Source organism: Haliotis rubra, unplaced genomic scaffold, assembly GCF_003918875.1.
Source record: "Haliotis rubra isolate DU_JTF1 unplaced genomic scaffold, ASM391887v1 Scf167, whole genome shotgun sequence".
Lineage (NCBI taxonomy): Eukaryota > Metazoa > Mollusca > Gastropoda > Lepetellida > Haliotidae > Haliotis > Haliotis rubra.
The window spans coordinates 1,117,511-1,173,525 of record NW_025765636.1 but is presented as its reverse complement, the minus strand read 5'-3'; the positions used below and the strand labels follow the sequence as shown (position 1 = coordinate 1,173,525).

At 40.2% G+C, this 56,015-nt stretch overlaps 1 protein-coding gene and 1 long non-coding RNA gene across 2 annotated transcripts; one reads left to right on the top strand and one right to left on the bottom strand.

Annotated features, from left to right (window-relative positions):
• Positions 1 to 19,087: 19,087 nt before the first annotated feature.
• LOC124272193 (DENN domain-containing protein 3-like) lies at positions 19,088 to 40,165 on the top strand. Its single transcript, XM_046707338.1, has 9 exons — positions 19,088 to 19,214; positions 21,302 to 21,467; positions 29,163 to 29,359; positions 29,825 to 29,955; positions 30,873 to 31,018; positions 33,870 to 34,006; positions 35,750 to 35,874; positions 36,504 to 36,626; positions 37,933 to 40,165. The coding sequence occupies exons 2-9, from the start codon at positions 21,355 to 21,357 to the stop codon at positions 38,152 to 38,154; spliced, it is 1,194 nt and encodes a 397-aa protein (XP_046563294.1). The 5' UTR covers positions 19,088 to 19,214; positions 21,302 to 21,354; the 3' UTR covers positions 38,155 to 40,165.
• A 5,298-nt stretch (positions 40,166 to 45,463) lies between these two features.
• On the bottom strand, positions 45,464 to 52,203 carry LOC124272195. Its single transcript, XR_006897282.1, has 2 exons — positions 50,372 to 52,203; positions 45,464 to 50,271 (listed from the first exon to the last, which is right to left on the bottom strand). It is a non-coding gene; the product is annotated as an uncharacterized LOC124272195 (long non-coding RNA).
• Positions 52,204 to 56,015: the final 3,812 nt, after the last annotated feature.

Genomic DNA, 56,015 nt, shown 5'->3' with positions numbered 1-56,015 from the left:
TGTTCGCGCAGGCGCCTCCTTACTAGAGCCGAATCGAAACACATCTTTACGCGGATGCGCCACTAAAAGGTTGGGGAGCCCACCTTTCCGCAGGACAGCGCCAGGCCTATGGAGCATTCAAGAGAGCTTATGTCACATAAATCTGCTAGAGATGCAAGCAGCCATAAACGCTATAGATCACTGGAGCAACCTATTACAGAACGCCAGTTAATGATTCATACAGACAACTCCACAGTGGCGCTTCTATGTGAACAAACAAGGGTCAACAAGATCACTGAATCTACTCACTCGATGTTTCAAACTGTTCGACGAAGTCGACAGTCTAAACATAATGATCAAAGCCTGCCACATTCCAGGAGCAAAGAATGTGTTAGCAGACGCTCTCTCTCGCCACACCAACCATCGCCGACAGAATGGATGCTCCACACAGAAATATTCAATCAGATAATCATGGAAATAGGATCTCCTCTGATAGATCTATTTGCCACCGATTCAACAATCAACTGACAACCTTCGTGATCGCCAGTACCAGACCCACTAGCATGGGCAACGGACGACTAAGCATATCGCGGAGGGACTAAACGCAGACGCTTCCCCGCCTCCCATGCGTTGATCCCACAAGTCTTGCTAAAAATCAGTCAAACGAAGAGCCTCGATCTGATTTTGGTCTCGCCTTACTGGCCAGCGAGAACGTGGTTTCCAGACCTCATAATGAAGAATCGGAAAACCAGTACTTCAGCTCCCACTGCGCTCCAATCTACTGATACATCCCACACACCAAACAAGTGCACAAAACACCAGAAGCATTCCGACTTCACGCGGTGGATTGTATCAAGGCGCGGTTTGAATAAGAGAGGTTATTCCAACAGAGGTACAGGCGGGTCACGCTTTGCACTACGTAACTCCACTCGTAATTTATAATGATGATAAATGGCTCAGATTTGTCAATTATGCGGCTAAGAAAGGATTTTCAGCCAGATTTGCTACACATCCTCAAGTGGCAGATTTCTTATGTTTCCTACGCCAAACTAAGAATCTCAAAGGATCTACACTGTCCACTTATCTTGCAGCCATAAGCTCAGTCATTACTATGAGAACGGGCGCCAAACTGACCAGAACACCGGAGTTACTCGCCTTTGCTACGCCTTCCGGATTGGAAGATCAGAAACGGAAATTTCAAGCCAGCCTGGGATCTAAATGTGATACTTCAACACCTCACAAGTGAGGCTTACGAACCATTGTTATCTGCGTCATATGAATCATTGACCCACAAAACCTTATTCCTGCTAGCGTTAGCCACTGCCGCCAGAATGTCGGAAATTCACGCTTTGGACTATGAGAGAACACGATTTGATGATATTCACAACATCGCTCATCTGGGACTTCGCTGGGATTTTATAGCGAAAAATCAACTACCAGGTCAACCAGACAGGTTGTTCCATGTCCCAGCTCTCTCATCCATACTTGGGCCGCAGGATACGATGGACTTATCACTTTGCCCCGTACGTGCACTGAAAATATATCTCCAAAGATCCAAGCAGAGTAGAGGGAAATTCAAAAGATTGTTTATCCCTATATCTACCGCTTCACAGACAGAAGTGTCGCGCACTACCATTTCTATTTGGATCAGAACTGTCATACTAAAAGCCTACAAGGCAGCTGGACTGAACCCTCCAAGTGCTGCTAATCCCCACGAAATTAGAGCACTAGCCTCAACTTTGGCTTTACATGGAAATTGTTCCTTGAATACCATTATGGAGGGATGTTTTTGGAGGTCCGAGATGGTGTTTGCAAACCATTATCTGAGAGATATCACCACCAAGGACGTCTCAGGTATCCACCATTTCGGTCCCATGGTCCTCGCTCAACAGTTGACAGTTCCACGGAGAAGATAAGTCTATCTTGCTGATTTTATACTTATCTGATAACACTATTAATAGCTGTATGCTATCTATATATATATTTGCTTAAGTTAACATATTATCTTAAGCTCAGTACTATGATTCTTTATCATAATATATATATATACTTACAACTCTTACGAAGTTTTACTATTATATATATGTTCAGCTTAAGTTAATCTTTAAGCTCTATCATATGTTCATTTCATAACATGTATTAGTTAACAAACTCTCAGTAGTTGGTTACTATTATACAGCTTAAGTTATCATTATACCTTAGGCACAGTTATGTTATAGCTTATATATATGCATATTGTAAGCTTACTACTTTGGTTCTTATAAAAGTATTCACTATAAACTATCAACAGTTTATACTACCACATTAATGGCTTTAGCTTAATTAATGTTCTATATACTTTTATTCAGTAAATTGTAATAACCTATTTAAAGGCAGCTGTTAATTTAACAGCAGGAATTCAGTTCAGTGCCTTCATGAAGTTCCCTTAGGGTTATTACAATCATTTCAGTTCAAATCACTAATTAGTAAAATCCAAAGTATATATAATCCCACCTCCTATTCCGTAGGATTCTACAAGCAAATAAACATGAGTCAGGATAAGAAAAAATATGAAATTTTTAGAGTAAAATTAATATTTTTATACTTATCCTGACTCATGAGGTAAGCCCTCCCGTCCTCCCCACTTAACACTTTGGATTTCTCGGGAAAAATAAAGTGTTGGGCTCAAAACAAAAAAGGAGAGAGTGAGGCACATGGGCTTGGGTGGCGTCCTCCTTCCCGCGCTTACGGAAAGGGAGATAACTCGGGGTGAGTACTAATGAGTGATTTTTTATTGAAGGGAGCTTCAATTGGGAGATACAAGTGTTCCACTAGGTTCGCCAGAAGAAGAAGACAAGCAAATAAACATGAGTCAGGATAAGTATAAAAATAATTAATTTTTACTCTAAAATTTCATATTTTTCCTTATCCTGACTCATGCTTATTGCTGTCTTCTTCTTCTAACATAGTGGGAACACGACTTATGTATTCCCAATCTCCCAATTGAAGTTCCCTTCAATTAAAAAATCACTAATTAGTACTCACCACGAAGTTACCTCCCTTCCACAAGCGCTGGAACGAGGGCTTCACCTGAACCCATGTGCCTCACTCTCCTTCTCGCCCAGTGAGCTGGACGTGGAGAGCGCCTGTGTCTCCCAACACACTATATCCTTTTATTTATATTTAGTTTAGTACCTCTCTATATTCAGTTATAGAGGTGTAACTAGTATCCTTATTCAACTTGCATTGATTATTAGTCGTGGTTTCTGCTGTTTTATTCACGGGGTTCGCCGTGTTTGTTCAGCAGTTTACGTTCATGAGAATCTGCACAGGTTGTAAACTACGTTATTCCGCTACCGATCCACATTTAAAATGCCCTAGTTGCATTACTCCATGTTCTATTGTTTCTCGTTGTAAATTATGTATTAATTTACCAATCTCTGCCTTTGATAAATATTTATGTTCCGCTTTGAGACGGAAGGCAGATAAATCTCTCACAAACAATCTTCAGTCATGGCTAATAGATCGGAAGCTATTATACCCTGTCAACTGTTGACTGACGACCCGCCACCGGCTGGTGGCATGCCGGAGTTTCCCTCGGGGGATAAGCGTGGGACGCAGTCCGCTATGTCCAAGAAGCGACCTGCATCTCAAGACATTCCGTCTTCTCAGTCTAAGACTAGGAAAGCGTCCACATCATCTCAACGTACGCTTCGAACCCCCAGGTCCACAGCTTCGTCAAAAGGGAAATCTACGAAAACTACAAATAATTTTGCCTCCGATATTCTACCTGTCTCAGAATTATGTTTATATGATGATGACATTCCGATTATCATTCCAGATGTAACGCCATAAGAAACGCCCAGTATCTGCTACCGCCACAACAGCGCAGATAAACACGCAACCAGAGATGCCTACGCTGACGCTTGAGTTTACGATTGAGGGTCCCGCCACTTTCACAGAGAGGCCACCTCAACGCCAGCGCAGACTGTCCCAGACGCACCTGGTTAACCAAATCATGAGACTGATGGAGGACCGTTACGGTTTACAGAGGCCCCAGAGCCACGGGCCCCAGAGCCCAACACTTAATAAGTCATACAGGGCCCCAGAGCCCGCTTCTTTGCTTTCGCTGTAGGGCCCCAGAGCTCCTACAAACGCGCCTCCGCTGGCTAAGGGCAACCCAGCCCGTGAAGCGATCACTTCGCAAAGGAAGTCCCAGGTCAGCCCGCCAAGGAGCTAGAGCCTATCCAGTTGTGCGTAGGGACATCAAGGAGAAGGAGCGCCACGCCGAGCCCACACCCTGTAGAACACAGAGGTCGCTTCATGGGCAAGCCATATGTCGACATTCGACACTGACTGATACATTCGCTGAAGGTCGCTGAAGGCTAAGTGGCTCCATATCTACCTCGCCCAGAAGATTTAGAAGAGCTTCACAAGTCCCCAGCGCTCGGCCGAGGATGTCTCCTCCAAGGTCTCCTTACACTAGCCACTGGCCAGTCCGCTCACCACAGTCCTTCATAGATCTTCCTACAGATCTAGGACTACATGTGACCCTACATCAGAGGAAGAAGGTATCATTTTCTCAGATGCTGAGATCAGATACTGGATGGTGAATGAGTTACAACTTGCTTCCCCATCGAAGAACGAGAATTCAACTCAGACTTACCTGATGAAGGATGATGATGTAGACAATATCACCTTACCTCCTATTGATCCGATTGCAGCGGTACCAGCTAATTTGGATACAGCCTGTTCCAAATCTTCAAAAGTCCAATCTACACATTTCCCGGTCTTCAATGCCAAGAAATTTGCTGGACACAATATGGACCCCTTTTTCAAGGCCCAGGATATTGATGACAACTTTAAATTAATCAGCTTATGCCAAGTCCAGAAGTTACAAAGTAGACGATCGCAAATTCGGGCTTCAACTAGATACCATCGCCAGGAGGATGTTCTTTGGATTGAATAGATCTAGAACGATTAATGAAACTCTCATCACCAAGTTCAAGAATTCTACAGAGGAGGAAGATAGAATGATCTACTCAGCTCTACTCATGCAGAAAAGAGACCACCACTTTCTTACAGAGCACCTATCAGCTTACTGAAACTACTACCATGGCTCGTCGGGCAAGGCTTACTAGCCTCCTGCTCTTGGGATAAGCAATTTACAGAATCTCTATACACAGCTCCATGGTCATCGCCTCTTACTGTTTGGTGGCAACATAGACAAGGTCTCCAAAGAAGTATCTAAAGACTCAAGAGAGGTTCTTATGATCAGATCCATGGATACCTTTAGCTAACGCCATTAAACAGTCAACACAGAGATACTCAGGCAAGTCTAAGTTTTCGGGGCTACAGAAAGCACGGGACAAGAAATTAGCTGCAGCTAAAGATCCCAAGGATTCTTTTCGTCGCCCATACAACAAATTTAGGGGAGGATCAGCTAGAGGCAGATCATCCAGAGGTGCCCGTGGATTTAGACGATGAAATTCAGGTTCGGAACGACTGGAGTCTTCCACCCCCAGCCGTTCCAGTACAACCGTCTCAAGTGGGTGGACGCCTTCAGCTACACTGGGAAAACTGGGGAATACTACAAGATCCATATGTATCCAACATCCTACAGCACGGATATCTAATACAACTCAAGGCCAAGCCTCCGTTAACAGTCAACCCCCCAGGGTTCAACGTTCAACCGGCACAACTACCTATGTTAAGAGAAACAGTACTTACTCTACTAAACAAACAGGCCTTAGAAGTTCTGGATCAACGAGAAACATCATTACCAGGTTTCCTATTATTCCCAGTTTTCCTAGTGTCGAAGAAAATTCCAAGGAGAAGTTTAGATCTCATATACAACATGAACATCTTCAACAGAAGGAATATCTAAAGCAAACCTCCAACGCTTTTGCATGATACACCTACCGCAACTCCGACAATTAATTAGTCCCCAAAGATTACATGGCCAGCATAGATTTGCCCAAGGCATATCTACACATTCCTCGATTCATCCCAACTCAAGGAAATATCTAAGATTTATCCTAGGCGGGAAGCACATTACCAATGGAAGGTTCTTCCTTTGGAATCACATCGACCCCCTGGGTATTCACAAGAGTGACCAAACCTATTGTCTCCCTACATCGTCAAGGTCTTCACAGCGTTTTACCTAGAGCGACGGTATGCAAGTGGATCCAGATCCACAGCGTCTCAGACTACAGCTAGGAAATTTATAATCAAGCTACTAACACAATCCCAGATAGCAAAGGTGTGTTGGGCCAATGTTGGTATATGGTTGGTTGGTTGGCCAACAGTTTGACAACATTGGCCCAGCGTTATCTTAATGACTTAAAAGTATGACGGTGGCTTTTGACACGTTGGTCCAACAGTGGACCAACATTTTGAAAAACTCTGCCTATGTTCCCTGATCTTCATCTGTACACCACAAAAGTTGGAGGGCCACCGTGGCCCAACATTAATGAATAAAAAGTGAAACACTGGCCATTTTAGCCATGTTTTTATATAAAAGATTTTTGATGAAAGTTGAAATAATTACACAGACAAAAAGAAAGAATCCATTTCCCTGTTTTTAACTATGATAAAGTGAATATTACAGCATTGTTTTCTCCAAATTGAATACCACCAAACTTGTCATCATTGATAAGCTTTACCTGATATTCAAAGAAGAGCACAGAGCTTACACTACATTTCTTGGAGGCCTTCAACTAGTAAATATGCATTGTTATGTCTGTGATGCTGCGTTGCAAATATATTATTAGTAAATAATTAATTGCGTCCATCATTGGAAATACAAAGAAAGTGACACATACCATGCAGAAGGCAAGTGGTTGAGTAGATAAAAGATTTAATTGACTTTCTTTTTCTGTGGGTAGCCTGTTTTTAACTTTCCACTTTGGAGTAAATCTCATTTCCATTTTAAATTATTTGAATTTATTGTGTTTTGCTTTATTAAACGTATGTGTTTTGTCAGTTTACACTCCTGTTTCCATATACAACTCTCTCTTTTATTCATCTTTACAGCCAATAATTTATAAACATCATCAAATCAGATATATGTGTCACAGTTATAGAAGTTACACGATCATATCCAAATAAAACATTGTTTTAGGAGCAGCATTCACAGAAGTTGGTCCAGTCAAAAGTGAAACATACATCTCTATGGATAACAACTTCTTGTTTATTGTATGGAAGCGTTTGATGTAGATTCTTACACCGTTATCAAGCTAAAAAGTGACTGTAAATGATAGAAGTATATATACATGTACATAGTATGTTTGTCTAAAATAAACATAATTGGGAGGCGGCCAGTTTGGATAAGAACAACAAATTGATCGTGATGAAACCAATTAATACTCGGGAGGGTGGGTGTTAGGTTGTAACAACCTGATAGGGTGTTTGATAGAGTCTATGTAGTTTGATTAGTTCTTCATATCTAATGGTATGCTTAGTATCCTTGGTCTCTATTGACTCAAAGTTAGTTTGTATGGCTGATTTTGATGGCTTTCAAAGTTTTCTTTGTGTGCAGTCCTGATTCTTGGTGGTGGATAGATTTCGAATTTGTCAAACCAGCCCCTAAAACTAGTTAGGCGCCATCTCAGCTCCTGATCAAGCACGCTTAAGAACATTGCTCCAGCAGCCACTTGATACAGAACATGAGCGAACCACCTACAACGTAATGTCCACGAGCCTCAGCCAGTAACCCACCAACTCACTTAGTCTGTTTGATTTCACTTGAGACCCGAGCGAATTGCTCATCATTAACCATAAAATCAATGATAATTGCAACAAAACCAAATTTTGCAGTCACATGAAAGCTTGACAGACCAATGAAGAATAAATCAAGCAGGTAAGACTCCTATCCAAAGTTAATCTCTATCAGCTTGTTGTTACAACTTCAAATCCTCTTGTTTAATGGCTTCTATCACCCATTTCATTTTGTTGTTCTTAGTCCCCATCTGGCTTCTCCACTAATGTACCAGTTGTTATTTCATTTACATGTTGTTGTTAATGTCAATCTGCTGATTGTCCAAAACTTATGCCTCTGTATATATACTTCTCATCATTTTGGTTTTGTAGCTTGGTAACAGTGTAAGAATCTACATCCTAACTTAACTCTGTGCAATAAACAAAAGCGTTTTCCATAATTAAGTTGTACATGGTGTATGTTTCAAATAAAACATAGGGCCAAATACTATGTCGCTTACTACGATATGATATCCATTGAGTATCATGAAATTTTTGGGTTGTTTTTTCAGGGAGCAGTTCGAAAAAACTGTCAGCTTACAGCCAAAAGACCCTAAAACAAGAATATTTTCAAGAAATACAATAATGTTCAAATAACAATGAAAAAAAAAAGAATTAAATAATTGCACTTGATTAACTTGTGAGCCAGTTGTTTATATATGTTTCTGATTGCAGAAGGTCAGGAAAAGAGCTAACAAATGTTGAAAATACAGTTGTGCCAACATATACAACTAAATCACATCGATTGAGGCCAAGTATGGGCCATGGTTTAGTACAAAGGTCAAAGAAAGAGCTAAATGTTGAAACACGGTGGAAGCCAACATAAGGCCAACCAAATCACTAGTTTGGGCCAACTATAGGTATCGTTTTGTGTGAATATTCATTCGCCCAACACTAGCCAACATGATGGGCCACTGTGGAGCCGATGAGCATATTCCGCTAAGTGGGCCCATGCAGTCCAGTTTGACAACAATGGGCCCAGCAAATCGTTGATTATGGGCCAGCTATGGGCCAACATATCAATGCTATCTGGGATTAGGATGGTTAGTAACTCCTACTCCAAAGGTGGGACCTAGAACCAACGCCAAGATCTGCGAATTTTCTAGGCATACGATTTCCCTACCAACAGCTCACAGAATGATAGTGTAGTCTCCCCGAGGACAGATGGATCAAAGATCCAACAACTTATTCCTCAACCCTACTCTCTCCGTTGCCCTTCGACAGTGGCAGAGCCTATTGGGACTACTCACATCAGCTCAAGACTCTGACAGCAAGAACTTGCCTAGATCCTTATCCAAGTACCGGGAAAACCAATTCTTCAGCTCCCACAACTAATCTATTGATGCATCCGCTGCAGCAAACAAGTGCAGTACCAGAAACATTCCAACTTCATTATGGATTGTATCAAGGCATGTCTGAATAGAGATTCTGCAGGAAGCATTTCGCCCGGTCAGCTTGCACTTCGTAACTCGCTTCGTGGCATGCGGTGATAAATGCTTTACAGTTTGTCAATTAAGCTGCTAAAGAAGGTTTTGTAGATATGCTACACATCCTCAAGTGGCAGATTTCTTATGTTATCTCGACGACTAAGAATCTAAAAGGCTCCAACCTTGTCCACTTATCTTGCAGCCATCTTATAAAGTATTCACTATAAACTATCAACAGTTTATACTACCACATTAATGGCTTTAGCTTAATTAATGTTCTATATACTTTTATTCAGTAAATTGTAATAACCTATTTAAAGGCAGCTGTTAATTTAACAGCAGGAATTCAGTTCAAGTGCCTTCATGAAGTTCCCTTAGGGTTATTAAGCAATCATTTCAGTTCAAATCACTAATTAGTAAAATCCAAAGTATATATGATCCCACCTCCTATTCTGTAGGATTCTACAAGCGAAGAAGCATGAGTCAGGATAAGAAAAATATGAAATTTTTAGAGTAAAATTAATATTTTTATACTTATCCTGACTCATGAGGTAAAGCTCCTCCCGTCCTCCCACACTTAACTTTGCTTTGGATTTTCGAGGAAAAATAAAGTGTTGGGCTCCAAAAAAAAAAGGAGAGAGTGAGGCACATGGGCTTGGGTGGCCCTCCTTCCCAGCTTACGGAAGGGAGATAACTTCGGGGTGAGTACTAATGAGTGATTTTTTATTGAAGGAGCTTCAATTGGGAGATAGAACTGTTTCCACTAGGTTAGCCAGAAGAGAAGACAAGCAAATAAACATGAGTCAGGATAAGTATAAAAATATTAATTTTTACTCTAAAAATTTCATTTTCCTTATCCTGACTCATGCTGTCTGCTCTTCTTCTTCTTGCTTAACATATGGAACATTTGTCTCTCGTCAATTGAAGTTCCCTTCAATTAAAAATCACTAATTAGTACTCACCACGAAGTTACCTTCCTCCTTTCCACAAGCTGGAGGCAGGGTACGCCACCTGAAACTCCATGTGCCTCACTCTCTCCTTCTTCGCCAGTGAGCTGGACGTGAGGAGCTTGTGTCTCCCAACACACTATATCCTTTTATTTATATTTAGTTTAGTACCTCTCATATTCAGTTATAGAGATGTAACTAGTATCCTTATTCTACTTGCATTGATTATTATTCGTGTTTCTGCTGTTTTATTCACGGTTCGCCGTGTTTGTTCAGCAGTTTACGTTCATGAGAATCTGCACAGGTTGTAAACTACGTTATTCAGCTACCGATCACATTTTAAATGCCCTAGTTGCATTACTCCATGTTCTATTGTTTCGTTGTAAAATATGTATTAATCTTACCAATCTCTGCCTTTGATAAATATTTATGTTCCGTTTTGAGACGGAAGGCAGATAAATCTCGTTAAAACAATCTTCAGTCATGGCTAATAGATCGGAAGCTATTATACCCTATTATCAACTGTTGACTGGCGACTCCGCCACCGGCTGGTGGCATGCGGAGTTCCTCGGGGATAAGCGTGGGGCGCAGTCCGCTATGTCAAGAAGCGACCTGCATCTCAAGACATTCCGTCTTCTCAGTCTAAGACTAGGAAAGCGTCCATCATCATCTCAGCGTACAGCTTCGAACCCCCAGGTCCACAGCCGTCAAAAGGAAATCCACTTAAAACTACAAATAATTTTGCCTCGATATTCTACCTGTCTCAGAATTATGTTTATATGATGATGACATTCCGATTATCATTCCAGATGTACGTCATAAGAAACGTCCAGTATCTGCTACCGTCACAACAAGCGCAGATATAAACGCGAACCAGAGATGCCCTTCACGCTGACGCCTGGGTTTACTACGATTGAGGGTCCCGTCACTTTCACAGAGAGGCCACCCTCAGCGCCAGCGCAGACTGTCCCAGACGACCTGGTTAACCAAATCATGAGACTGATGGAGGACCGTTCACGGTTTACAGAGGCCCCAGAGCCCACGGGCCCCAGAGCCCAACACTTAATAAGTCATACAGGGCCCCAGAGCCCGCCTTTGGCTTCGCTGTAGAGGGCCCCTCCCAGAGCCCACAAAGCGTGCCTCAGCGGGCAACTCCAGCCCGTGAGCGATCACTCTCCGCAAAAAGGAAGTCCCAGGTCAGCCTCCCCAAGGAGCCTAAGAGCCTATCCAGTGCGTAGGACATCGGAGAGAAGGAGCGCGCACGAGCCACACCCTGTAGAACACAGAGGTGGATTCATGGAGGCAAGCGCTCATATGTCGCATTCGGACACTGACTTTCGATACATTCGCGAGGTCGCGAAGGCTAAGTGGCTCCATATCTACCTCGCCCAGAAGATTTAGAAGAGCTTAGCGAAGTCCCAGCGTTCGCCGAGGATGTCTCCTCCAAGGTCTCCTTACACTACAGCCACTCGTCAGTCCGCTCCACCACAGTCCTCTCATAGATCTTCTACAGATCTAGGACTCCGACATGTGACCCTACATCAGAGGAAGAAGGTATCATTTTCTCAGATACTGAGATCAGATACTGGATGGTGAATGAGTTACAACTGCTTGCTTACCCATCAAGAGCGAAGGAATTCAACTCAGACTTACCTGATGAAGGATGATGATGTAGACAATATCCACCTACACCTCCTATTGATCCGATTGCAGCGGTAACCAGCTAATTTGGATACAGCCTGTTCCAAATCTTCAAAAGTCCAATCCACACATTTCCTCGGTCTTCAATGCCAGAAATTTGCTTGACACAATATGGACCCCTTTTTTCAAGGCCCAGGATATTGATGACAACTTTAAATTAATCAGCTTATGCCAAGTCCAGAAGTTACTACAAAGTAGGCGATGCGCGAATTCGGCTCAACTAGATACCATCGCCAGGAAGATGTTCTTTGGATTGAATAGATCTAGAACGATTAATGAAACTTTCTCATCACCAAGTTCAAGAATTCTACAGAGGAGGAAGATAGAATGATTCTACTCAGCTCTACTCATGCAGAAAAGAGACCATACCAATTTCTTACAGAGCACCCTATCAGCACTTACTGAAACTACTACCATGGCTCGCGTCGGTAAGGCTTACTAGCCTCCTGCTCTTGGGATAAGCAATTTTACAGAATCTCTATACACAGCTCCATGGTCATCGCCCTCTACTGTTTGGTGGCAACATAGACAAGGTCTCCAAAGAAGTATCTAAAGACCCAAGAGAGGTTCTATGATCAGATCCATGGACACCTTAGCTAACGATCATTAAACAGTCAACACAGAGATATTCAGGCAAGTCTAAGTTTTTCGGGCTACAGAAAGCCACGTGGACAAGAAGTAGCTGCAGCTAAAGATCCCAAGGATTCTTTTAAGTAAGCCCATACAACAAATTTAGGGGAGGATCAGCTAGAGGCAGATCATCCAGAGGTGCCGATGGATTTAGACGATGATGAATTCAGGTTCGAACGACTGGAGTCTTCTACCCCAGCCGCTCCAGTACAACCGCCTCAAGTGGGTGGACGCTTCAGCTACACTGGGAAAACTAGGGGAATACTACAAGATCCATATGTATCCAACGCATCCTGCAGCGGATATCTAATACAACTCCAAGGCCAAGCCTCCGTTAACAGTCAACCCCAGGGTTCAAAGCGCCTCAACCCGCACAACTACCTATGTTAAGAGAAACAGTACTTACTCTACTAAAACAAACAGGCCTTAGAAGTTCTGGATCAACGTAAACATCGATACCAGGTTTCTATTCCCCAGTTTTCCTAGTGCGAAGAAAAATTCCAAGGAGAAGTTTCGCCTCATATACCAACATGAACATCTTCAACAGAGAATATCTAAGCAAACCTCCAACGCTTTGCATGATACACTTTTACATAACTTCGCAATTAATTAGGCCCCAAAGATTACATGGCCAGCATAGATTTGCAAGACTTATATCTACACATTCTGATTCATCCCAACTCAAGGAAATATCTAAGATTTATCCTAGACGGGAAACATTACCAATGGAAGGTTCTTCCCTTTGGAATCACATCGCCCCTTGGGTATTCACAAGAGTGACCAAGCCTATTGTCTCCTACATGGATCAAGGTCTTCACAGCTTTTACCTAGACGACGGTATACAAGTGGATCCAGATCCACAGCGTCTCAGACTACAGCTGAAATTTATAATCAAGCTACTAACACAATCCCAGATAGCAAGGTGTGTTGGGCCAATGTTGGTATATGGTTGGTTGGTTGGCCAACAGTTTGACAACATTTGGCACCAACGTTATCTTAATGACTTAAAAGTAACGGTGGCTTTTGACACGCTGGTCCAACAGTGGACCAACATTTGAAAAACTCTGCCTATGTTCCCTGATCTTTTCATCTATTTCACAAAGTTAGCCACCGCTGGCCCAACATTGTGAATAAAAGAGGAGCCATAACGGCCATTTTAGCCATGTTTTTCATAAAGATTTTGATGAAAGTTGAAATAATTACACAGACAAAAGAAAGAATCCATTTCCCTGTTTTTAACTATGATAAAGTGAATATTACAGCATTGTTTTCTCCAATTTGAATACCAAAACTTGTCATCATTGATAGCTTTACCTGATATTCAAAGAGCAGAGCGACACTACATTTCTGGAGGCCTTCAACTGGTAAATATGCATTGTTATGTCTGTGATACTGAATTGCAAATATATTGTGAAATAATTAATTAAAATCATCATTTAGGCTAAAAGTGACACATACCATACTGAAAGGCAATTGATTGAGTAGATAAAGATTTAATTGACTCTTTTCTGTAGGTAGCCTGTTTTAACCACTTTGATAAATCTCATTTCATTTTAAATTATTTAAATTTATTGTGTTTACTTTATTAACATTATGTGTTTGTCAGTTACACTCCTGTTTCCATATACAACTCTCTCTTTTATTCATCTTTACAGCCAATAATTGCTAAACATCATCAAATCAGATATATGTGTCACAGTTATAGAAGTTACACGTCATATCCAAATAAAACATTGTTTGAACAGCATTCTAGAAGTTGGTCAGTCAAAAATGAAACATACATCTCTATGGATAACAACTTCTTGTTTATTGTATAGAGCGACGTTTCGATGTAGATTCTTACACCGTTATCAAGCTAAAAGTGACTACAACCAAATGATGAGAAGTATATATACATGTACATAGTATGTTTTGTCAAATAAACATATTGGGAAGAGCTGCCAGTTTGGGACTAAGAACAACAAATTGATCTAGTGATAAAACCAATTAACAAGGGGGGTGGGGTGTTAGGGTTGTAACAACCTGATAGGGTGTTTGATAGAGTCTATAGTTTGATTAGTTCTTCATATCCCAATGGTATGTAGTATCCTTGGTCTCTATTGATCAAAGGTTTGTGGCGGCTGATTTTGATGGCTTCCAAAAGTTTTCTTTTTGTGCAGTCCTGATTCTTGGTGGATAAGAGATTTGGCGAATTTGTCAAACCAGCCCCTAAAACTAAGTTAGGGCGCCATCTCAACCCTGATCAAACACGCTTAAGAACATTGCTCCAGCAGCCATGACCTAGAACATGAGCTGAACCACCTACAACATGTCTTCACGAAGCCTCAACCAGTAACCCACCAACTCATAGTCTGTTTGATTTCACTTGGGAGACCGATGAATTGCTCACTTACACAAAATCAAATAATTGCAACAAAACCAAATTTTGCAGTCACATGAAAACGACAGACCAATGAAGAACTAATCAAACGATAGACTCTATCAAAGCACCCTATCAGCTTGTTGTTACAACTGAATCCCCCCTTGTTTAATGGCTTCATCACCATTCCATTTGTTGTTCTTAGTCCCCATCTGGCCTCTCCCACTAATGTACCAGTTGTTATTCAATTACATGTTGTTGTTAATGTCAATCTGCTGATTGTCAAAACATACTACGCATATATACTTCTCATCATTTGGTTTTAGCTTGGTAACAGTGTAAGAATCTACATCCGAACGTAACTCTGTGCAATAAACAAGACGCTTTCAATAATTGTTGTACATGGTATGTTTCAAATAAAACATAGGGCCAAATACTATGTCCTTTTACGATAGATATCCCACAGTATCATGAAATTTTTGGGTTGTTTTTCAGGAGCAGTTCGAAAAAACTGTCAGCCGTTACAGCCAAAAAAGACCCTAAAACAAGAATATTTTCAAGAAATACAATAATGTTCAAATAACAATGAAAAAAAGAATTAAATAGTGCACTTGATTAACTTGTTGTGTTGTTTTATATATGTTTCTGATTGCAGAGGTCAGGAAAGAGCTAAATGTTGAAATACAGTTGTGCCAAACATAAGGCCAACTAAATCACATCGTTAATGGCTAAGTATGGGCCATGGTTTAGTACAAAGGTCAAGAAAGAGCTAAATGTTGAAACACGGTGAGTTGCCAACATAAGGCCAACCAAATCACTAAGTTAGCCAACTATGGGCAATAGTTTTGTGTGAATTTTTCATTCGCTAGCCCAACAATTAGCCAACATGATGGGCCACTGTGGAGCCGATGAGCATATCAAGTGGGCCCATCATCAGTTTGACAACAATGGAGCCAACCAAATCGTTGATTATGGGCCAACTATGGGCCAACATATCAATGCTATCTGGGATTAGGATGGTTAGTAAATTCCACTCAAGTCGGGACCTAGAACCAACGCCAAGATCTGCAATTTCTAGGTATACGATTTCTAACAGCTCAGAATCAGATTGTAGTCCCGAGGACAGATGGATCAAGATCCAACAACTTATTCCTCAAGCCCTACTCTCTCCGCTACCACTCACGACAGTGGCAGAGCCTATTGGGACTACTCACATCAGCTCAAGACTTTGACAGCAAGAACTTGGTTTCCAGATCTCATTCAAGTAATGGGAAACCAATTCTTCAGCTCCCACAACGCCAATCTATTGATACATCCGCAGACAGCAAACAAGTGCACTAAACACCAGAAGCATTCCAACTTCATGTGATGGATTGTATCAAGGCATGTCTGAATAAGAGAGGTTATTCTGCCAGAGCATTTCGCTAAAGCGGTCACGCTTGCACTACGTAACTCAACTCGTGAGCTTGTACGATGATAAATGGCACAGTTTTGTCAATTACGCTGCTAAGAAAGGATTTACAGCCAGATATGCTACACATCCTCAAGTGGCAGATTTCTTTATGTTATCTACGCAAACTAAGAATCTAAAAGGCTCAACCTTGTCCACTTATCTTGCAGCCATAAGTTCTGTCATAACTATGTGAACGGCGCCAAGTTAACAAAAACACCAGAGTTACTTCGCTTGTTACGAAGGCGTTCGATTGGAGGATCAGAAACGAAGTTTCAAGCTCCAGCCTGGGATCTAAATATAGTGCTCCAACACCTCACTAGTGAGGCTTATGAACCATTGCTATCTACATCGTTTGAATCACTGACCCACAAAACCTTATTCCTGTTAGCGCAAGCTACGGCCGCCAGGATGTCAGAGATTCACGCTTTGGATTACGAGAGAATACGCTTTGATGATATTCATAACATCGCTCATCTGGGACTTCGCTGGGATTTTATAGCGAAAAACCAACTGCCAGGTCAACCAGACAGATTATTTCACGTCCCAGCTCTCTCATCCATACTTGGACTGCATGATACGATGGATCTATCACTATGCCCAGTGAGGGCACTGAAAATTTATCTCCAACGATCCAAACAGAGCAGAGGGAAATTCAAGAGATTATTTATCCCTATATCTACAGCTACGCAGACGGAAGTCTCACGTACTACGATCTCTATCTGGATCAGAATTGTCATACTACGTGCCTACAAGGCTACAGGACTCGACCCTCCAAGAGCTTCTAATCCTCACGAAATTAGAGCGCTAGCCTCAACTCTCGCTCTACATGGGAATTGCTCGTTGAATACCATAATGGAGGGATGTTTCTGGAGATCCGATATGGTGTTTGCCAACCACTATCTGAGAGATATCACCACCGAGGAAGTTTCATCAATCCTTAAGCTCAGTCATATGGTCATATGCATAAATGTATTAGTTAACAAACTCTAAGGAGTTGGTTACTATTATACAGCTTAAGTTATAATTATATCTTAAGCACTATACTATACTATTATAGCTTAAATATATGCATATTTTAAGCTTAATACTTTGGTTAATTTATAAAAGTATCCACTATAAACTCACAGAAGTTTATATTATCACATTAATAGCTTCAGCTTACATTAATGTTGTATATACTTTTATCATATTCTATAAATTGTAATAACCTTTATATGGCAGCTGATAAGTTAAACAGCAGGAATTCATCAGTTCAGTGCCTTTATGAAGTTCCCATAGGGTTATTACAATCATCACAGTTCAAATCACTAATTATTAAAATCAAAGTATATATATTCCCACCTCCCTTTTTCATCGGATTCTACAAGCAATAAGCATGAGTCAGGATAAGGAAAAAATATGAAATTTTTAGGAGTAAAATTAATATTTTATACTTATCCTGACTCATGAGGTAAGTCCCTCCGTCCTCCCACTTAACACTTTGGATTTCTTCGAAAAATAAAGTGTCGGGCTCAAAACAAAAGGAGAGTGAGGCACATGGGTTCAGGTGGCCCTCGCTCCTCGCGCTTGTGGGAAGGGAGGTAACCTCGTGGTGAGTACTAATTAGTGATTTTTAATTGAAGGGAACTTCAATTGGGAGATACACGCGGTTCCACTATGTTCGCAAGAAGAAGAAGACAAGCAATAAGCATGAGCCAGGATAAGTATAAAATATTAATTTTACTCTAAAAATTTCATTTCTGAAGAAGCTACACCTGTGACTTCGTTAAATCTTTGGCCAATGTTCACAACTAGAATAAACTGACCGAATTACATCCATATTTTTGCAATGAAATATACTGTTGACATGCAAAACATTTATTAAAACGTTGCACATTTCTACAATCAATCGATAAGATAACACAAGTGATAGGATTCTTTCCAATGTACAGTAATTTGTATGTTTATTTCAAAACAAAGACACACACACAAATGATCCCTTACATAACCAATACGTATACTATACGTACACATATTCAACATTTTGAAGAAAACATCTATTGAGATGACTCCTTTGCCCGAAAGCATGTGCTCAGGTGTCAATTTCATCTGTTGATACCGTGCATGCTGATGACGTGAACACAGGCAGTTAATGTTTGTATCAAATAACGCCCACTACCCGTTATTTTTCTAAGTTTTGGTATTTTCATCAGTAAAACACATTTTAGGGCATGTCTCAAACTTAAATCCATCGGTCTACATTAGGTAGATCTTTCTTAAAGTGATATTTGTTATTTAAGTAACTGTAATACCTCTGAATTTTAAATATAAGTCAAAATGCATTTTTCTAGCATTTCCGACAGTACTTTAGTTCATATGAACATCAGAAGTATTTGATGCCTGAAATTTCATTTGAACCTGTACCATTAGATAGATGGTCCATACCCTCACATGTTATGTTTGAATATCGAATGACAAGAAATTTTAGTGGGTGTTTATAATTGCATAACTTTTCATGCATAAAATACCCAGTAAGTTGTCAGTAATTGTCAGTCTCTTTCTGCCTTAACTCTCACTTTTATGACAGGATTTGACACTTGAATATGTTGACACCATACTTCAGTATATAATTTCTTATGTATCCACGATAACTAAACCTGTCTTGTTAACAGTAAGTGGAGAAAAAACAACCAACTGACACTTGTTCTTATTAACATGGGTCCAAGTAAAGATATCAATAACCATTTTGACAGTATGAAAGACACTGTTAACATAATGTTTCAGAGTTGAAATTCCTCTTTCCTGCAACTCTATCTCCAGAATATCCCAAATCCTACCCCAAAGTGTTACCTCAGAGTTGTATCTGTGCAGGTTATTTTTGCTGAAAGATGTGTCCAACCGCTACAAGGAAATAATAAAGCTGAGAGACATTGGCCGACTGGAGAAGTCCCAGAATCACTTTTTCCTCAAAAAAGTGGATACTCTTGTCATACAGGCAAAAGGTAACTTCCACAGTAATTGACCACTGTCTACTCGGGGAAAACAAATGGTCTGTGTCTCCAAGTTGCCTGTTACGCTTGGACAAGAATCCTTTTAAAGAAATGGTGTCTCCCTGTTAACCCTTGGTCAAAAATTGTTCCGTTTCATCCTGTTGACCAATGCTGTCCATCCTATTGAAGAAATGTTCTGTGTCTCCTGTTGATGGACGATGATGGACAGTATTAATGCTGTCCATCCTATTGAAGGTAACAAATTGTTCTGTTTGTTCCTGTTGACCAATGCTGTCCATCCTATTGAAGAAATGTTCTGTGTCTCCCCGTTGATGGACAGTATTAACCCTTGGTAACAAATTGTTCTGTTTGTTCCTGTTGACCAATGCTGTCCATCCTATTGAAGAAATGTTCTGTGTCTCCCCGTTGATGGACAGTATTAACCCTTGGTAACAAATTGTTCTGTTTCTTCCTGTTGACCAATGCTATCCATCCTATTGAAGAAATGGTCTGTGTCTCCCCGTTGATGGACAGTATTAACCCTTGGTAACAAATTGTTCTGTTTCTTCCTGTTGACCAATGCTGTCCATCCTATTGAAGAAATGTTCTGTGTCTCCCCGTTGATGGACAGTATTAACCCTTGGTAACAAATTGTTCTGTTTCTTCCTGTTGACCAATGCTATCCATCCTATTGAAGAAATGGTTCTGTGTCTCCTTGGTAAAAACTTGTTCTGTTTCTTTTTCCTGTTGACCAATGCTGTCCATCCTATTGAAGAAATGTTCTGTGTCTCCCGTTGATGGACAGTATTAACCCTTGGTAACAAATTGTTCTGTTTCTTCCTGTTGACCAATGCTGTCCATCCTATTGAAGAAATGTTCTGTGTCTCCCCCGTTGATGGACAGTATTAACCCTTGGTAACAAATTGTTCTGTTTGTTCCTGTTGACCAATGCTGTCCATCCTATTGAAGAAATGTTCTGTGTCTCCCCGTTGATGGACAGTAGTTAACCCTTGGTAACAAATTGTTCTGTTTGTTCCTGTTGACCAATGCTGTCCATCCTATTGAAGAAATGGTCTGTGTCTCCCCGTTGATGGACAGTATTAACCCCCTTGTTCTGTTTCTTCCTGTTGACCAATGCTGTCCATCCTGTTGAAGAAATGTTCTGTGTCTCCTGTGATGTAATAACCCAAATTGTTCTGTTTCTTCCTGTTATCCATCCTATTGAAGAAATGGTCTGTGTCTCCCCGTTGATGGACAGTAACCCTTGGTAACAAATTGTTCTGTTTCTTCCTGTTGTAAAATCCTATTGAAGAAATGTTCTGTGTCTCCTCTGATGGACAGTTAACCCTTGGTAACAAATTGTTCTGTTTCTTCCTGTTGACCAATGCTGTCCATCCTATTGAAGAAATGTTCTGTGTCTCCCCGTTGATGGACAGTATTAACCCTTGGTAACAAATTGTTCTGTTTCTTCCTGTTGACCAATGCTGTCCATCCTATTGAAGAAATGTTCTGTGTCTCCCTGTTGATGGACAGTATTAACCCTTGGTAACAAATTGTTCTGTTTGTTCCTGTTGACCAATGCTGTCCATCCTATTGAAGAAATGTTCTGTGTCTCCCCGTTGATGGACAGTATTAACCCTTGGTAACAAATTGTTCTGTTTGTTCCTGTTGACCAATGCTGTCCATCCTATTGAAGAAATGTTCTGTGTCTCCCTGTTGATGGACAGTATTAACCCTTGGTAAAAACTTGTTCTGTTTCTTCCTGTTGACCAATGCTATCTGTCCTATTGAAGCAATGGTCTGTGTCTCCCCGTTGATGGACAGTAATAAACTTTGGCCCAACAATGTTCTGTTTAATTTTGTTTAACCTGTCCTGTTGAAGAAATGGTATGTCTGCCCAACAATAGTAGCTGTTTCCTTTTGCCTGACACAAACCACCATAAAGAAATTTTTCTATATGCCAAGAGATCTGTGATCTTTGCCTATGCTTTTCTAAGACATTGTGCATGGGAGTGTGAGCTTGGCGTAGTGTTATCTACCAAATCAGAATCAAACTGATACTAATGTTAATTTGAACATACTATACTGTGTGTTTCCAGATGGACCATTCAAGTTCACGGCCTGGCTGAAGGAAGAGAGAAACTGCTGGTTTATGTTGATTGAGGAGATGAAGGCAGGGAAAATTGTTGCCGAGGCAACCAGGGATTTAACAGCGATACATCAAGCAACAGTCAATGTGCTGCTCATCGATGCGGTCATAAGAAGGTTATTACACCCGAACCGGTTTAATAACAGTTATTTATTGAAGTATTTGAATGGACATCCCCTTCAAGAATGTTAAGTTTGTCAGGTAGAGGTGGTAGGGTTGGGTATTGCCAAAATTGAAATATATATTGCAATATATTGTGAAAGTGTAACACATGGTTTAAGGTAATGAAAATACTGTTTCCTTTCTTTTGAAACAATGTCACTGGCCACTGTCAGCACTCAGATGTGATTGTACAACAGATCAATTGAAAATGTTTCCAAATTGAGGACTTCACTCTTAAGTTTGGAACTTGAGAAAAGCATTTATAATGTCCAGATCTGTAGAAAAAGCGTCCATTTGTGCCAAGTTGGGTTAAGTTAATCCATACAACGAAAGTGCTGGGTACCAATCTAACTGTTTTTTTATTTAAATGGTTTAAAAGTCTAATGACGCAACTGTATAAGGAAATGCAATTATATGACCAATAAACATTCTGAAACCTATTAATGTATAATAATATAAAGGAAATACAAATGTTATTAGTATTTTTGGCTACATCACCAAAATTACCGATCATTGTCACGGAAATTGCCAATGGTATCGGGTGAACCGGTTCGTGAAAAGTGTACCACAATATATCGTATTGTAAAGTTCGAATTGCAATATACCGGTTAACCGGTATTATCGCCCACCTCCAATAGGTGGTCAGATCTTCCATGTCACATATTGTCTGTTCTTAGGCACACATGAATCCTATGATTTATTTGCCTTGAGGTGTTCTTGGTTTGTTAGTACCAAACATATCTTAGGGGTTTCTCAGAGAGGCAAATGTTCAGAGAAGCGGTGGGATAGCCTAGTGGTTAAAGTGCTCGCTCGTCACGCCAAAGTCCTGGGTTTGACTCCCCACATGGGTACAATGTGTGAAGCCCATTTCTGGTGTCCCCGGCGGTAATATTGGTGGAATATTGCTAAAGGCGGCTTAAGACTAAACTCACTCACTCACTAAATGTTCAGAGACCTGGGCTCTAGATTTATTACAAGATAGTCGTAAGTGCCTTATATTAACCTTTAATTATCTTGAGCTTCAAAATCAGACCTGTATCACAGGATGCTCTTACCTGATACAGACTTGTTGATGATGCTCACTGGATGTGTACAGTTCTTATGGACATATACACTTAGCCATGGTGTGTTCCAATGATTTGGGGTGGGGTAGCCTAGTGGTTAAGGTGTTCGCTCATCACGCCAAAGACCCAGGTTCGACTCCCCACATAGGTACAATGTGTGAATCCCATATTATTCCTTATCCTGACTCATGATCTTTGCTTATCTCCCTCTTCTATGCTAATGGTAGTGGAACACTTGAATCCTTTGTAGTTCCCTAAAACTGACGTAAAAGTACACCTCCCTTTTCCCGCGCAAACAGTCATGTGACCAGCCTTACTTGTCACTCTCCCCCTTTTTGCCCAAGCGGATTGTTGGTCGAGCAATGGAGTCCCGTATACAGCATATATCCTTTTTATATAGATCCTATTTATCGAAATACGCTGTGTATGGTATTTGGCTATAACCAACGTGTATTATATGTATATAGCTTGAAGAAATTCTTTGTATTTTGTGATATTTTCATCGTAATGTAACTTGTTTACATTTCATGAAATCTTGCACTGTTTGCAGATACCGGGTTTTCAGTGGCTGATCTTCACCCCCAATGCCCGTCATGCATTAAGCCATGTTCTTCCACCTTGCGTTGTACATATTACATTGGTTTATCAAATTTACAATTTAATCAATATTTGTCTTACATCTATAGACGTACCATGGATCAGGTGAGGAAGTCATCTCAAGTCACTGTTGATAAACCAGAGATAATGCCGGTAACCGTGTGTTGTCTTCTACTGCAGAAATACATAATACTAGTGATTTGCCGAGTACGTTGCAGGGGCAGTCGTCTGCTGTTGTTCGTGATTTAACTCCTTCGAGACGTCGTCATCGCAGTCTAAGAAGAAGAGGTCTTTATCGACCTCGACACAGAAGAAGTTATCTGCGTCCAGACCTTCAGTGAAGTCATCTCGTTCCGGTAAAACATCTCATCAGAGATCGTTTAATGAAGACATTGTGCCACCTGCCCGAAGCAGACGTTTTTGCTGAACCACCAATACTTCTACCTGAAGTACCTCTCAGATCGGCTACAAGAGCGATGCAGTCGACCTCCACGATGACTAGATCGTCTCCTGCAACTACAGCAGCTGTTCAGCTGTCCGATGACCAGCCTCCAACAACACAGACATCAGTCATCAGCGAAGTAGACGTAGACAATACCTCAGCGTTCACGAACGCTTCGTCCACGCCGCAGCAGTTCCAGCCCACAACGCAAAACTTTGACCTGGATGACTTTATGAGGCAGTTTACAACGCAGATGATGGCCTTGATGGAGCGTTGGATCGCCGAAGAAGCAGAACCCTACGATGGCAGTCAACGTTCACACACCCTCCGACCTGCGACGAACCTGAAGCAGCTACACCCTAGAGGTTTACAACTGCAGATGAGGTTCGCGAAGATCTTCACACTCGGAAGACTCTATCATCATGGAAGATGAAGGTTCCACGAACCTCCCAGATGCGTTTGCGAACCCTCAACGTTCGAGAACGTCAAGAAGGTCCTCTCTGAGATCCAGTCGATCCTCATCTAGATCCCGCAGCCCACACAGACGTTCGGGGGAACATTTGCAAACGAAGGATCGGAATGGCAGGGTTCGTGAAGGGAAGGTTCGCAAAAGGAAGTTTCGAGAAGAGGCAACACAGACTTCTACAGGGTTTCGCGAAACCTCAGGATCAACAGAAATCAGCAACTCAGACATCTACAACAGGCGATATCAGCATCAACAGGTTGACATCTACAGGCATCCATCTACAAGGTTCGCGAACCCTCAGATGAACAAGCAGATATCAGCAACACAGACATCTACAAGGTTCGTGAACTCTCAGATCAACAGGCAGATATCAGCAACGCAGACTTCTACAGGGTTCGCGAACGCTTAGATCAACAGGCAGGATGATGACGTTGACTCTATTAACATACAGCTGAATAAAAACAAAGCAATGATTAAAACATTCAAGAATCTGCAGTCAGAATGAAAACGGATGGTATTGTCAGCGCTTATAACTCAACAATAAAAGATCAACAACATGTGCGATCTCTACAGCTTACAGCCAGCACAACTCTACAACCTGCACGAACCTTACACCTGTAGTAGGTTCAGTTTCGGACGACAACCTACTTGATGAGGGGAATCCCTTCATCTACATGGATGCGGAGGTCTTATCCTGGGTAGCAGATGGCCTGCTGATATTGTCATTCACTCACTCACTCCAACCAAACAGCGACATACTGCATATATGCTGATGACTTCTACTCCAATATGATATCACCTATGAAGCCGATATCTCAAGTACTGGAGAACCTCAAGGCGACCTTCGTAAAGGTCTTAGGGTTAGCGCCTTCAAGAATCCTTGAAGGGACGTATAGATGATATTATTAACACTTGTCACTCAGCGTGGGGATTAGGAATCTATATCCTATCAACTAGATTCAACATCAGTATTCTTCAAGATCCATACAGACATACGTCTCGACAGCCTCCTTCGTCATGCTGGCTTATATTATCCACATTAGGAATACATGATTAATATCACTGAACAATATTTTACACTTGGAGCAACCCTTATTCAAGAGGTTTATAAGAGCGGCATAGAATTACGCTCGCTTTTACTCAACCAACTATTGCACCAGATTTTATTGAGGCCAACTTGCTACAACACCGGTGACGTCATGCTTGAAGCTGATTGGTCCAGGACAGACAACGCCTCTTACTGACAGAACAGGTGCCAGCAAGTTTACTGACTTGTAAACAAACCCGTTGTAAGGGGGAATACTTCATCTGCAGCCTTGAAAACAGCATACAACTACGGCCCGTTATCATCATGGGAATCTAATAGATGTCTAGCCTTGACAGCAGGATAAACGATGTTTATCTTGGAATTTTTCGCTGATAAAAGCCTGTATGAGTACCTGTCCCCTTCGATACTACACTGGAACCAGTCTTGCTATAAATAGGCAACGCTTCGAGGTATGCTAATCAACACAGATCGTCTGCGTATATAAGGGGAAGAATGATGTATTATCACTGCAAATTGACATTCTTGACAAGGTTGTTGTCATCGCTGATGCCTATCTCCGAGGATGAGAAGCGCACAAGGAGAAAGAAATGGCGGTGATACCCATTTTGCGGTCGTCTCTGTGAGTCGCGGCAAAGTCAAGATAGAGTTACGTCCATTGCTTGCCTGTTGCAGAAATGAAGTGTATTTTCCCTATGGAAATTCCTCGGCCCCGGGACTATTTACATGTGTAACGATGCCCACTGATGCATCAGCAGAGACTTTGCAGTGCATTCTGCCTAGACAATGCAATCTAAACGCATCAACAAGCAGATCAACTCAGCTGAACTTCACAATCAAGTTGCTCACGCAACTAGGATGGCTAGTGAACCTGATGATGTCAGAGTTGGAATCAAACCAAGATCTTCAGTTTCTGGGGATAAGATCCCAGAAGATCGTTGGGTCAAGATACAAGCCATGATTCCTCAAGCAGTCATCTCTCCGTCAACACTACGAACATCGCAATGTCTACTCGGTCTACTAACCCCAGCGCAGGACTTGACTTGCACAGGAAGGTTATAACTACATCCGTTGCAATGATTCCTGGCAAAACATCTGGACAGTGTCGACACTATCTCGCTACCAGACAATCTCAAAAACCTACTTTGGTGGACTCACAGGTCGAATGTCTGCGGAGGGACCTATTTACAAGAGCCGGCCTTTGACACACATCTTTACGCAGATGCATCGCTACAGGGATGGGGTGCGCATCTCAACAACCAAGTTGCATCAGGGAAGTGGTCCAAAACGGAACAGCATCTTCACATCAATCTGCTGGAAATGAAAGCTGTGATCAACACCGTACAACTCTGGTCGAGCTCGCTGATCAACAAAATGCTGATGGTCCACATGGACAACTCTACAGTGGCTTTCTCCATAAATCGTCAAGCATCAACAAGATCGCCAAGCCTACTTCAGCTCACATTCCAGTTGTTCAACATTACAGAGGATGCAAACATCTGGATAAAGGCATGTCACATACCCGGGAGCCAAGAACGTACTAGCAGATGCTCTTTCCCTACCACTTCGTCTGTCACCCACGGAATGGATGCTCCATCCAGAAACATTCCGGCTCATCAAAAGGGAAATAGGATCCCCATGCATAGACCTGTTTCCCACGAGGTTCAACAAACAACTACAGACGTTTGTCTCACCAGTACCAGATCCCCAAGCCTGGGCAACAGATGCACTGAGCATATCATGGGAAGGACTAAACGCATACGCGTTTCCACCTCCGATCTTACTACCGAAAGTGCTGTTGAAGATCAAACAGACACAGGCGCTACAACTGACTTTGGTCGCGCCCTATTGACCAGCGAGAGTCTGGTTCCTAGACCTAATAGAAGATTTCGAAAGTCCAACCCTCAAACTACCAGAATGGTCGAACCTACTCAGACATCCGCACACCAAGCAAGTCCACAGGAACCCAACACTGTTCCAGCTACACGTGTGGACCGTATCAAAACCTGTCTGAAGAAAAGAGGATACTCCGCCAGAGTAGCAAAAGCAGTAACCTTAGCGTTACGCATATCTACTCGCAATTTGTATGAAGACAAATGGCAGAAATTCTAACAATATGCAAGGTGGAAAGGCTTCACAGCTATGAAAGCTTCTCATCCTCATGTGGCAGAATATCTATGTCACCTTAGATATACAAGACATCTGAAAGGTTCGACACTATCCACATATCTGGCAGCCATCAGTACAGTCGTCACTATGAAGTCAGGCATCAAGCTGACAAAAGTACCAGAATTACTTGCTCTGCTGCGATCTTTTAAACTGGAGGACCAGCAAAAGAAATTCAGGGCACCAGCCTGGGATCTGAATGTAATTCTACGACATCTCATGAGTGATGCGTACGAACCTCTACGAAACAGACTACCTTCAAGCTAAAAAAACTCTGTTCCTACTTGCCCTAGCCACGGCAGCTCGAATGTCTGAGATACATGCGCTGGACTTTGGACGAACTAGATTCGACACGGGGCACCGTGCTGCAGTACATCTAGGACTAGGGACTTTATTGCAAAGAATCAACTACCTGGTCAACCAGATAGACGGTTCCATGTACCAGCGCTGTCTACGATCCTAGGATCAGAGGACACCCAGGACTTATCCTTGTGCCCTGTCAGACTCTTGAAGATATATCTTCAAAAGATTAAAACAAGGAGAAGGAAATTCAAGCGCCTATTCATCCCCTTGTTGACGGAGACATCAGTGGAAGTCTCAAGAACAACAATATCGTTTTGGATGAGAACCGTTATACTAAGAGCCTACAAAGCAGCAGGATTAGAACCTCCAAGAACTTCCAACCCACACGAAGTCAGAGCACTGGCGTCAAAACTCGCTCTGCATGGAAATTGCTCTGTATCATCAATTATGGAGGGCTGCTTCTGGAAGTCAGATATGGTGTTTTCCAACCACTACCTCCGAGACATAGCCACCGAAGACGTCTCCGGCATTCACCAGTTTGGGCCTCTTGTTGTAGCACAACAACTAACGGTTCCTCAAAGGCGCTGAGTTAAAAAACTCACCATTATCACGTTGACTTGTTGATAACCTTTACTTTGGAAAAAGCTCTAGCTTGAAAGTCCATGCGCACAGTCTAGACTAGGCTAGCATGAGTGATTAAGACTCTGTACGGGTAAAGATCTTACCTGTACATGAAGGGGTCCCAACTCATTTATGGTAAAGATCTTATCATAATCTATGGGTTGTTATAGATAACTAGTAAGAAGAAGAAGATACTAGTATATCTTAAGCCACATGAATCTAGAAGATTCACTTGTCTGAGAGAGAAGTAAGACAAGATTTTGGTCCCCCCGAGTTATAACGGAAGTTGGAAGAATAGGATTTAGGAAATGCCGTTACGCAGTTCCCATGGGGGGAGATACAGGACGTATCTATGGACAGCTGATGAATCCAGGAAGTGGCTTGACCCACCAACAATCCGAAGGTCAGGATAAGGAAAAATATGTAAATTTTAAAGTAAAATTGATATTTTATACTTATCCTGACTCATGAGGAGAAACCCTCCCAACCTCCCCGCTGGAAACACTTCGGATTTCACAGTAGATCCAGGTGCATGGGCAGAAAATCAGGAGAGAGTGACAAGTAAGGCTGGTCACATGACTATTTGCGCGGGAAAAGGGAGGTAACTCGTGGGTGAGTGTACTTTTATGTCCGCTTTAGGGAACTACAAAGGATTCAAGTGTACCACTACCATTCGCATTGAAGAGGGAGTTAAGCAAAGATCATGAGTCAGGATAAGTATAAAATATCAATTTTACTTAAAAAATTACATTTCTGGTGTTGCCTGCTTTGATGTTGCTGGAATATTTCTGAAACAGGCGTAAAAGTAAACTCAACTCACTCACTCACTCACTCACTCACTCACTCACTCACTCACTCACTCACTCACTCACTCACTCACTCACTCACTCACTCACTCACTCACTCACTCACTCACTCACTCACTCCAATGATGTGTTTTGACAGTGGCAACGAGAATGGGTCATCTCATGAGGAGAATGTGACAGCATCTGCCGAGAATCTGTGTCACTTCACGAAGTACATGTCGGAGGGTCGACACAACCTTCCCAAAGACACTGTGGACGCACTGCAGCACAGGGTGGACCCTAACATCGGGGACAGAGATCGTAAAACAGTCGAGGCCATTCTCTACACACCAGGAAGTGAGTAGCAATTTGTGTAGACCTGTTGTCAGTGTGACAGTGTGTGTAATTCGTTGTGACATGTAAATATTAGGGGCCAAAATAGGATCTTTTGTTGTCCAGTTTCCAGAAGCTGCTGGAAAGATATATGATAATAAATTCTCTCTGTGAATGTGTACATCGCCACTCCGCTGCAGCACGAAAGAGAAACACTAGATTGGGTTAAGGCACTGGGCTCATCCACCACCCACCATCCAATTCACCAATCATCAATCAGTCATTAATCAGTCATCAATCATCAGTCATGAACCAAGCCTGCCATGTGCTTTTGTTTAGCAACCCTGGATTAGTTCATGGACAGATACTTTTGAAGCCAGGCCAGTGGTGGATGAGCAAAATTGTGTCAGCTTGAATCATGGTTATAATTATGTGAAATAGGGGTCACTGTTTCGTGACTTATATTGTTTATCTGCCCTTCCCCTGCAGCTGACAGTCTACACAGGAGTGAGCAGTTGCCACCGCGTCTGTGGTGTGGGATGGGGGATGGCAAAGTGAAGGTGTTCGACGCCACAACTTGGGAACTGGAAGACAAGATAGTACAGACCAAGAACACAGCAGTGAGTTGTTGTCTCCATAACAACAGAGACACCATATTGTTCTCAATTGTATCTGTAGTCACTGTGTCACACTGAAGCCTGGAAAACCCGAAAGTAACCCACAGTCTCAATACATCACAGTCATATTCTTAGGAGCACAACATCGTGATTGAATGTTTCAATAAGAAGCCCTCAGTATACAGTCGAACCCTGTTTATCCGGACATTTTGGTTACACTCGGAAATCATCCGGATAGCGAGGCATCCTGTTAACTGGATCAAACAAGCAAAACGTACTGACGATGCATAATTGACGAGATGTTATGTATAGTACAATTACAATGTAGTTAATCCTAATCCTAATTAGCATGTGTTTTCGTTACTGATGAGATGTTCTCACACCCGCCAAATCCTAATTAACTCAAGTGACACACGTCCCTAGAGTTTTGATGGGTAATTAATCAATTCACATCGAACACTTGCGAGAGAGATTGACAATGAATACACTTAGTCTGGCGATAACATACACATGCATATGCACATGCATACAGAGCTCTCCGTCTGGATAACAGGATCATTTGTCAATGGAAATCTATATGGGAATGGTTTGAAAATTCTCCGTCCGGGTCCGAAAGAGCGGGGTCCGGCTAAGTGAGTACAATTACTGAAGGTAAGTTTCGTTTCACCGAAAAATCGTCCTGAAGGCGGGGTTTCCGGATATACTGGGTCCGAGTAAACAGGGTCCGACTGTATAAGAGATTTTGAATAAAGAGATGGACGTACCTGACCTGGCTTGTTTCATGTCATTGTAATGAAAAGGTGGATCGCCTCCGTCAGAATTGGTTTAGTTGGCCCAGACTTCAGGTTTCACATGAAGGTGAGACATGGCCTAAATGGGGCTAAAATGGTGAAAAACTGAACTTGTTTTCTACATATCAGGCCTGCCTGGTGCCAGTCGGGGAAACCCAGGTTTGGGTGGGGTCACACGGCATCTACATCATCGACACCGAGACCATCATGTGTAACAAGACGCTGTCCGAACATCAGGACCTGGTGACAGACATTGTCATCTCAAATGATAAAAGGTACAATTCTTTGTCAGTATTTCGCTTGTGGAATTTCACTTTCTGTGTTAGTATGGTTAAGAAATGGTAAGACTTGACCCAACCTACACAGTCCTCAAACTTAAAGGATTTTTAAAAAGGTCACTTCACATTGTTTATTTTCGCTCTTAATGAATCCCTGGGTATATATAATATTCACAAAATACAGTTAAAAACGGTAATATTTCATTATACAGCTTGTATTAGGAATCTAAAACGCACCTCCCTCGAAACAAAACAAAAGATTATTGATTGTCTGAATTATATTTACCATGTGTTGGTTTCTTGTTCACTGGCTTGGCCTCTTGGTTTAGGCTTAGGGGTAGCTGATTGGCCAGGTGGGTTCTCCAGTCTTGGTCACTTCTAGGGTATTTAGGTTGTTTTCATTGATGTAAAATGCTGCCATGTGAGTCCTAAAAATAGCATTAAAGTAGCATTTTTACATTTGCCAAAAACAAAACCCACAAAGAAATACATTATCTGAATGAACATATTTCCCTGATTTCCCATTTGTGAAAGTGGGTTAAAAGTTACCTATATATACAGCTGCCATGATGTTTTTACAAGGGGTCCATAGATACCTAAGTTTTATGCCAGTGCAGAGCAGTCATTTTCATTTTATTTATTGTACATTGCCTTAAAGAGAGAAAGAGTGAGATTCAACATTTTAATCATGCCCAAATACACACACACACATGCATCGCGCACACACACACACACACACACACGCACACACACAATTCACATACAATTTTAACATGGTAGGGGACCAGTCCCTGGTGGATAATTATCTGATATGACTTATTTTTGATTATGTTTTAATAATTATGTGCTCTCTCTCACCACCACACTCATATGTTGCAAGTTTTCATTTGTCCATGCCCACCCCCATCCCAATCCCTCCACACACACACACACACACACCGCAAAACACCCAACATTCCGTCTCGGGAAATAGATGACTTGGCCCTACTGGGTAACAGTAACAGTGGCTGTGAAAATATATCTCTGATCGAAAATAGGACATGAGCGCAAATTATGACATACTTTTCCATCAACTATTTCTTTATATAGCTAGCTAGTACTGGAGTGTTTATGTTGCTCCAAAACAACTACATCTTAAAACTCACCTGCAACCAGCGTCGCGTCCGGAATGCAACCCTCTCGGTCTCAGTCCCAAGTTGACATTTCGGCCTCTGTGTTTGTTTGGAATGTTGAAAGGAATGCCCGATATATAGCATCCTTATAAAGTTATAAAGCTTTGCCTATTCGTATCCATATTTCGCCAGAGGTTAGGTCTCTTTCATAGCACTTCTTTGAAAAGTGTAACGAACACAGATGACCGTGCGTGGAGGGGTTCACAAAATCCGCACGACGACAGTAAACAATCTATGCCCTTCCTCTTGTCAAATAGAATTTCCCAGGAAATGTAAATCTGTGTTGTTTACGCAGTTGGATAATCATCAAAACTCGAAGTGCAGTTGTCAGTTTCCAATACATAATCAGAACAACGCTTCATTCAAAATATTTCACTTCGTGTCACTTTCTACTCAATGGTGTACCGGTATACACTACTGAAATGTCAACACACTGAGCGGACTCTCGGGTATGACGTCACACCCACAGACGGCAGACCGCTAAAAATAGAAATATGCATACGAGTGGGCGGGGCTAAAGTGGTTTTTAGTTTTGGTGCATATTTATAATTTTTACGACTAGTTTTCGTAAATGGATGGTGCAGATGTGGTATATATTCATGTTTGAATGACATTATGTACTAAAAATGCATAGTGTTTAACCTTTTTAAAAATCCTTTAACAAACTGTTTATTCACATGACCACCCACCTGGGGCTGACGTGCCCACTTTTTAGTTTATTTCAACTCAATCACCACCCATTCACCACTTTTAAACTCACCAGTTCAACCATTCACCATCCATTCACCAATCTGTTCTCCTTTCCAATCACCACCCATTCACTATTCATTCACCAAGAAATTCTCCTTTGCTTCACCTACCAATTCACCAACCAATTCACCCATTTGTTCACCTACTATTCACCAGCCAATTCACCCTTTCATTCACCTACTATTCACTGTCCATTCCCTAGCTAAGTCACCCTTTCATTCACCTACCATTCACTGTCCATTCACCAGCCAATTCACCCTTTCATTCACCTACCATTCACCAACCAATTCACCTATTTGTTAACTTGCCATTCACTAACCAATTCACTCGTTTGTTCACATACCATTCACTAACCAATTCACCCGTTTGTTCACATACCATTCACTAACCAATTCACCCGTTTGTTCACATACCATTCACTAACCAATTCACCCATATTTTACCCTACCATTCTCCCACATACTTTTCCACCTTTCTCAAACCTACTCATTCATCATTTAGAGACAGTTCATAATTTATGGCTGCGGGTACAAAGTAAGTGACCCCCTTTGCATGTCATGTACATCATGTACAAAATCAAAGATCCCCCACCCCCCACCCCCCTTCTTTCCCATAAATTTTAAGCATAAAGTTTTAATACTTTTATATACATAATTGCTGACCTCCTAGTTCATGTGTACAAAAGTGCTGATCCCCCTACCTCCCCAGAACAAAATGGGTGACCCCCCTTAAAATCATCATCACCCCACCCAGCCATAAATTATGAACGGTCCTTTACAACAGTCTGTACCCTCTTTTAACCAGCATACATCACCACCAACAACCATTCACTGCCAAATCCCCCGGACACTCCCCTATCCGCGCCCCCCACCTACTGCACATTACGGAGTGCCACAGCATGAGTCTGTATGGTGGTTGTATTTCAGACATGCCCACTCGGCCAGTGTGTCTGGTTTGATCGTTATGTGGGAGATCCAGACTCTGACGCGGCTCAAGAAGTTCCAACTGAACGACATCACCAGCCTGAAGTCCCTAAAGATCATCGGTGACCAACTGTGGTGTGGTAAGAGAGAGCCTTACGATCATGGATGATCAGAGCAGTGATGACTCAACATCAGACCACAGCCCAAAGCTTGCTTGCATATCACACCATCAGACTTCTTGATTTTAAACAAATGAATTTCTTCTAAACTCCGAGTATTCCAACTTGGAAGCACTTCAGTGTGATTTACAGACAACTTTTGCATAATTATTAACACATGATAGATATACTCAAAACAGTATACATTCACAAAGGAAATTGTGTTTCCATGTTATATTTTGTTTTTTCAAGCCAAATGGCCTATGTCATGACATGTTTATCGAAATGTATGGTCTTTTGAAAAGTAAAATAGATGATAAACATTTAAAACATTTGTAACACATTGTGTGAGATGTGAGAAATCATCAAGTGTCACAGGCTGATGACAGACCTTACAGGTTGACCTCTAGCTGGGCTCGATTAAAGAGACGTTAACCTACTTGCACCAGGTGCAACCTGAGATAAAAACCTAGTTGCACCAGCCAAATTCCAGCTGGCTGCTTTTTTGGCAATATGTCAAGAAAGAAATATGCTTTCAAATTATTCAAAGGTTAGAAGAAAAATGAGCCCACATCATTATGCCTATAATGTTAAATTTATTGTTGATTTATTTTTCAAAAATTAACTTGCACCTGGTTCAAGTAAGACTAATAACTATAGTCTGTTTGCAGTGAAAACGTACCGATGAATGTCACTTTAAACCAAAAAGTAAAACAAATAAAGTGAAATTAAGACTGCGAATCCTCTTGATTTTACCTTGCCAATTGAACATTTTAATCTCAGAATTTTACTCGACTAAGGATAAAAGTTGTTTAACAAACGATCATAGTTTCACATGGCTATTATTGGTTTGTATTACAAGGGGGTATGCACATCAAATGAAACACCGAAAACGACAAGGGTTGTTATAAGTTAACGCGCTGCATGTGCATTTGTTTCACTGTTCCAACTACTGCACTTACCCCATTGTAATACAAACCAGTAATAGCGATTTGAATCTATGATCATTTGTTAAACAACTTTAATCCTAATTTGAATAAATTTTTGAAATTTAAATGTTCAATTGGCAAGGTAAAATTATGAGGATTCGCAATCTTAATTTCACTTTATTTGATTTACCCTCTTGTTTAAAGTGAAATTCATCGGTACGTTTTCACTGCAAACAGACTATAGGTTGCACTTTGTAATATTGGGTTGCACCAGTGTAAGTAACAAAGCACTGAATCGGGCCCTGTCTAGGTAGGCTAACAATGAGCATGAATACACACATGCATGGAGAAGAGCTTCAAATACATAAGGGGCGGTGGGGTAGCCTAGTGGTTAAGCGTTGGCGCGTCACGCCGAAGACCCGGGTTCGAATCCCCACATGGGTACAATGTTTGAAGCCATTTCTGGTGTTCCCCGCCGTGATGTTGCTGGAATATTGCTAAAAGCGGCGTAAAACCAAACTCTGTCAGTCAGTCAAATACATAAACTGACATTGACAAAACCAATTGTCCTGGTTTTGTATTCGTCTTCACGTTCCTACTGTCCCCTCTGCTGAGATATTCCTGGAAATATGATAATACTGAAAACAACCTTAGATTCATCTCATTGTATGCCGTTGTGTAATTACTTGTGTATGAATAGAGATTTGTCAGGTCAGAAATACTTCCAGTGAGAATGACATCCCATTTGCTGTTGATAATTAGTATTGTGAAAGTGATATGAGATGTTCTTCAACAGGGCTATGGAAGAGAATTGGTGTTTTGAATTTGGATGGAGAAGAGCTCCAGAGATTCCATTTCCAGAGCAATGATGGAAATGGACGTAATGTGGACCTGGATTGTTTCGCTGTCACAGATCTGGAGGTAATAGCACATTCATTGAACGTCTAAAAGCATTACCAGCACTTCAGGAACCATTACCAGCAGCTCAGGAGTAGCCTAGGGGTTAAAGCTTTCACTCCTCACGCTAAAGTCCCGGGTTCAATTCCACACATGGGTACAATATGTGAAGCCCATTTCTGGTGTCCCCGGGGGCGGTGGGGTAGCCTAGTGGTTAAAGCGTTGGCTCGCCATGCCGAAGACCCGAGTTCGGATCCCCACATGGGTACAATGTGTGAAGCCCATTTCTGGTGTCCAACGCCGTGATATTGCTGGAATATTGCTAAAAGCGGCATAAAACGAAACTCAGTCAGTCTATATGCAGGAAGACAGGCATGGTTGACCAAGTCGTTTCAGGTACCACTGCCATAGTTCAATGTCTAGGCTTGCGTCCATCCGCCATGATGTTGCTGGAATATTGCTAAAAAGCGGCGTAAAACCAAACTCAGTCAGTCAGTCTGATGTCCCCGCCTTGATATTGCTGGAATATTCCTAAAACCAAAGTCACTCACTCACTCACTCTTGTAAACTATAACTGAGCAATACTCTCAGAGAGAGTCCTGTAACAAACACACTTGTGGCAGCATGGCTACGATGGACGTTGACTGCTGCAGGTGTGGGCTGGAGTCCGGAGGGAAGGAATGCTGGTGGTGTGGGACAGAAACACAGGGTTACAGAATGCGACGATACGACTGGAGTGTCGGGGCATCAGTACACTACTGCTGTGTGACAACAAGGTAATACATCTAGAGCATCTAGGCATCAGTACACTACTGCTGTGTGACAACAAGGTAATTGTACATCTAGAGCATCTAGGCATCAGTACACTTTTGCTGTGTGACAACAAGGTAATAGTACATCTAGAGCATCTAGGCATCAGTACACTACTGCTGTGTGACAACAAGGTTATACATCTAGGCATCAGTACACTACTGCTGTGTGACAACAAGGTAATAGTACATCTAGAGCATCTAGGCATCAGTACACTACTGCTGTGTGACAACAAGGTAATTGTACATCTAGAGCATCTAGGCATCAGTACACTTTTGCTGTGTGACAACAAGGTAATAGTACATCTAGAGCATCTAGGCATCAGTACACTACTGCTGTGTGACAACAAGGTAATTGTACATCTAGAGCATCTAGGCATCAGTACACTACTGCTGTGTGACAACAAGGTAATACATCTAGAGCATCTAGGCATCAGTACACTACTGCTGTGTGACAAGGTAATTGTACATCTAGGCATCAGTACACTACTGCTGTGTGACAAGGTAATTGTACATGTAGGCATCAGTACACTACTGCTGTGTGACAACAAGGTAATAGTACATCTGGAGCATCTAGGCATCAGTACACTACTGCTGTGTGACAACAAGGTAATAGTACATCTAGAGCATCTACGCATCAGTACACTACTGCTGTGTGACAACAAGGTAATAGTACATCTGGAGCATCTAGGCATCAGTACACTACTGCTGTGTGACAACAAGGTAATAATACATCTAGGCATCAGTACACTACTGCTGTGTGACAACAAGGTAATACATCTAGAGCATCTAGGCAGTACACTACTGCTGTGTGACAACAAGGTAATACATCTAGAGCATCCACGCATCAGTACACTACTGCTGTGTGACAACAAGGTAATACATCTAGAGCATCTAGGCAGTACACTACTGCTGTGTGACAACAAGGTAATACATCTAGAGCATCTAGGCATCAGTACACTACTGCTGTGTGACAAGGTAATTGTACATCTAGGCATCAGTACACTACTGCTGTGTGACAAGGTAATTGTACATGTAGGCATCAGTACAATACTGCTCTGTGACAACAAAGTTATACATCTAGAGCATCTAGGCATCAGTACACTACTGCTGTGTGACAACAATGTAATTGTACATCTAGAGCATCTACGCATCAGTACACTGCTCATTTGTCACAAAAGGGTAATAACCTATCTTATTTGCGAAGACAACTAAAGTACTGAGTGACGATCAACTTTCCCCCATTCTTCATGAAATCCATTTCCTCCTCTAGATTTGGGTGGGCACCAAGGCAGGGACCATCTACATCTACCTCACCAACACCCACCAGTTGTGGAAGACACTGCGTGCCCATGATGATGCCGTGCGCTCACTCTGCCTTGCCGACGTTCGTTACGTCATGAGTGGTGGAGGCAGCAAGGATGGCAAGGTGGCAATATGGACGCCATCTGTCCTTGAAATATCTGACAGTTATGAGGATAATCGTCCCGTGTGAAACATCACAGATGTCAACTACTGTATATTTCAGATTGAAGATTGTTTTAAATTCATATTCCAGACCACAAGTTCAAATTCTTGTTATGTCAATGGTTGCAGCAATAGGTTTATTATTTCAATATGGCATTTTCATTCATGTCCTGATTTCTTTAGGATTATCCATATGATATTTGTTAAATGGTACATCAAGCATTGTCCATTTGGGTTTTTTAATTGATTTTGTTTCTACTCTGAAACTATGCAGCTTTTCACTTCATCAGAAAGAAAGGGCTCCCAGTTTGCCCGTTTTTGTCAGCCTCAGGTAGAGCTGGAAATAATGACAGTGTTATCTGAAAGGTGTTTGGGTTCCCTGCCAATCAAATCTCAATTTTTTTAAACAGTTTGGCATCATTTCTTTACTGCTTTCATTCCAATCAAAAGAAAACCCACGCACAACATAAATATTACATTATTGCAGATTCATTGAATTTGCTCAGAAACCACAGAATTTATGACATATTCAAAGCAATATGAAAGTTACTTCCAGAATCATGGCACCAGGAAATACTCATTATATATGTTTTATATTTACTCGAAACAAAAACTGTACCTAACAGGGTCTTGTTTAGTAAAATATATATGTATGTATTTTCAAAACATCTTTAATACTTTGTTCCCCAACTGAGCATAATTTCATTGTCAAACGAGATATATTTCATTAAGTCAAAGTATCATTTAAATTGTATTTCAAAACATAATTAATTAAATTGACCTGATTTATTACTTAATTTGATAAGTAACATGTGAATTACTTATATATATTCATGCTCATGCTGTTGATCACTGGACTGTCTGGTCCAGACTCGATTATTTACAGACCGCCGCCATATAGCTGGAATATTGCTGAATGTGGCATTCAACAGCAAACAAACTTGGTAAGGTATAATTGCCCATCAGTCGGAAAAATTTCATCTTTATTGATGTTTGAACTAAGTTTGTCAACAACTGTTTAATCTATGACAACAAAGTTAACTCGGTGTTTATTATTTTGATAAGCATCAAATGCTTGTTAAGACTAATAAAGTGTAAATACATTGTACTATAATTTTATGAGAGATTACAGTCTATATTGGCTAAATGCTTCTACTGAGGAACTGATAAAGGTTTGACAATAAGTGAATTCAGGGTTTCAACAAATACGCACACAATCAACGGCCATGATAACTGACAGGATATTTTTCATGATCAAAATATTTTTGATCAGTGTAATATTATTTGTTAATGTGTTGACACATATGTTACTGTTAAGTTTCTCAAGTTAATGTTTATATATTTGTATTGATCACATTTACAATCAATATCAAATTGTGGATTAGTTTGTCCCATCCAATACAGGCAAGTTATTTCCTGTTATTTTAGATCATGGGTGACAGGGTACATTTCATGAATGTGTGAAGGAACTAAGGATCACATATCAAAATGCCATTTACTACAGTTGAAAGTGTGATATCTGAATGTATTATGTGCATTTCTGTACCTCTTGCCATATTGTTGTATCAGTCTCACAGTGGATGAGGGTGTCTTTGGAACTACAACTGGATTCAAAAGTTGGTCAGAGGACTGGTCCATTGGATCCAAAATGGTTCATTGTCAAAAGTATTTACTGAGAGAAGCATGCATTTCTGTATATCAGTGATATTGCAGGAATATTGCTAATATTGACGTAAAACTAAACTAAACTCACTCACAGTGACGTTTAAGGTGTTCATCAAACACCCGTTCCATTCACTGCTTCATGCCAAATTGAAGCTTACATCATCATGCCTCCTTTGTTGTTTTTCTACTCTAAATTCATCCACAATGTGTTTAAAACTTACAACTGGGTGGTCAGCTCTTCTCATGGCCATCTTTCTGTTATGAAACTTATCAATATGTCAGGCTGTGAAGATCCGGATTAAAATTGTTCAGTAGCCCATGCTTGTTGTAAGAGGTGACTAAAGGGATCAGGTGGTCAGGCTCGCTGACTTGGTTGACACGTCATCGTATCCCAGTTACGTAGATCAATGCTCATGCTGTTGATCACTGGATTGTCTGGTCCAGACTCAATTATTTTCAGACTGCCGCCATATAGCTGGAATACTGGAGTGTGGCATAAAACTAAACTCACTCACTATCAATATGTCAGCCATGTCAATTTACTTCATATTCATGTTGAAATGGCTACATGATGAAATGGGTATGTATGTCCTTTACAAAAGACAAGCCTCTTCAATGTTTATATTCATAACTGGTTTGAATGGCTAGATGTGTTTAATCATAATGTTGTACTGGTAGTTATTGTGTGCAAATATGACATTCCATTGTGACATTTTAGTCACATGTTATTCCAGGTCTTCCAACCTATAAGTATCATTTCATGATGACCTTTAAAAGTGGGTCTGATTGTAATATATAATTGTTGCACTGCATACCTGGATGTGAGAGAGTAGATGGCTGGTAGCCTCGTGGTGAGAGCATTCTGTCTCCAACAGCCTGGGCCTAGATTTTCTAAGCTCTCGTAGAACTAAGATAGTTGTAAGTTAATGTTAATATATGGCACTTACGACCATCTCAACACTATGAGAGCTTCGAAAATCTAGGTCCTGGCTTTACTGAATTACAGTAGTATTGAAAAAATCTGTACAGATCCTATTCACTCACTGTGGTGACCAGTGCTCTTGTTATCAACCACTGGTTTACTTCACTTGGGAGTGACATTTATATATTTGTCCACCATGACAAGTAACAACACTGCTAACTAAGTTTTCCTGAAAAGATATCTTGTCATTTTGTTTTTCAAGTGTAAAGATCACCATTTCTTTCTGAATTTATGCATGTTGTATAATAGTTTTTCTGTGTGAGATGGTTGAGATGTATGAGGAATATCACAGATATAGAGTTGGCCAAATGTTTTCAGATCATGTGATTACTTTGAGGGCAAGTAAAATAAAAGTGCATCAGCATGTCCCTAAAATTCCTACACACATACCAGGTACACTTTTATTGTCATAATGTCAGCGAGGCAAGACTATGTTGGTGTTAGCTTGTGTTTTTTTATTAAGAATTCTTTGGTCCAATTTGGCTGCTTAGAGGAAGTCAAAATACAACAAATTAGATACTTGTAATCATATAAATCAAATCATCAATATGAAAACGTTTAGATTATGAATTTTATTGATTATTATTATAAGATTATGGAATTTTTGTCAGTGAAATTATTTGAAAAATATATATGCCAAAATGGAAGTGTTATTATGTCCTGACATTTGAGGTAGCTATTCAGAAAACAACTTCAGCAAAAAAAAAAAAAAGCAAGACTTTTGGAAGTCATAAATCAGACCTGGCAAGGCATGTGGCCATGACCTTAACATCACCAACCGTGTCAGTGGCATTCATTTGAACTATTTACTTAATTACAAGGCTGTTTTATTGTGTGACTGTTGGGCACCTGGATGTTGTATTGTGTAAAACCAGTGATGCTGCAGTAATCAACTGAAATTATTTACACTTCTGCTGATGGCAAATGACAATTGCAAGAGTGGCTTCCCTTCCATTAATACATGAAAAATTACTTTTGTATTATGAGTGGGTTTTTAATGGAACAAAATCATCATTTTCACTTTTTTTCTTGAAATTGAAAAAAGTTATCTTGTTGGATATGTAACAAATGAAAAACAGTTCGTCTCTATAGCAAAAAATATCTTACAAATTCCCCTCGCAATGTTTTTCATAAAATATATTGTTTGATAACTAGCACTGTATTAAAGGGCCAAGTTCATAGATGCATATTCTTGGTACGGGAGTAAAATGTTCCTCTCATATCAGTTTTCTTTTCAGTAATGAGACTAAGGTCATGCTACCCTCCTCCCTTTTATGACAAGGGAGGAAAAGTCTCGTTAATTTTATTATTTTTTATTTTAGAAACCAGATGACTCATTGAAATTGGTCATTAATATTACTGACATGTTAAAAACCCATCACCCTCTTAGTTACAAAGCCATGACTAAGTAGATTTAGGTAATGCAATGTGTTAATAAAAATCGTGTCCTTTGGCAATATCAATATCCACTTGAATCTATGGTATCTCCAAAATATTATTCTATGATCATTCAGTGCCATACCAGTCTTGGACAGTTTTATACCCAAATATTTCTTCCCATATAATACCGATGCACAATAGTGTAACTGAAGCAGTGAAAAAAGTCATGTTTATACCACCTCAGTTTCATAACAAATTTGCAAGAGCATAGCTTATTATGTTTCATATTTGATGCAAGTACACTTCTGTATGCATTAGGGCTGGCTATCAATATAGTTTATAGGGATCAATAATCATTAACTAAATATTGATTGAATATTGATCGATTATCGATAAATATCAGAGAGACCGCCTGCGTGGTGTAGTGGTTAGAGCGTCCGCCCGGAGAGCGGAAGGTCGCGGGTTCGATCCCCGACCGCATCATACCAAAAGACGTTAAAATATGGTACGTGTTGGTCCCTGCCTGGCGCTCGGCATTAATGGATACAACAAGGACTGGTTGGCTCGGAGTCAGTATAATGTGTCTGAGTGGGGTATTCATGCTTCACTGCAGCATGGCATCCCAGTGGGCTGGCACTATAAAACCAGCTTAAGTCTGGGCTAGTAGAAGCAGCCACACATACACATACACACGCATGCACGTCGTCATATGAGCGAAATATTCTCAAGTACGACGTTAAACCCAATTTCACCTTCACCTCAAATATCAGAGAAGTAATTTAATGCCAGAAGTGTCAAAATGCCCCCAAACTCTGAAATAAATAAATACATTTCACTTCACATGTAAGTGGTGACATGTTTATTCATGGACTACAAACAAAACAGTGGCCTGAACATATCTTAGAAGCAGCTTATGAATACAGTCTTGATTTTGTGTATTTGTGGGAGTCAATGAAAACTTTATTCGGTCACAAAAGTTTATGTATGATATTGTTGATAGCACAATTTTCATATCGATAATCATTGATAAATTTCCTATTGACGATATTTCTGATTATCGATCATTTTAGTCATTTCTATATGCAGGAGGGGCGGTGGGGTAGCCTAATGGTTAAAGCGTTGGATCGTCACACCGAAGACCCGGGTTCGAATCCCCACATGGGCACAATGTGTGAAGCCCATTTCTGGTGTCCCCCGCCGTGATGTTGCTGGTATATTGCTAAAAGCGGCATAAAACCAAACTCAGTGAGTCAGTCTATATGCAGGAAGACAGGCATGGTTGACCAAGTCGTTTCAGGTACCACTGCCATAGTTCAATGTCTAGGCTTGCGTCCATTCTTCTTGGGGTAGCCAAGTGGTTAATGCGTCCACTCGTTATGCTGAAGACCTGGCTTCCATTCCCCACATGTGTGAAGCCAATTTTTCTGGTGTCCCCTGACAACTCACTCATCGCCATAACCATGCTTGCTGGTTTCACGAAGTACTAATGGACCTGCAACATTTTGGCCTTGCTCCGACATGAGAGTATTTTATTGTGATATACCAGGTAGCTGAAATATTCAACCTCACCCTATATGCACGTTTAACTCGTTTTCGTATCTTCCACAAATGTACTTTTACATGAAAGAAATTAGTTCCATGTTTTCACATTTTATGTATTTTCTATGTTTGAAATAGACAACTCTTGTCATGAGCGTGATATAGTACAAGGGTCTTTAAAAATTTGTTTGTTTCGTGCAATATATTTTATTCCAGTTATCAGATGTTTGGAATGTTAGCTGAGAATCATTCAATAATAACTACGAATGATGCATGTTATGCCAAATCCAATTACATTTTTGTGTATTTTGAATATTCATATTCCATGATTTATCAAAATTTTATATATAGAAAGACATACGAGGGTCAGTCAAAAAGTAGTCGGCCTAACTATATTCTCGATGTCCAATGTTTGAAAAGCTTCCATTTTAGTTTGTACGAATCATTAGCAAAGCCGCATAATAAATTTCACATATGTGGGTAATGTGATTAACGAGATATTAGTCATCACAACACAATGGGGTATAATATTTCTAGAAAAAATGTAGAAAATGAAAAACGATCCGTCATTTAGTACCTCTTGGATAATGGTATGCCCTCAGATAATGTCATATAAAATATGTTAGTATAGTATTGGATGACTTCCCGTCATAATCAAGAGTCAAAGCTTTGGATTGCTTGATTCATATTTAGTCGGGGCTGTTTCTTTTAAGGACGCCCCCATTTTAGTCTTTCAAAAACATTGTGTCCAGATATTCAAGCTGGCCCTGTTTACAATATACTAAGAGTTGACACTTGTGTGACCATTCAGTATTTACTTTGAACCTTTAGCATCATGTGTGAAAAAGTGAAAACATTAGAATAAGTTATGTCCTTATGATTTCGTCGTCTGAAAGGGAGTTGGTAGTGTCTCCAAAACAAGCTGTTTCAGTAAACATGAAGGGGGAATCACTTTAACAAGCGATTGTACTTTCAAATTGCTTTTTTATGCACTTTAATATCTTAGTTTGATTCTAGCGGACGTCTGCCTATCTCAAACACACAAAATGTTTCTTGCATATTTTGTTACCTCAAGTTTGTGGTGCATTTATTGCAGATTTTGCACTTTTGGGGGGTACCAAGATAAAATTTCAAACAAAAAGGGGATCGTCAGGCTGGAACATAGCAAAACCAGTTTGCTTGAGGTTGACAGATAATATGTAGAAAAATAAAACATAAAAACAGCTGCATTTGCATCATTTACTAGGTCAGGCCGACTACTTTTTGACTGTCCCTCGTATTTGTGGATATGTGATCTGAATTATTTTAAAAGATTGTCTGTGATATGTAATTTAGAGAGGAAATTAAAGTACATACATACATAAGTTTTTGTTTTATTGTTGCATGTTTGTGCATGCTTTATTTGGGCCAGGTTTGGATGGCAAGGTGCTGGATCCTAGATTTGCCCTATTTGTGAATGGTTTGTCATCACCAGTGTTCAAAGCTAAGGGTGGGTTTAACTGACCACAAAGACCTGTGGTAGAATTGGTCCTCAGTGGTGAGTGTGTGAGCCATATTCCAGCTATATGGCAGCGGGCCTGTAAATAATCGAAACTGGACCAGACAATCCAGTGATCAACAGCATGAGTATCGATCTACGCATTGGATACAATGACGTGTCAAGTCAGCAAACGCCTGACCACCCGATTCCGTTAGTCGCCTCTCATGACAAGCATGGACACCCATATTTTGAATTTCACATGGGAACTGCACATATAACAAAATGAAAGAATTCTTTCAAAAATAACTTTATTTCGTCTAATTAGATTGCTTCATACAAGTTACTTGAAAACAAACACTTGTACTGATTATACTATTTTGATACATTCTTTCAAACAACACATTATATAATGCTATAGTGTCAACCCCACATCCAAAGAAACCTATCTGCTTAAATGAAATCAGAAAGACAATCACTATACTTCATTTCATCATGTACAAAACAAATGTAAGAAACAAAATCAAGACCTCAGTGGACCCTTGCTCAGTGTTGTTAATCCAGAAAGTCTGAATTACACACATCATTGGATTCCAGCTTCACAGGGCAGTGAGGAATTGTGTTTAAATGCAGAGCTCTCAGTGATGCCCACCTGGGAGGAAGGGTGTTACAAGATCTTGACTAGGGATATAATGACATGATATGATTCATATTTCAATATACAATATCACATATGTAACTCAACGATGGCCATGTTGAGACCAGTAGATCACCATCCAAGGAACATATGACTAGAGATCCAACCAAAGAATGTTCAGAACATTTCCGATCGTCAAACTAATGTAAGTTCCAGAATAGTATTTCTGCAATTCATTCCATACCACATAAATCCTAAACATTCAATTTAATCACTCCCAGGGCCAGAAAAGAAACACACTGAAGAATCCATACTTACATCTTTAAATGGCATATCAGATGTTATATTAACAAAATTGACAAATTTATCACTTGCTTGATTGGCATTTTAGAAGATGAACATAGAGATTTTTCTGGGTTACATCTTCAAGAATAAAAAGAAGGTGTAACCCAGAAACATCTCTATGTTCAAGTTTATCACTTGCTTGAAAGGTATTGGCATCTGGACTGGAGGTCTTACTGTAAGAATAAGAAGAACTTGCAATCCATAAGTCATCTATCCACATTAACCTTGGTCTTCGACAATCAGATCTGATGTTAGACAATATTGTTAACAGACTTTCTCTTGTGACCATAAAGTGACATTGTTTAAAGACTACTGATTTAATGGGGTTGGTGTAAACAAAGTTTCTCTTTATAAATAAGTATGTATCACTCCCTGGTTCAAGATACTTGTATTGCAGTGAACTAATACTTGGGAAAATCATCACAGCTCTAACTTGTTCCAACCGAGGTCACCAGTGATGGCCTCTAGTAGCAACACTAATGGGAGAAGTTTTTACAAACCACACAGTCTGAGGTCATATTCTGGTCTATAGTGAACAAAATAATAATCATAATACCTCCACTATATTACAGGTTGTGAAGTCTCAGTCTCGTGAAAAGGATGTCCACAATCTCATGTCAGAGTACTGAACATTTTCTGAGAAAGACATGCTTAAATCTAGATGTCCTCAATCTTTCCAATTCAAAACAGAAGGCAATCAGTGTGGAACTCAAGCTGCAGTTATTCACTACAGAGTCAAATTCATATTCTACTATAGAGAAGTATAAAGAAACAACTCACTGTCATTTCAGTAAAACTATGATTAACATGATTAAGAATAATTAAATCAATATATAACCTTTAACAGCTAAAATGTTCAGATATAAGAAACATTACAATTTGATAATCTAGTGCACATTATTTTGAAGCAAATGGATAAAAACACAAGCAATTATGTATTTGCCTCAATTCATAACATGCATAGACATTCATATAGTGCTACAAAAACAAGGTTATAATGTATTATCGCTGTCCACCCGGACTGTCGAAAATTGAAAATTTATAAATTCGATGTTTCCGGTATTGCGTAAGGAGGCAATTAGGCGTTAACACTATGGTGTTCGCCGCTCCAGGCATTTAGGAAAACAAAATACGTCATACAGTACATTCTTTATTGGGTAAGAGTTCCGCCCGTAACCCCCGCTTGAAATGTTTTCTATTTATTACGATTATTTATAGGGGTTAGGGTTTAGGTTTAGGGTTTAGATTTAGCTTAATGTAAGGTTTAGGGTTAGGTTTAGGGTTAAGAGTAGGCTTTCTATGAAAACGCCAGTATGTGACATCATTCTTTTCCTTGTTCTTCTTGTACTTGTAAGATACAAATCTAGGTAACTTTTCTCATTTCAACAACAACAGGTCAGTACTTCCGCCTGTATCTGTATCACTGAGAAGGAAATGTGACAAATCTATATAGTTAACTCAAACTCAAACTCTTTTCTCATTTCAACAACAATAGTGCTCATGTCTTCTCCCTTGTTCATTAGAGTAGAGCGGATTAGCGCAGTCTTTCTGCTATTCGCAGGTCCAAGGCAGTCGACACTCCGGGTGTTATCAGAGCAGTGTTGAGCATTGCCACTGCTTTTCGACAGTCCGGGTGTGTATTCGATAAAACATTTGACAATCACCATAGTTAAAAGACCACTATCATGCATTCATGCATTCTTATTTGTTTTCTTCATAACATGTTGTTACTTCTTTTTTTAATATATAACCCCTATTTCTGACAACTGGTCAGTGTTGCTGACAAATACATCATGTTGAAGACACTACCTAAAATGACTCACCGTCTCCAGAAATAAGACAGAGTTGCATATTGAAGACAAACATGCCTGCAGACATCCTTAACATTGTTGAAAGGAATACTGTTTACCAGGATATTTTGACTGGTTGACCAGAAGCATGCTACTAATGTCACTTTTCAGCGGATGAATACTTCCTGAGGAAATACAAAATAACTGAAAATCTTTCCATTAAGAACCTGACAGAATGTACTGGGCAGCATAATTTATACCAAAGTCTTGTGTCATACACTCAAAAACCTACAGAAGCGGATGTTCACAATACTTAAATATTGTAATTGTTGGATTGGCACCATCTTAATTATGTGCCTGCTACCAAATACATGTTAAAGGGTTGCTTCTACTGGCCAGTGGAATATTTCACAGAACATGATCATTTTCTATCAAAGTAACATGGAAGGACAATGCAGATCCCTGAGCTCATTAATAAAACCTACTGTAAATATCAACTAAGCAATGACAATTACTCATAACAGGTTTTACACTGTCATCGAACCGAGGTTTTGAATGTCTGCTTTGTCCTCCAATAAGAACCTGTAATAACCACACCAAAAACAAAGAGGGCCTAACCACAAGTCAAAATCAAGGCCTTCTATAACAAGATATTCTATTTAACCCCAAATAAACAAAACAAATTTGGGTTCTTTTGGTGCTAAGTTTCATACATCAATCATTAAACTGTGCACATAAAAAAGACTAAGAAACACTGTAATATTATGTAACTAGACAGCTATGGAAAACAAACAAGTAAAATTACACATAAATAATAATGGAAGAAAATCATCAACAAATATAACCCACAACTGCAAAATAAAATGTTAAAATTCAGTGGACAACAACTAATGATTAGCTGGTGTTTTGATTCATAGCTATACCCAAACTAAAGAAGGGTGGTTGAAAAGTTCTGAGCCTCCCCATGATGGGTTGCAACTTTAACAGTTTGCATGTGTCAAGTACTATGTTAGAAGGCATCAATGTGACCAGGTATTCTGTGGTGATGAAAATGGACAAACTGGGACACCATGCTGTCATGAGGTATTTCCAACAGCTATCTATTCAGACATGGCATCATATTCAGCAGATGACTCTCCTTGCTTTGGTTCTATTGTCACACCATCACATAGACCATTTGAGTCAGTACCTCTTACAAAACAGTTGAGACCATTCTGGGGAATGAACTGCTGGCAGAATTGTGTGGACCTCTGTTGGGACTATGTTAAAATATCATCTGCCAACTCCATCAATACTGTCCATCATAGTTGGACTCAGAACTTATCAGCCACTTCTCATATGTAATAAAAATATGATGAATGCCTTGTTTGATATCCAGATCACTAACAAAATGACAGAAGTAAAATCTTGTAAGAAATTCCACCTGCCATGGGGAAATTGCTTACAGAATCTCTGACATCTGTCCAACAAATCAGACTGACCATTTCCACCAAGCTTCCTACCAACGGGGGCCTTACATGCCAAAAGGGTCATTTGGTCCCGGGAAGATGGCAGTCCCAGCTAATTTCATTCAAAGTCCCTGAAACACTAAGGTAATGTCTGCTAGTTCCAATTTTAGCATTCATATCATTTTAGCTGTAAATATTACCCAATAACATTCAATACTATCTGTGACACCATCTCCAAGCAATCACTCACATTCAGTCCCTACCTGGAAACTTAGTATATCTGATCCAAATGGGAATTCAGACTGCTTACAGATCTATTCTTTGGGTTTAACCACCTTTGTCCACATTTGAATAACATTTGCTGCCTACTTCTATTTGCCCAGAACATTGGAAGAATACTACAAAACTTTCACGTAAGTCTGATGTGACTGTAACCTAAAATCACAACATGTTTGAAATATCATTTCAGCAGCAGGCCCCTGTAACATTGTGGTTTCATTATCATACTTTTCATTCTGGATAATAAAGAGCCAAAGACTCAATAAGAACTAAAGAAAAAACGTTTTTCTCATTTTAATGAATCAATCCCTGACTCCCTGATTAATCCCTGATTATGTCTATGGAAGTGACCTTCAGCATCAATGAAGTTAAAAGGCCATGATTTAGGGCAGTTGTAGGTGCATCTACAGCACTTGCTGCAAACAACGCACATCTATAGAACAGGGAGTTCCAGTAAGTGGAGATGTCCAGAGTGCAAGCAGTGCAGGTGTTGGGGGATCTACAGCACCTGCAGCAGACAGGGCACATCTATAGAACAGGGAGCTCCAGTAACTGGAGATGTCCAGAGTGCAAGCAGTGCAGGTGTTGGGGCATCTACAGCACCTGCAGCAGACAGGGCACATCTATAGAACAGGTTGTTCTAGTAACTGGAGATGTCCAGATTGCAAGCAGTGCAGATGTTGGGGCATCTACTGTACAGCACCTGCAGCAGGCAGGGCACATCTATAATAGAACAGGGAGTTCCAGTAACTGGAGATGTCCAGAGTGCAAGCAGCTGCTGGAAATAGTAGACAAGTGTATACATCTACACACAATAATGACGAGTATCATTTGACCACCCTCACAAGGTTCACAACATCTGGTAATAGATTGATTACACTAACATTTGTAACATCTTGAAGCACTAAATCTCTCTAGTATGTTCCTCAAACACTGAAGTGGTTTCCATTAGTGTAGAACCCCACTCCAAAACTGTTAACATGTGTTGAAAAGGCAATGTTATTGCATATCAAATATCCAATCGCAAATAATTCTTGAGAATGAAGTTTCAAAATATCAGGTTTTGACATGTATGAAATGTGTCCCGTTCATTCTGATATTATGTCCCAAGAACTGGAACAGATAATCCCTCACAGTTCATAGTATTTTTCATGGGATTAATGCCATTGAAACAGAAATCGATAATAAGGATCGAAGGGCTAGTTCAGTACCGTTCAGTAGTTACACTGTACCATGGTGATCGGTGTTCACAGTACCTTAGACAGGGATTTATCCAGGATCATAAACTAAGTGCCCCTCTCGAGCAAATTGGGAAGAGATAGAAATATTTTGTTCCAAATCTGGATTCATTCACGTTCTTATTTGTATAAGTTCAGAGGTAGGGCTATTTATCTTTATATTCTCAAATTCCATTCAATGCCATATTATGTAACCAAGTCTTGACCTATTCCCATTTCTTCTTCCTGTTAACAATGAAATACAGTTTCTTTCTAGAAAAGTGTAACATTAGCTTTGACTTACATATAGTAACATTAATTGAGAAGCTTTTATTTCCATTTGGAGAAATCTTTGTTACATTTGCTGCAGATTTGGGTCTAAATATTAGAATTTGAGATCTTGATACACACCTGGATGTATAACCTCAAAAGTACACAGCAATAATGGCAACGAGCCATGGCAATTTGTGTTCACCGGATGTAGGTATAATCTATGTACAATGTACATAGTAACCATGTTGACTACAACAAATAGAACCTGAGTACAAGGCACTAAGTGGCCATTGTAACCAGTGTTCACATGACTTAAAAAAGGGTAAAAGTAGCAAGACTTGTCTATATGATAATGACAAACAGCAGATGACAGGTTGAACAGAAGACAAAAAACTAACGTTAACTAGATTACAAAATTTAGATAAATATAATTTTCATCCAAATAGAGATCCCCTAACAGTACACTTCAGCATGACCCTGGTACCTATAGAAATCATATCACAAAACAAAATACCCTTCAGATCCTCTCAAACAAAACCAAAATTTCAAATTCTTCAACAGAGTTCATGGTTTTTACTTGGTGTCTTTGCAACAGAAACGAACTGACATACAACTATTGGACTCCTTAACAAATGTCTACACATACATTATGGCAAACCATGAGTCTGCATCACTGTATCATCTGAGTCACTGTAAGACCTGAAACCATATCGATGATATACAATTATGCTAGAAATATGTTTTACAGCAGATATTTCATCAGTTGGCTCCCTTGTTTTCAAACTGAAGTTAAGGCCAGACCAATTTTATTTCTTGTTTTACAGATTTTTGTCCTCAGAAAACCTAAAGGAGGAGGTAAAACCCTGGAGAAGTCTTTTTCTGGTTGAATACTGCCCAAAGCAATACAAAACTATTATCACTGATACCCCCAAACTCCAATAGCTTGAAGCAGCTGGACTTTATGACCTCTAGCACATGACAGCAGATGTTATTGACTTCAGCAGTACTATCTTTAAACTAACATCTAGTCTCATAAATAAACATAATTTCTAGATAAAAGTCCATAAATTATCTTAATAAAACAAACAACAATAGAGTCATTTTCAGAAACTGCAGTAATCTAGACTTGCTGAATATCATAGACTTCCATGGACCTTATTGGATGTATTTGTTTGATAACTACATCTTCGTGTCACCCTGTACACACTCAATTCTCATTTACATCGTAAGTTGTCCAGGGTATGTATTTGTTTTCACAATTATGAGCCAGTAATACAGAACTACACAATGCCCTGAGAGGTTGGCAGCTTTTGAATAAGTTCATGCAAGTATAAAGTTCAGCAAAATCTTTCACACAAAATTTACTACTCAGGAGTTAGAGGTTTCCCATTTTCCAGTGACTATTGTATATGTTATGAATGGTAGGTACCGCCACACACAGCCTTCCAAATGAGGATGTTTTTGTACTTGTTTTGACTAGTACACTTTAAGTGAGTGAGTGTGGTTTAACGCTGCTTTTAGCAATATTCCAGCAACATCACTGCAGGGGACACAGAAACGGGCCTTACACATTGTACCCATGTGGGGAATCAAACCCGGGTCTTTGGTGTGACAGACTAAAGCTTTACCCACAAGGCTACCCAACCGCCCCTGGTACGTTTTAAAACTGGTATATATAACTGACCCATGAACTGTAAACATAACTACATGGTCACATATACTGAGTGAATAAAGAAGTGATACAGACACATATTATCTGATTGATAACTGGTTACATACACAGAGCCAACACAAAATCTGCTTATAATATAGTATGACCAGAAATTATTGAGAATTTTAGGAATATGTTTAATTGGATTTCTAGTATAAACAACCTTGACCAGCTATCCAGTGCTTGGTTTCATTCAAGAGAGACAACTTCGTTAATCCTTTTCATTAGTTTGTGAAGAGTTATCTCCCTTTGGTTACTTGCTAGCAGACGACATTTTCAGTGATCCTCAGTATGGATGATTTAGAGAAGAGGAAGGTGATTTTAGAGTATTACAACAAGGACATCAGATCAGCTAAAGTGATTTCAAGTAGAACAGGCATCCCTTTGTCCACTGTTTATTGTTTTTTGAAAAATATTGCAAATGGATATGGCACTGAGCACCAGGGAGGCGCAGGTAGGCCCAGAAAATTGACTGTCGGTGACAGGAGGTGGCTTGGTATTCTTGTTTCTAAACACAAACGAAGGAGTTTGGAAAACTTAAGGCTGGATATGATTGATAGAGGAACTGTGGCTGTCTGTAAGGAGACAATTAGAACTGAGCTGCATGCAGTGGGTTGGCGGAAAAGTTGAGGAATTCCATCACCGATCATGAAACCTGAACAAAAGGAGGAAGGTTGAACTGGTGCTTACAGCATAGAAATTTAACTGGGACAATGTGATTTTCTCAGATGAAAGTTCTGTGTGGCTGTTTCCTAATACACTGAAATTCTGGACCAAGCAAACTGAAATACCTTTCAAGGCTTTGTATCAGCGCCCAAAGTACAGTCCGAAATTTAAAATGTGGGGTGGCATATCTATGTTAGGGTCCCTCTGTGTATTTGAAGGGAATATGAACAGTGAGCGGTACACAGATATTCTCGAGGGACATTTACTTCCATCTGCTCATGTGTTCTATGGAAATTTTTGGATTTTCCAGTGGGACAACGACCCAAAACATCGTTCAAAGCATTCACAGGCCTGGTTTTGGACCCAAAATATGACATTATTAGATTGGCCAAGCTATAGCCCTGACCTAAATCCAATAGAAAATGTTTGGGGACTTATGAAGGAAAGTGTCAATAAGAAAAATCTGACAAATATTGCTGAAATGAAAGAAGAGGTGGTCGAATATTGGGACAGCATGGACCACGACTTTCTAACTTCTTTGATCAGTAGTATGCCCTGCCGCATTGAAGCCTGCATTGCTGCCTATGGTGACTTGACAAAATACTAACTGTTCACCTGTCTTTGAATCTGGAGTTATGTTCTGCTAATATTCACATTTAATACGTGAGTAATGAGTGAAAAAGATAAAAAAATTACAATCTTTAAATTCTCAATAATTTCTGGTTGAACTGTACAAAAAAGATGTCATCCATTACATCACAACCAACCATTTGATTGCTGATCATCGCAAATATGTCCAACTCACTGAATGACTATGAAACCTGATCAAAATGAAAGAGCACCAACATCAATGGAAACATCATGCACAGTGGTTGAATTAGGATTTTGTGAGAGGAAGTTGGCAACCATATCACTCATGAATAACATGAATAACACTGTATTGTTGTGAAGCCTGATTTGAAATTAAAGAATATGAAAAATATGGAAACAAGCACAATAACAAATAGATCAAATTATTCACCCACACATTTTTCTTTTCAATCCAACAGCAAATTGTCAAAAGTTTCTTTTGTCACATTTAAGCATTTTTAAGGCTTCTATTTCAGTAAATTTGGAAGATATATATATACTGGCCTTGTCTTTCTTGATCTAACTCAAAATAATCCCTTCATCATACACATCAGAATAAACATATCTGTTTCAGAAACCTGAAAATCATGCAATAGCTTTTTGATTGTGCTAACTAGAAATCTTTCATTCAGAACACAGTGTCCATACAAGACAATACCATAGTTATTAACTTCTGAGTCGGTAAGTATTAAGATGCATTCATATAGTTTATTGAGATACTGAAAATTATTCCAATATATCATATATCAGCTCAGGCCATCAAGTATTTCAGTTCAGTTAAGGATACAATGCTACAAAAACAATAACAGCCTTGTCCTACTGTGTCCATCCAGCACACAGGCCCACTAGCACATCAGTTGTTAAGGGCATGTGGATTCACTTAATTCTACATGACTGCACTTTAGCACACGAAGTGTTCAGACCAAGTGAAGTCACTTGATTCTACATGACAGCACTTTAGCACTTTAGCACCAAGTGAAGTCACTTGTCAAACCTGGTGAGTGTCACTTGATTCTACATGACAGCACTTTAGCACATGGAGTGTTCAGACCAAGTGAAGTCACTTGATTCTACATGACAGCACTTTAGCACACGAAGTGTTCAGACCAAGTGAAGTCACTTGTCAAACAGTTGGTGCCAAGTGAAGTCACTTGATTCTATGTGACAGCACTTTAGCACATGGAGTGTTCAGACCAAGTGAAGTCACTTGATTCTACGTGACAGCACTTTAGCACATGAAGTGTTCAGACCAAGTGAAGTCACTTGATTCTACATGACAGCACTTTAGTACACGAAGTGTTCTGACCAAGTGAAGTCACTTGTCAAACAGCTGGTGCCTAGTTGTGGTACAGCTAAAAAACAATATACATTACAATGACAACGAACTTAAGGTAACTGGCGATCAATTTTTGTGATTTTAAGCCTTAAATTTCAGAGGAATCATGCTTGATCATACTAAGAACAAAAATATTCGAGTCAGCTATAAAACAGAGCCACTAGGCTCTGTATCTCTGAATAATGAAGCAATAGCGACAACCATGTTTAATGTTGGGCTGGAATTGTTGTTCAATTTCTAAAGGTCCTACAGCTTGGATCATCCTTCAAAGTTTCAGCATCAAAAGCCATGACATTTCAGAGATACCAGTAATACCAGAACATTGTAGTTATACCAGAAAAATGGAGGTCCTTGAACATGTATTGAAAGTAAAAGGTCAAAGCTTGACCAAAATGTTTTCACAGTGCCCCTCAAAATAGTACATATTATACCATACATAACAGTTCTGCAACATTACAAATTTGATACGGGCAGAAATGCCAGCGTAGTTCACATAAAGGACATTTTCAACATA

Bases quoted from the DNA above. Each gene is read 5' to 3' on its own strand.
- LOC124272193 (XM_046707338.1), top strand. From the start codon at position 21,355: ATGTTGATTGAGGAGATGAAGGCAGGGAAAATTGTTGCCGAGGCAACC. The intron at 29,956-30,872 runs GTGAGTTGTTGT...TCTACATATCAG, and splicing joins TACAGACCAAGAACACAGCA to GCCTGCCTGGTGCCAGTCGG. The intron at 31,019-33,869 runs GTACAATTCTTT...GTTGTATTTCAG, and splicing joins GTCATCTCAAATGATAAAAG to ACATGCCCACTCGGCCAGTG.